Below are 68093 nucleotides of genomic sequence, written 5' to 3'. Positions count from 1 at the left end.
GATTGTACACTAGATCGTTTTATACATTTATATAATAGTGTGAAGTTTGCTGAATTATCTAAAATAATGGACATAATGATTACTGGTTATGGATCTCTTAATACAAATTCTAATTCTAATGAAGTGTGTTTTCAGTATGAATTCAAAAATTAATTTCTTTCAAACTAAACTTTTTTTGTAACATCTGTGTTCAAAAGCATCTGTTCAAAAAAAAATTCAATTACAACATATGTGTAGCAAAACGTAACAACTCATTGTCATTCATATACAAGTACAATTTGAAATCTTTAGTATAAATCACATGAGCAATATAGATACAAAAGAGGCGGCAGAGTTCCGAGTTCCTCTGTTGTAAAGGAAATTTCGCGTTGAGTTCTTGCACATTTTGATAGTACTTCATAAGTCTTACATAAATTGCTGTATAGTTTGTAACTGAAAGGCCCAATGGGTCGGCAAAGTACATGTTGTTGTCATGGTAGCACAGTAGAATCCAATGACTTCCAGGCATACTAGATTCAGATGCGTTCACAATTATGAAACAAATTGATTTTAAAATTGGAAATAAATCCGCTGCAAAAACTCCTCGAAACTTGAACTTGAGATGCGGACATTTAGTTATCATGGAAACAATTTCGTCACTATCCATTAGCAGGGTAGGTAATAAGAGTGCTTTTTGTCACCTTCCTATCCGATGTGACATAAAACGTTGAGCTTCTCTCTCCCAAAAACAAAATTTCAATATTGTCTGCCAGTGCTCTCGCAAAAGTTAATTCAACAGAAACTGAACCATTTGTAAGCTCGGGATGAATAAAATCATGCGATGCTTGTTTTGTAGACGTAAGATCAAATACCATCACAAAATGATTTTGATAATCAGACAAAGATACTCCGTGTCCACCTCTATCTAAAAAGTCCAGTGCTTCAAGTGTATTAAAGTAGAGTCGTTTTTCGAAATTTGTGGTTATTGGTGTTCCAACAATAGGTAATCCATTACGATAAATCACAATTTGCGAGAGACCGACTTTTTGATAGTGAAAAGGTGTAGTTCTATTTGATCCAAGGTAAGCCTGATTTGATGACATTGCAATCGCCATTCTTCTTACGGGTTCCTTTGAAAAAACATCTTCTTGCCTCCAGCTGTGAACACCCCGAGTAGCAAGAAACGATCGAGGTAAAACCTCGTTGTATCTATAAACTGCAGGTGTCTTAAGCAAGGTTTTTTCGATGGCAGACAGGACGTGATCTGCAATAGTCATTTTTCTGACATACAGGTTTGCTTCAATAATTTTTACTTTGTAATGTTTGTCAGCTTCAGAGATAACTGCAAAATCGTTTGACGACCGCCGAAAAGATATTCGAAGTGTGACTCCACTAAGAAGGTGTTTGTCACAAGTAAGAATATCACTAGCTGGTTTTCCTATAAAGTAATTTTCCAATGAGTCAGCAACCAGTGCTTTCCTTGCGGTAACGTCCTCCGCGCGATCATCTTGTCCGTCTATTTTTTGCGGTTCGTTTTCAAAGTAATAACCTTGACAAACCAGCCAAGTACCTTTAGCGGTTCTGCTAGAGGAAAATTCTGTTTCAATGAAAGCCTTATGAGCATAATTCCCGTTGGTGTTGGAAATTTTCACACCATTCGCTGAAACTGTACATTCTGAGAACAAAGAATGTAATGCGTTGTTACTTATTTGTCGCTGAAACTGTACATTCTGAGAACAAAGAATGTAATGCGTTGTTACTTAGAAAATAAGGAGCATCTGTCCCGGCAGCATCCGCTCCTGTACGTAAATCAACGTCATTATTCCGAGTTATTTTGCATTTCACTTCAAGCAAAATCTTTTGCAAATCAATAAAGTTGTTTCTGTCACCCAAAACCTCAAACTCCAGCATTGGTCCATCGGGAGAGTATGATGGTCCAATTTTCTGTGTAAAGGCGTTGTCAAAAGTTATCAGCAGTGGTTGCTTCTGAAACAAGTCTAAAGTTGTGTGAGTTGCTTCGGCAGGGAGCAGATTAGTAATCATTGTGAACTTTTGAAAAAAAAATTAGACCGACTCCTCTTCACAGGCTGTTTTTTTCGAATGATACGTTTGGTCCGTTCTGCGCTTTTCTGTTGATTCCCTAGTATTTTCCTTGATCCACCAATTTGTTTTTTTACTGTTTTTTTCAGAGTAGACTTTATTGCTTCCTTGGGTGTTTTCTTTTTTGAAACTATTTCAACAATTTCAGGCGCAGCTTGAGCAATCAGTTCCCGTCCAATTCTTTTTGTTTCTGGCCACAAAACTTTTCGAGTTATTGGTAGAGCTGCACGTCCAATTCCAGCAGCTAATGCAACAAAGCCACTTCCCCGTTGACGATAGTGTCCCGAAAAGTAAGGCGAAATCGACTGTTGCTGATAGTATGCTTCCATTTAGTCGAATTTTTTGAAACTCAGTGCTAAAATAACTTTACCTGTGCCAGTGAAAGGAACAAGTCTTCCTGTCTCTGTTCTCAATTGAACTCCAATCGACTGAAAATTTTTCGAGAGTAGTTTTTTGTATTCCAAATTACTTAAAACGATTCTGTGTGTTGGTTCAATTTCACAAGGGCTGCCGTTTTTTAAGCGTTGTTTTGAATCAATGACACGAATCAAAGGTGCTTTTGTGTCACCAACGTATTGATATTCTACAATATCAGTGTAAACAAAAATAAGTTGTTTTCCAGCCAAAAGATCAAACGGATAGTCACCCTTGTATGGTTCTAAATCTTCCTCAGTCATTGAAAGCATTTGAAATGAGTCTAGCGTTTTGTAGCAAATGTGGAAACCGGATCCATCTGGTATGCTCTCAAAACCTAGAATACTTGGTATTTCTTTATCTGGAAAAGTGATTCCCTCGTTTTTCCCAAAATAAAGTACTAAAATACCCGAGACTTTGTCAAATTGATAACTGAAATGGGGGAGTCCTGTCGATTCATTGATATTTTTCAAAAGATGTTCTATGTTTTCGTAGGATCCAATTCCAATCGAGAATAGTTCACCTGTGTAAGGTCTAGAAACTGCCCCGGTAGGAATACTGCTTTGATAATTTTTGTATCCACCAAACGAATAAGTTCTTAGAATATTGTTATTAATTTGATTGATTCGGGAAGGGAAAATAATTTCACTCAAGGCAACTCTCCAGTCACCTTCTAAGTTTATTTCTTCATTGAAAAAATAGCGAAAATTTGCCAGTGTGTTGTCAGGGAAAATGTTCATCGAAGCGGATGATACCAAGTGAACAGTGAATTCATTCATGTTTTGTAGTTTCGGCACTGTTGTCTAACACTCTTACCAGCTCCAACTCGTAAAATTTACCTGTTACAGGCTCTTGATTGGCATCAATTATATTGTATGTTGGGGGATTAACAGTTGGTATGTCATAAATTTCAAAAACCTCGTTTGTGAATGTTTTCTTATAACCTTTTCTGAAAGGGATATCTGCTTTTGATATACGTACAAAGTCCCCGATGTGAAACTTTGGCCATCGAATTAGTTTCTCTGATGCCTTTAAGGACAAGGAAACCAGGGAAGAAACGTGTTTTTTAGATACTTTGCCAGGAGCCAAACCTGTCGGTCTATTGGTTCTTGAGTTTATCGTTTTGATGACAAAGTTCTGAAGTTCGTTAATGTATGAATAAGTCCACTTATCTTCCAAATACTTGTATATCAAATTTTACAAAGAGCGAATATTTCTTTCTGCGAAAACCGACTTTTTTTCGCTGAATGTTTTGTAAATTTGGATCTGCTTTTTTTCACAGAGGGTTTTGAAGGAACCTTTAAACTCTGATCCAGCATCAACCCAAACTTTTTGCGGCTGTTTATTTTGAATCATTCGCTTGAAGCCTTCCGCAGTTACTGTCGCATATTTTGATCTGAGGGGTTCGACTCGAAGATATCGTGAGAGGCAATCGACTGCAACCAAAAGATATTTAACATCTTGATTGTATGGGGCTAATTTATCAACATGAGCTAAGTCGAGCGACCAAATTATTTAGGAAGTCTAGGAAATGTTTTTCTGAATTTTTTGTGTTTGGTATAGGAATTTTTACCCTCCAGAAATTTTATCACTTTTCTTGGTTTAAGATTAGTTGCTTTTTGCAAATTTCTTACGCTGCAATATGCCGCAGAACCACTGGTGTATTTCGCCTCGAGATGCTTACGCTCACTCTGAGAAAGAATCCCAACTCTTCTCTTCCTCGGACTCGCTATCTTCTTTAGTGGTATCAAATCCTTCGGTAAAGGTGTTGTCACTATCTTGTTCAAATTTTTCAGGGGTGCGCTTTTTATTTGTTCGGGCTTTTGATTTGGTTTTTGATTGTTTTTGAGGTGTGATTCTTTTTCTGGAGGGTTTTTCAATATTCTTCCTGATCGCAGCTTTGGCATTACTATTCATCACTAGGTTTTCATTCACACTGAGGATATCGAGCAGTTTAAAGTAATTGTCGTCGTCAAGTTTTTTATTCGGTTGCTGTAAATTGTAAAGTAAAATTGAAACCGATGAATTTGATGGTATTTTATCAATAACAATCCTTGTCAATTTTTCTATCATATCAAGAATTTTTTCAGCACGTGCATATTTTGTTGGTGGTAGTAAAGCAAGTTTTTTAAGAATTTCTTCTCTCGAAGTTGATTTTTGGTTTGCATCTTCTGTTTCATGATCTTCATTTTCTAATGTTTCATCTTTTGGATGTAATGATCGAAATCTGTTAAGAACTGACAGCTGAGCACTTTTGTCCTTTATGTTTGAATTGTTCAAAATTGCTGAAGGATAAGAATTGCCTCCTATGTATTGAGTTTTGGGAATTAGTATAAATTCTACAGCACTCGTCATTTTTTTCGGTAACTCAAATGTATATAACAAAACTTTACAATGAACTTCAATAATTCAAAGCCAGTTTTTGTTAAAAAAAGTGTTCCTCTTTTTTCAACTGAAGTGTTCTTTTTTAGGATTAATTTGCAAACGTTCTCATTTTTTTCGATGTTTTTAATCTTTACATCTACATTTCCTTTCACCACATTATAGAGACATTCGCATAAAACCATGAAAACATCGTCTTTGGCACCGCGAAGATATTTTTGTAGCTCTGGTGCCGACAATGGTACCATTTCCTTCAGCGTAGAGAATTTTTTCCCTTTCATTTGCTATTTCGGTAACTTCTGCTTTGTCTGTCGGAATATAAAACACCGTTGGTCCTGGCTCAGTGATATTTGAACAATATCTCAAGCAGTCTGATGTTTTTGGGCTCAGATCAATAAGCAAATGGCCATAAATTTCGTTAACAGCTAAACAATAACAATGTCTTAAAAAACGAACAAGATTGAGTTGTTTTCCTAAATAATCAACTTGCTGAACATCACGAGGGGATTTAAATAAAATGATGTGAGTTTTGTTCAAATCAATAGTTCTGGACCATCTACTTTGTTGGTAAAGATTATGTTTAATGTAAATAACATGTATGTTTCTGTGGCGTCCTGCAGTAGCAAGCTTAACGAACTCTTTGACATTAAAAATTTCCTCACATGAATCGTCAAAAAGTAACAAACAATCTTCAATATTTTGTGTGAATTTCAAATCCACAAATTTTTTTAAATTTACTCCTAACTTTTGCTCAAACGTCACGTAAATTGGTTGCATTTCTCTATACAGCAGTATAACATTGTCAAATTTGGGAAAGAATGTTTTTCCTTGAAGCATTTTAAATTCCAAGTCTGTTTTACCACAACCCGAAGGTCCAACTACTGCCATGAAAATTCTATCCTCTGTTGGAATTATTTTGTTCATAATCTTGGGTTAGGTAGGATATAGCCAACTAAACTTGATAAAATTGAAATCCAAACTGATGTTTCCTCACATGTGGGTTTTAGGACAGTTAGTTTAATTATACACAACGTTATCAAAATGAGAATTACAAACATCAGAACAAAAAACACAACCTCTGATCGTGGTAGGGTAATTTCGTTACAAAATTTCCATGATGATTCGTTACTGCTTTCTTTTTCTAAATCGGAGAGTTTGTCAATCTGATCAACCTTAAACTCGTCCATTATAAAATAAAATGAAAAAAAAATTAATTTCTTGTTGCACACAAAACAAACATTGATGAAACCAAACAATAAAATTGCTTTTCTATTTATAAATTTTTTTTCATTATAAATTATCCGTTCATTAAGTCTAACATCGATTTATTTCATTTGTTGACGATTCTTTAGAGTTTCCGTTCTCGTGCAAGTTTTCCAGATTCAATTGTTGTTTTTTCCACCTAATGTATGGTTCTAAGTAAAAAATTAGGTGTGCGAAGGAAAGAATTTCGTCCTCAGTCAAGCTTATGTCAATTTTGCTGAGTAGGCACTGGCTGCCTGACGTGATCGTTTCATTTTTCTTTATCGACACGTTGAGTGATCCCGTTGTTGTTATCCAAGCACAGATCGTTGAATTCTGAGACAACGGTGCCTCCAGCTTGGTCAACACCTCTTTCATTTGTTAACCAATTAAAGTAAAAAACTGATTTCTCTCGAGCACAATGATTTCCCAAACACTCTCCGTTCTGCCGGACAAAATGATTCGGACACTTCGTTTTGTTCCTTATATTTGAAATTTTTGGACAACCGAGATCATTCAGGTCTATAACTGGTCTTTCCAAGAGTTCAGATAACAGCTTGCTTTTCTCTGATCCTTTAGAATAAAATCTTGCTTTGAATGTTTTTCAATATTCTTCCTGATCGCAGCTTTGACATTACTATTCATCACTAGGTTTTCAATCACACTGAGGATATCGAGAAGTTTAAAGTAATTGTCGTCGTCAAAATTTTTATTCGGTTGCTGTAAATTGTAAAGTAAAATTGAAACCGATAAATTTGATGGTATTTTATCAATGCGTACTTTTTCCTTATCATCAATAACAATCCTTGTCGATTTTTCTATCATATCAAGAATTTTTTCAGCACGTGCATATTTTGTTGGTGGTAGCAAAGCAAGTTTTTTAAGAATTTCTTCTCTCGAAGTTGATTTTTGGTTTGCATCTTCTGTTTCATGATCTTCATTTTCTAATGTTTCATCTTTTGGATGTAATGATCGAAATCTGTTAAGAACTGACAGCTGAGCACTTTTGTCCTTTATGTTTGAATTGTTCAAAATTGCTGAAGGATAAGAATTGCCTCCTATGTATTGAGTTTTGGGAATTAGTATAAATTCTACAGCACTCGTCATTTTTTTCGGTAACTCAAATGTATATAACAAAACTTCACAATGAGCTTCAATAATTCAAAGCCAGTTTTTGTTAAAAAAAGTGTTCCTCTTTTTTCAACTGAAGTGTTCTTTTTTAGGATTAATTTGCAAACGTTCTCATTTTTTTCGATGTTTCTAATCTTTACATCTACATTTCCTTTCACCACATTATAGAGACATTCGCATAAAACCATGAAAACATCGTCTTTGGCACCGCGAAGATATTTTTGTAGCTCTGGTGCCGACAATGGTACCATTTCCTTCAGCGTAGAGTTTTTTCCCTTTCATTTGCTATTTCGGTAACTTCTGCTTTGTCTGTCGGAATATAAAACACCGTTGGTCCAGGCTCAGTGATATTTGAACAATATCTCAAGCAGTCTGATGTTTTTGGGCTCAGATCAATAAGCAAATGGCCATAAATTTCGTTAACAGCTAAACAATAACAATGTCTTAAAAAACGAACAAGATTGAGTTGTTTTCCTAAATAATCAACTTGCTGAACATCACGAGGGGATTTAAATAAAATGATGTGAGTTTTGTTCAAATCAATAGTTCTGGACCATCTACTTTGTTGGTAAAGATTATGTTTAATGTAAATAACATGTATGTTTCTGTGGCGTCCTACGAATTTCCTCACATGAATCGTCAAAAATTAACAAACAATCTTCAATATTTTGTGTGAATTTCAAATCCACAAATTTTTTAAAATTTACTCCTAACTTTTGCTCAAATGTCACGTAAATTGGTTGCATTTCTCTATACAGCAGTATAACCTTGTCAAATTTGGGAAAGAATGTTTTTCCTTGAAGCATTTTAAATACCAAGTCTGTTTTACCACAACCCGAAGGTCCAACTACTGCCATGAAAATTCTATCCTCTGTTGGAATTATTTTGTTCATAATCTTGGGTTAGGCAGGATATAGCCAACTAAACTTGATAAAATTGAAATCCAAACTGATGTTTCGTCACATGTGGGTTTTAGGACAGTTAGTTTAATTATACACAACGTTATCAAAATGAGAATTACAAACATCAGAACAAAAAATACAACCTCTGATCGTGGTAGGGTAATTTCGTTACAAAATTTCCATGATGATTTGTTACTGCTTTCTTTTTCTAAATCGGAGAGTTTGTCAATCTGATCAACCTTAAACTTGTCCATTATAAAATAAAATGAAAAAAAAATTAATTTCTTGTTGCACACAAAACAAACATTGATGAAACCAAACAATAAAATTGCTTTTCTAATTATAAATTTTTTTTCATTATAAATTATCCATTCATTAAGTCTAACATCGATTTATTTCATTTGTTGACGATTCTTTAGAGTTTCCGTTCTCGTGCAAGTTTTTCAGATTCAATTGTTGTTTTTTCCACCTAATGTATGGTTCTAAGTAAAAAATTAGGTGTGTGAAGGAGCGAATTTCGTCCTCAGTCAAGCTTATGTCAATTTTGCTGAGTAGGCACTGGCTGCCTGACGTGATCGTTTCATTTTTCTTTATCGACACGTTGAGTGATCCCGTTGTTGTTATCCAAGCACAGATCGTTGAATTCTGAGACAACGGTGCCTCCAGCTTGGTCAACACCTCTTTCATTTGTTAACCAATTAAAGTAAAAAACTGATTTCTCTCGAGCACAATGATTTCCCAAACACTCTCCGTTCTGCCGGACAAAATGATTCGGACACTTTGTTTTGTTCCTTATATTTGAAATTTTTGGACAACCGAGATCATTCAGGTCTATAACTGGCCTTTCCAAGAGTTCAGATAACAGCTTGCTTTTCTCTGATCCTTTAGAATAAAATCTTGCTTTGGGGTTTCTCAAACAGATGCTTTGACAAATTTGTGTAATATAAATGTAAGGGTACGTTCCATTGTTCCAATCAATGCCATGAAGATTCCTGGTCAACCATGTAAAAGCTCGTTTTTCTTCAATAGACAAATATTCAAATGTTCTTGGTAGTTTAAACAAAACACAGTCGTTGTATTCTTCTGAACACACGCCAAGTTCTTTAATGAAAAATGGATTCTTTCTATAATGAAATCCTTCTAGGTCGAGCACAACTGAGTTTTCCGTTAGCATTGTGGTGACTGAAATAAACGCCACCTTATAAGTTTTATATATAAGCAGAATAAAATTCCAGTGACATGCCCACTGAAGCAACTGTTTATCTTACAGGGAAGCATATATGAATAACCGGGACCTAACTCGTAAAATTCGTAAGTGAAACCTGCAGCATCATGCAGAATAGCATGCAAACGGAGCACTTTAAAGCGCTTAAGGTACTTGTCCCATGACGAGTTATCAATTCCTATGAGTCCTCCATATGGCCTCAGTTTTAACGCAATTTCGTAATAAAAGTTATTTAAACCACTGAAGTACTCACAGGCTGCAACAAAGTAGATTAGCCTAACAGATTTATCCGGAAATTTGTTTTTTATTTCTGTATAGATTTCCTGAATTCGAATTATGTCACTAGAACCTAAAACAGGTTTTTCCAAGTGCATTTGAAATTTTTAGTTGACCACCTCACCAGTCAAAGTATTTCTACAGAATGAAAATCGCTTCAATAAAAATAATTTTAAGATATAGTCATTCAAGAAGTGATTGGCTTACTAGAAGAAAAAAATTCTAAATTTCAAACAGAAAAATTTAGTTTTGTGTGACGTAATCTGCCATTTTGACCTATCAAACGGTAAAAATTTCAATTAAAAGAGACCATTTTTATCAATTTTTAGAGGTGGTCAAATTTCGGTTTTCCCCTACCAAGACAAATTCTGTGGACTATGGCATGCTCAAACTTTTTTCGCCTATGGGAGATTGCTATATGGTCTGAAAAAGGACTTTCCTTACCAATGTGGTCTCAGCGCGAACTTTCCTTACCAAAATCCTATACTACTCACAAACACTCAAAATGCTACTAATTTTTGTAATTTTTGTTCAAGTTTTCTGAAAATTTTTGTCATTTTTTGAGTTTTTCCAGCTTCAGGGGCCAAATAATCTCTTTTAAGGTTCGATAATAGGGCACTGACTAGTTTTTAGTAACAACGGATTGGTTTTAAGCATTTTAATGTCTCAAATTTAAGCACACTTTTGATAAAAATTTTCAATTTTTTTCAAGGTTTTCTAAAGTTTTTGTCAGTTTTTCGTATTTGTCCAATCTCAAGTAACAAAAAACCTATTCCACGGTCTGATGAAAGTTACTGGTTGTTAGTTTCAATTGATTTGTTTTCAACAATTTGACCTTTCGAATGTTAGAAATTTCTTGATAAAATTTGCCATTTTTTTAAGGTTTTTCCAAAACATTTGTCTTTTAGTCAGTTTTTTTCACCTCAGTAGCCAGCTAACCTCATCCGAGGTTTGATAGTATGTTATTAAAGAGTTGCTAGGGGGCAAGTGAATGGTTTTCTACATTTTATTTGAAAGAATTTCTATTTTTTAAATTTGAAATTTTTTCTAAAAATTTTTGCCTATCAGTCTTTGAGACCATGAATTTTTGAAGGCTTGGAATTGGGTTACGGGATGGTGTCTAATAGCCTCTAGATACACAGAAACGATTCTGAAGATTTAATATCACGATTTTCCGTAACTTTTCATTAAAATTTGCAATTGATTTCTTTTTTTTGAATTTTTCGGTCATTTCCGAGTTAATCGATCTTCAAGGGCCAATGAATTTCTTTCAGTTATTGCAGATATAATACTGGACCGATTTCAGAAACAAAAATTGGTTTTCAACAAATTTTTGAAATAGGTATAATTAAAGAGATCAAATTTTGCCTTAGGAGTAAAAGCTTCTAGAGTTTTAGCAATGAGTATATTTTTGTTCAGTTTTTTTTATTGTTTTAATTTCTCAGTTTTTTGGAGATGAATTTTTTTTCTGTTTTCGCTGGCATTGTTCACGTGATCTTCCGGTCAGATAGAGTACTTCTAAGTTTTTTATTCAATTCTTTGAATTGTATTTCAGGACTTGTCCTGCTATGTTTTTTTCGTTCACAATTCTTCAAAGCATGAATTTTTATCTTCAGCAGTTTCGTTGAATCTCGTACTTAGAGATTATTAAGGCCTAAAACTCTAAAGGAGGTGCTCAGCCACTTAAAAGCTTTATAGAGTTACCTGTTTATCCAGTTTCTGCGGAAGGAAAGTGAAAAGATTTAGATGGAAAATTGGTTAGGCAAATAGCCCACAGGATTAAAAAAATTGCTTCGTACTAAAAAGTAAGGTCAATATATAATATAATTTTTAATTATTATTAATTCTTACAAGCTCAGCCCCAATCGATTGACTATAATCGTTTTCTAGGAACCCATTTAACATTGTTAGCACCTAAATTGTGTATGTTTCATTTATCGCACCTAATTTGTGTCTGTTTCATTTGTGTCTGTTTTATCGCTTGAGAAAAAAAATACAAACATATTTAAAATTTTTCAGATTTTGGCTGCGAAATGACGAATTAAATTAGCAAAAAAAAACATCAAACCAATCAAAACACCAACAGTTTTAAGGAGATATAGCATAGTCAAATGATTAAAGGAAATGACTAATGCGTAAATCTCGTAATTTCATAACTTTTTTCTTAAATTTGTCTACAAGTCGTTGTTCATTTTGGTGAAAATATGTTGTTTTTTTCCATAAAAAAAACTCAGAGCACGACTGATGAAGAAAACTTTCTCCTCATCAGAAAGGTTTACTGATAATGCACTGAATTAGTACAAATTGTTCATCCACCTCCGTATTGATAAATACGATAAAAGGAAACAACAAGAAAATTTTTCAAAAGCGCAAATAAATGGGCAACATATTAAAAAAAAACATAATTCTACAGCTCAACCGAAGCAGCATGAAAAATAAAGCAATGAATTTTTGCATCAAATCATCCTTTTTTGAAGACTTTTTCTGATTAACAAGAATATCTGATTTGCAAATAATTCAAAAATATTTTAAACATTTTCGCAGCTGATGATAAATTACAACTACTGGCATTGTTGATCTGAAGTAAAACTTTAAAGTTTCTAAGACCTTATCAAACTACATGTGGCTATTTTGCAACCATTGATTTTCTGATGTAAACGCAAAAAATTTGCAAATATGTCGGGTATCTTTGTTTTTGTTGCACAGAAAATGTTACAGCGTCTATAAATTAACAGAAAAACTAGAATCCTGATATTTGTCATTTCATTTGCCCTAAGTTTTTTTGTAGCAAGACTGTCAAGAAGAAATACGAAAGTAAAAATTTTCAACGGCCAGCAAACATTAATACTGGATTCATCCACCAATAGTTATTTTTATTGTGGATTGTTTTAAAACTGCCTGCACTGTATTCAAAACCCTCCCCTACGAAACACCACAACTGTGCATCCATGCACAACTGAGAAAGCTCTTCGCCATGGCCCTCAGTTAATTATCAGATAAATTGATGGTTTTTTGGTTTATAAAAATATTCAAGGAAAGTGGGGGCCATAAAATTCGAACTAAACTTTCCCTTGCATTGTGGGTATTCCAGTGCAGTGTTTTTTATATAGAAAAATTACCAGTATTTTTATGTTTGATTTTTCACTTTTATTAAACTTTTAAATCAACTCTTGGCTTTTAAATTTTACCTCATTATTTACTGTTAGAGAAGATCAAATCTCTGTACTGGAGAGTCATTTATTAACAACACAAATGTTCAACGAAATACGATCGATAATTAATGTAAGAAAAATGCTTCTCGTTTATGTTTCTATGTTCACCCAGTTTTCCGAGGGGACAACATATAGGAAAAGATCAGTTTAGCATGAAAAAAAGCAGAAAAAAAGCAGAAAAAAATCAGTTTAGCAAAAAAAATCCACCAATAGTTATTTTTATTGTGCATTGTTTTAAAGCCGCCTGCACTGTATTCAAAACCCTCCCCTACGAAACACCACAACTGTGCATCCATGCACAACTGAGAAAGCTCTTCGCCATGGCCCTCAGTTAATTATCAGATAAAATGATGGTTTTTTGGTTTATAAAAATATTCAAGGAAAGTGGGGGCCATAAAATTCGAACTAAACTTTCCCTTGCATTGAGGGTATTCCAGTGCAGTGTTTTTTATATAGAAAAATTACCAGTATTTTTATGTTTGATTTTTCACTTTTATTAAACTTTTAAATCAACTCTTGGCTTTTAAATTTTACCTCATTATTTACTGTTAGAGAAGATCAAATCTCTGTACTGGAGAGTCATTTATTAACAACACAAATGTTCAACGAAATACGATCGATAATTAATGTAAGAAAAATGCTTCTCGTTTATGTTTCTATGTTCACCCAGTTTTCCGAGGGAACAACATATAGGAAAAGATCAGTTTAGCATGAAAAAAAGCAGAAAAAAAGCAGAAAAAAATCAGTTTAGCAAAAAAAGTCCACCAATAGTTATTTTTATTGTGCATTGTTTTAAAGCCGCCTGCACTGTATTCAAAACCCTCCCCTACGAAACACCACAACTGTGCATCCATGCACAACTGAGAAAGCTCTTCGCCATGGCCCTCAGTTAATTATCAGATAAAATGATGGTTTTTTGGTTTATAAAAATATTCAAGGAAAGTGGGGGCCATAAAATTCGAACTAAACTTTCCCTTGCATTGAGGGTATTCCAGTGCAGTGTTTTTTATATAGAAAAATTACCAGTATTTTTATGTTTGATTTTTCACTTTTATTAAACTTTTAAATCAACTCTTGGCTTTTAAATTTTACCTCATTATTTACTGTTAGAGAAGATCAAATCTCTGTACTGGAGAGTCATTTATTAACAACACAAATGTTCAACGAAATACGATCGATAATTAATGTAAGAAAAATCCTTCTCGTTTATGTTTCTATGTTCACCCAGTTTTCCGAGGGGACAACATATAGGAAAAGATCAGTTTAGCATGAAAAAAAGCAGAAAAAAAGCAGAAAAAAATCAGTTTAGCAAAAAAAGTCCACCAATAGTTATTTTTATTGTGCATTGTTTTAAAACCGCCTGCACTGTATTCAAAACCCTCCCCTACGAAACACCACAACTGTGCATCCATGCACAACTGAGAAAGCTCTTCGCCATGGCCCTCAGTTAATTATCAGATAAAATGATGGTTTTTTGGTTTATAAAAATATTCAAGGAAAGTGGGGGCCATAAAATTCGAACTAAACTTTCCCTTGCATTGTGGGTATTCCAGTGCAGTGTTTTTTATATAGAAAAATTACCAGTATTTTTATGTTTGATTTTTCACTTTTATTAAACTTTTAAATCAACTCTTGGCTTTTAAATTTTACCTCATTATTTACTGTTAGAGAAGATCAAATCTCTGTACTGGAGAGTCATTTATTAACAACACAAATGTTCAACGAAATACGATCGATAATTAATGTAAGAAAAATGCTTCTCGTTTATGTTTCTATGTTCACCCAGTTTTCCGAGGGGACAATATATAGGAAAAGATCAGTTTAGCATGAAAAAAGCAGAAAAAAAGCAGAAAAAAATCAGTTTAGCAAAAAAAATCCACCAATAGTTATTTTTATTGTGGATTGTTTTAAAACTGCCTGCACTGTATTCAAAACCCTCCCCTACGAAACACCACAACTGTTCATCCATGCACAACTGAGAAAGCTCTTCGCCATGGCCCTCAGTTAATTATCAGATAAAATGATGGTTTTTTGGTTTATAAAAATATTCAAGGAAAGTGGGGGCCATAAAATTCGAACTAAACTTTCCCTTGCATTGAGGGTATTCCAGTGCAGTGTTTTTTACATAGAAAAATTACCAGTATTTTTATGTTTGATTTTTCACTTTTATTAAACTTTTAAATCAACTCTTGGCTTTTAAATTTTACCTCATTATTTACTGTTAGAGAAGATCAAATCTCTGTACTGGAGAGTCATTTATTAACAACACAAATGTTCAACGAAATACGATCGATAATTAATGTAAGAAAAATGCTTCTCGTTTATGTTTCTATGTTCACCCAGTTTTCCGAGGGGACAACATATAGGAAAAGATCAGTTTAGCATGAAAAAAAGCAGAATGCGCATTTTTCAATAATCTCTGATGAAAAAAGTTAAATGAAATTTTTCGGCCTTCCAAGCAAAACAGTTCTTAATATATGGTTTTTTTAAAAAAGCATTAATAGTAGAAAAATGTTTTGTGTTCGGGTTTTCAGTTTTGGAATTTTTTAACCCTGCAAAGTAGCCGTTTCCTGATCTTGAAAGATTGAAAAAACGCAATTTTTTAATGAACACTATTTGTTTTAACAAAATTTTTTTGACACCTTGAATATAGATAGCAAAAATGGTTCAAAAGTCAAAAGTGCTTCCAAAGAGTTCCATCGCGAAAGCAAAAGGGGTTCATTGTCTGCAAAAGTAACACTTGTGGAAAAATGGGGATCTATTCGTGTCCTAGAAATCAACTACGACCTAACCTCCACAGTAATGTTTTTCGTGCTGGACTGAGAGGGCAATTAAATTATGTGGGTTTAACTATAAGCACTAATTGGATGGGGTTTGTAGATCTTGAATGCTATATTCTTTTCGTAATCAAAAACTGTAATTGATTTTGCGAGCATAATGTTTTGAATGAACTTTTGCAATGTGTGTTTCAAAATTGTTACGTGGCTATGTTAAAGCCACTTCGAAACTCCCCGGGTCGAGCTTTCACCGCTAAAAATCGCTAAAAGATGTAAGATTTGCGGTGAATTTGAATAAAAGTGTAAGATTTGCGTTCAATGCGATGAATGAGGTGAAAAAAAAATTTAAGCGGTGAAAAATTGTTTTTCAGCGCTTAAGCGGTGAAAGAAAATTTTTCCCCGCTACAAGCAGGATCCGGTGAAAAAAAATTTTTCACCGCTACCAGCAGAATGCGGTGAAAAAAAAATTTTTCACCGCGAAAATCGCAAATCTTACAAATATTCACCGCGCTAATTTCAACGCTTATCTTATATTCACAGGAAATATCATTGGAGTAAGTGACAGATGGCGCAGTGGATTACGAAGTTGTTGACACGCATGAGGTAGAGGTTAGAAACCTTCTACGACAGTGTCTTTTTTGCAAGAATTCCGGTGAATGCGGTGAAAAAAAATTTTTCACCGCAAAATTCAACGCAATTCTTATTAAAATTCACCGCTTTCAGCGCATTCAACGCTAAAAGTTGCGGGCGCTTTGCGGTGAAAAAAGTTTTTTTTCACCGCTATTCACCGCTAATCTTACATTATTTTTTGACAAAACCTCGACCCGCGTCTGGCAAAAAGCTCCAACCGCTTCGCCGATCTTGATTAAGGCCAGACTTTCTCCGCAGTGACTTCATCAGAGGCACATAACCTATACTTAACTTCTGCTTGTCAACATGGTTAGATACGGCCCCTTTTGTTTTCTATTGGAGAGTGAACAACACTTTTAATTTTTTGAACTACAATTTCAATTTTTTTTTGTTTACTTCTTAAATGATGGTTTTCTCAGCCTAGTTGATAATCGGATCACAAATTTTACTCAAGTGATTTATACTTACGTTCTCTTGCTGTTTAAAGTGTTAAAACTGCCAGAGTTGTGAACGCAGCTGTAGTTGACTAGGTTAATTAACAGCTAGGAACAAATATAAACTGTGATTTTTACTTACATTTAAGTGCATATTTGTATGATATCGGATCGCTCGATTGTTGCCAAGTAGACAGTAATGAATCAACGATTTGATGAAGTTGGAACTAGGTGAAAGTCATTAATTATGACGAAGAGGTATACAACTGATTGTACTTTTGCAGTTGTTCAAGTTGAAAAAACGCTTAAAAATTTTTTAACTGGCCAGTGTTTGTTTGAGAATTCTCTTTATTAAAAATATTTTTCAATTTTTTTCCCTAAACGGTTAATTGAAACATAGCTCGTCCTAGTAATAAAATCCTGCCAATTCGGTTGATAAGAACCAGAAATTGCAAACAAGAGCTGCAGAAAACTGTCAATGCGCAGGGTTTTTTCTTTTTCATTTTGAAAAAAAAGTAAATAATATAACATTTATTTGAAATGAGACGGAAACTGCAAAAACTTTGAACTGTTTGAATCATTAAGTACAAGGGCTTGTTGCTTTTTGTTTAACTTGAATTGAATTTCACTTTGACCTTGTTCGCAAGAAAGGTTATTAATTAATTCAAGCCATTCAGCAAACAATTATCTTCGACACAAATACTTGTTGGACAAATACTTTAGTAAATTTCGCCTTAATAAATAATGAATCTCTGTATCATTACTTTAGTAGTTATAACTTGCGCCTCTTATGTTTTGACTATTCCTTTTGCTGCCAATAATCGAAAAAAGTTTGGACAAATTCTGAAAGCTAGCATTATAAACGGTGTAGATAGTCCCAAACGTGAATTTTTTGCCAAAATTAGATTTTCGGATGGTTTTTGTGGTGCCGCTGTTATTAACGCATTATTTGCTGTAACTGCTGCTCACTGTATCTACAATCAAGAAGGTACGTCAGCTATTGTTATTATATATCCTGGGTTAAGGTTTTATCGAAAAAATAATTTAAGAATTGCGGTGAACAGCGGTGAAAAATTTTTTTTTCATCGCAAAGCATCCGCATGTTTAGCGACGAATTCGGTCAAAGCGTGAACTTTTGTAAGATTAGCGCTTTTTAGCGATGTTTTTTTTGCAAGATTTGCGGTTTTAGCGGTGAAATTTTTATTTTCACCGCTATCACAGGAATTCCTGCAAAAAAGAAACTCCCGTACACGAGTTCCAACATCTCATATCGACAACTTCTTATTCCACAGCGTTTTCTGTCACTTACTTCTATAAAATTTCCGGTGAATTTAAATAAGCGTAAATTCAGTAAGCGTTATGGAAAGCAAATGTTTTGAATTTTTGTAAGATTTGCGGTTTTTAGCTGTTACTTAATTTTTTTTTACGTGGTTTGTGAATTTTAGCGTCGATTTTTTTCACCGCTCTCAACACATTCACCGCTATCCATACATCATTTTTGCATTATCTTTTTGGTCAGATATTTGAGATTTCAGAGATAAAGATGTGTATGATTTGAAATCCTTAGCGGTGAAATATTTTTTTCCACCGCGTTCAACGCATTGACAACTATTTCTTTTTTGCACCTTTTTCTGCCGTGAAAATATTCGGAAAATTTAATGGCGATTTTTGTAAGTTTTGCCATGCTTAGCGGTGAATTCTTTTTCACCGTTAAAAATTGCAATTCTTACATCTTTTCACCGTTTTCATTGCAAATCTTGCATTTTAAAGCAATTTTCAGCGTTGACAACTCGACCCGTGACTGTACTATCTCGGGTCAAGGAATTTTCCTTTTTTATGTGATAGATGCACCGGAAAATGCTGAATTTTCCCAAACAAATTCAGCTCAAGGACCTTCCAAACTTCATTCGCAGGTTTCTCCAAAATTTATTTAAAATGCAATGTATTAATTTTTTTTCTATGGATATATCTTACAAAAATTAACCACCCAATAAGCTGAACTTCAAACATTTTTACTGCAATATCTAAACACCTGTCAACACATCAAAAATATAGTTATGCTCACATTTTGGAAGTGTCGAAATTATGGACGAAATCTGGTGAAAATAAAGATTTTTTAAAACTTTACAAACAAAATTGTGTTATTTGGTTCTAAGGTGCTGATTTCTTTAATTTTGTAAATTAAATGGTGGTTTCACTGAAAAGGGCATGTGTTTCCTACTACGTAATCTCACAAAGGCGTTTCCGACTGCTGAAAAACAAAATAACTTTTGCCTAACTTTTGCTTAACTATATAACTGAACAACTTTTGCCATATTTCGCTCGTAAATTCCAAACAAGCAACAAAAATTGTTAAAAAAACTGACTATGAGATGAAATGACTTTAAATGCGCCGAAGTTACGTTATAAATTGTGAAAAGCAATTTTTTGTGTTCAGTTTAATCTTTTTACCATCTTGAGGAACAAATCGGATAAAACATCGATCGAACTCTCTTTGAGTGCACAACAGAAAACTTTCTATTTTGTCAGGCCAGAAATTTAGGGCCTGTATCATTGAAAAGGACCTGAAAGTCGGGACAATGATTGCAGTTTCTTATCTATGAAAAGAACATGGTTCGAATGCCCGCTTTTTCTCTTGTAAGTTTTTGTTATTCCTTGAAAAAAAATCTCGTTTTTTTTTCTTTTCGGGCGAAAATATCTGGCATGCCTTAATAAAAAGTTATGCCAAAGTCTAATCTGAATGAGTTCATTGGCTTTCTGGCTCCTTTGGAAGACAAAGTAGTTACACTTTTAGCTAACAGAAGTTAGTAAAAACAAAATTGGGCGTACAAAAGTCTTATTTTTAACCATTTCTTCGGGTTTATTGGTTTTCGAAATTGTTATTTTACGTCAGACCCTATTTGTGCTCTCTTTATTGCTATTTAACTAAATATGCTATTAAATTGCGGTGTATCTGATAAACTCAAACTTTCATGAGAGCAATCTTTCGATAGAACCAGGTAAGAACGTGACTGTTGATGAACAAGGTGAAGTCGCAATTCACGGTCATTCATGGGCCAATCAAAAACGATTACGCAAAGCTGGAAAAAAATTATCTGATTTTTGTTCAATTCAATTTTTGTACAATTTTTGTGAATATAGCCAAAGGTTCAACATCATGTTTATCTATATAATTGAAATAACTTGATAACTTTTGTATCATTTTTGAAAAATATAAGGATAATTATTGTTTCTTGATATTAGTTTACTTTCGTCTCAGTGCCTCTTGGGCTGACCAACCAGAGTGTTTCAGTACTAATGAGTGATAGAGAGCGAAGATCTCGACCTGGGGGGATGGGGGGTGGTCCTGTCCTTTATATTTGTAATTGTATTGCAGATGACAGGTCTAAAAATGCATTATGTTTCACGAAAAACAGCTTCTGGTTTTTTTTCAGCATGGCAACTAACTTTGGAGGTCGGAGATTTTACACAACCCCAGAGAATGAGCTACTACTACAAAATAGACGTAACTTTCATTGCACCAATGTGAGTTATTTTGTACCTAACCCCCTCCCCCCCCCCCCCAAAAAAAAAAATCACCAGCTTAGTGGACATAATTTTAAAGCCACCCTGGCACACGATGCTATTTTTACATAGTAACTTGCTATAAAACAACTCATAGTTTGCAACTAGGTGCACAAAAAACACCGGGTGGGGGAGCAGAATTGATGCAAGTTTTCACACAAAAAATAGATTATCCATATTTTAAATTTTGCCTGAATTTTTTACCAGTGTTTTCGGTAGAGTGTGATTAATTGATATAGGTTCTCACTATACATAAAACGTTCCAATATAACAAAAATCGGAAAAGTGGCTTTTATTTCTGAGTTATGTATGCAAGTAATAATATCTGAGCAAAATATTCGCATTTCTGCTCATTAAGTCTAACAACAACATTTTGTTTCTAGGAGATAGAAACAGTCTATTTGTCGAATATCTAATCGCACTTGAGTCGCACATCTGAACCATTGTATGTGATGAATAATTGATGTTTTTTATTCGCATTTTTCCGCATTATGATTATTTTGATCTCATAGATTTCAACCATGCTAATTTTTTCCTGCAGAGTCTAAGCATTTACTGATGCGCGAAAGTTAAGTCTGAACAGCATAACTTTATACGACTGTTGTTTATAGCAGGTAATTACATACGATCTTTTTACTTGAGATATCATGTAGGAAATTACGACGGAGCCCATATAGCTTAGTGGTAACGACTACGCAAATTAACACGACAAGAACTCACGCGGCAGTTCTATAAACACCCACGTTGAAAAACGTAAAAGAATTTTTACTGTTAGTAATCATATTAAGTAAGATATGATTTTAAAAAATCAGAGCAATCATACTGCGACCATAAATATTTTTTGTAAACAAAGAAGGAAATTGTAAAAAAAAAAATAAGCACCATCAAGAAAACACTCAAAACATTTTTTTAGGGCTTAAATATCAAAAAAGATGTTTCCATTTCTTATTATTCATGTATAAAAAGTTAACCTACGCAAGTTTCGTTATAGAATCCATATCATAGATATCCAAATCAGAAACACTCTTGTGTCAAAAAAGTGAATAGATTTTGAATAATATTAAATTAGAAAAACTCATTTTTGTTCTACATGAGTTTAATCCCACGCACATAATTGTGTCTGTATTCTTTTTCTCTTACTTTATGCGAAACATAGTTTCGTACCGGTGTCTTCCAATTGCCAAAAACTAAAGTTGAAGAGAAATTTGCTCACTGTATATCACAACATAGCAACGGTCGGTTAGTCTTGTCCACGAGGAAGATTGCCTTTTGGGAGTTCGGGTTCCACTTTTAATTCATTGTAAGCATCAACTAAAAAATAATAATATTAAATAGCAAAAAATGGCTCAACGAATCTTACCAACCACAGAATGATCATATGTGGTTCTTACTGATTGCTACCAAGATATTCGCTTGTCTTATATGGAACTATACACGTTCTTTTTATAATTGCCAAGAATGTTGATCCCAGGAATGTCTCGAGACTGATTCAGAGCTGAATTGTTCTACCACCTCGTGCAAAAGCTAAAGCCCATCCTTACGATATCTAAAGCGTAGACCTTTTTATCAATAAAATTTTTTTTGCGAGATGATCAGTCTTTTTATGCAATACCACAAGAGGCAAATAAGAAGGTTGCTCGTATGTGATATGGAAGGAAAATAAGGGCCAAATTGGGATTGAGCAATGGAAAGAGAATTAAAATCCATTTTGGTAAGTAGAAGATTTTATCAATAACAGTGACAATAGGTAGATAGAAACGAGTTGTAAATAACTGCCCCAGTCGAGACCAGATGGTTATCTTGCAAGATTCTGCCAGAACCTTGCAAAAACTGCCTATCTTGCAAAATCTGGAAGAAACATTTTTATCTTGCAAGATCTAGCAGAAAAATGGTTATAATGCAAGATTCTTGCAAGATAACCATTCGATTTCTACTCGGGTGTATTTTTTGGCCAGGTTTGAACAGTTTGAGAGCCCTGTGAACGACCTGGCGCTTGTGAAAACAGTTCGTGAAATTCACAACGCAACCTGGATATCCATACCCCCCTGCATGTACCCAATAGAGGACGAAGCCATGGCAGACACTGCCATCAGTACTTGTGGAATGGGCTCTACTAGTACAAAGAGTGATGACGTCACTTTTTCCCCAGTTTTGCAAGTTTGTTGGCTGCGGATTTTTGATCTTTTCATGAGTTTATTATGTTCCCCTTCAAACAAATCTCTTCATTCCCCAAGCCCTAATCACAATTTATGTGTTATATAGCACGTTACAACGTGAAGAAATGACATGAGCATCTGTGGGGCGTAAAAATTGTATGCCCACTAAGCTGGGGGGGGGGGGGGGGGGGCTTTTTCCTTTAGAGTAGATGTTTCCTTAGAGGTTTCCTTTATTGAGCCCACAGTATAAGATTCACCTTTACCCCACCTCAGAATACCTATAAAAACAATAATTTAGAAGTACAAAACGGTCAGAGAAAAACAGTAGTCGTAAATCATTTTCTGCAGAAATACCGTTTCAGAACAGTGAATTCTGTTTAATTTAAACTAGGGCAGGGCAAAGTTAGGTTTTCTAGCAAATAATTACCCACCTCAAGTGTGGGGTTGAGAACATGTATACCGCAGAAAGAATGGAAAGGGCAAAATAAAAGGACGCATTTTCCCCTTAGGGCGCATTTTTCATATGTTTTTAACCAAATTTTGAATTCTTTAAATAACTTTTTTATTTTTAGTATTTTTATAGTATTTTTAGTATTTTTTTTTATTTTTTTATTTTTTAGGAAATGGTATTTTATCAGACACTTTTGGAAGCCGTTAGCCCATTGAACCCAGTATACTGTAGAGAAGACCAGATATGCACGATACCCGCTATCGAGGGGGGCAATATTTGTTTTATGGATGACGGGAGCCCTCTCTACATATTGCAGTGTGGTACCATGGAACCCCTATGTCTGTACGGAGTCGCAAGTACCTATCGCAGCTACTTCAAAAGCAATCGAGACAATTATTGTAACGGGGGCAGTTATTTTGCTAGTGTTGTTTATTTTGATGAATGGATAAATGAAATTGTAACATGGTATATGTGAAACATAATTTATGCCTTTAAATTAAATAAAAAAAATTGAAGTTAAGTACTGTTACATTCAGATTTCGGAGTAAACATCACATGCTGAGCTCCCATACCCAAAGTCGGTATGTCCAGATCAAAATGAACGCACAAGGGGCGTCGTGCAAACAAAATTACACGGTCTGGAAAGAACAACGAACACACAAAAGTCTGGACATTGGTATCTTTGAACGCACGATTGTCAGGACGCACACAATTTTGAAAGCAAGATAATCTGATCAAGAACGCTTGAATACTCTTCGTGTGCTCATACTATTGTTCGTTAAATATGATCATAACTTCTTGCGCTGAAAACTGCTAGTTCCGGATTTTCGTGCGTTCACGAGACGAAACAGAATAATTTGTGCGGGCATGAAGTAAGCGCTGGAAGTTTATTAACTCACTTCGAAACAGTTTTAATGTAGAAGCAAGTATTGGAACCCTAAAGAATGCACTAGGAGACCTAGTTACGGAACCTAAAAAGATAGTGAACCTTCTAAACTACCGGTTTACAACACTATGAGACTATAAAGGGGAATCAAATGAGTTGTACTATGCTAACATAGCATCAGAAAACCACTCAATTTTCAATTTTCGCTTTGTGACTCAAAGAGAGGTTCGGGACACAATTCTCAAATTAAGCGTTAACAAACCCCTAGGAGCCACAAAAATACCAATTTGGGCAATAAAAGATGGTATGAACGCAATACTCCCGCACCTAACTTTTGCAATTAACTCCAGTGTAAGCGAAAACACGTTTCCTTCGACACTTAAAACTGCCCATGTGATACCAGATTTTAAAAAAGATGACCCTGAAGATCCTGCTAACGATAGACCCATTTCCTTGACACCATGTCTCTCGAAAGTTATTGAACGACTCTTGGCTGATCAGATTAATGAATATCTTTTTGAGTACAAAATCCTAACTAATAAACAATTTGGATTTCGTGCAGGATACTCAATCACCGATGCCTTACTATATACCAGCGAGATCATTAGAACGAAGCTAGATGAAAATATCCCAACAGCTGCTGCGTTCCTAGACCTCTCTAAGGCATTCGATTCATTGTCACACGAAATTTTGTACATGAAACTGAGATCAATAGGTTTCAACGAAAGTGCAGTGGCGCTGCTGGCTTCGTTTTTAACAAACCGCTCTCAGCGAGTTAAACTAAACGAGGTTTTTTCAGATGAGTATAAAACAACTCAAGGGGTCCTCAAGGCACTGTCCTAGGTTCGCTTCTCTTTATAATCTACGTTAATGATATGTGTATAGCTGTTTCGGATAACTGTAATCTTATACAATACGCTGATGACACAACATTGTTATGCTTCAAGCAAACTACTGAGATGAGTATAAGAGAGCTGGAAACAAATTTTCATTCAATCATTCAATACTTCCGTGCAAACAAACTGATGATCAATATTTCAAAAACTCAGTTTAGCATTTTTTGCAAACCCCGTGCCTCAGACTCTATAAAAGACCATGAACTCAATATCGAAGGGAAATCATTGAAGCAATCAAAAATTGTCAAATTCCTTGGCTTATTGCTCGACAGGCATTTAAGTTTTGATGAACAAATCAACAAAATGCTTAAATCTATGGCAGCGGGGATTCAAGCTATCAAAAGTTTACAAGGTGCACTGCCAGAACCAACTCTCATTGCTCTCCTGAAAAGTCTTGTATTGAGCCATATACATTATCCATGTCTCATACTGAATGGTATCACAAAAGAAAACCTGCTAAAACTAGACAAACAGATAAATTGGGGGTGTCGTGTGGCCGTTAGGAACAAAGAGAGGTCACTTCGTAGGGTGAAACAATTTTATTCAATCCCCATTGCCCAGCAAATAATATCATACCGGTCCATTAGCTATGCAGCACAACTTGTTACAAACAGCACGAAAGCGTTTAGAACGCTCCAGTTCCCAAATTTCTCATATAATACAAATAGCAGAACAAAACTGTGGCTTCTTCCAACAAAAGCAAAAAGCCTGTACCTCTCCAAATCATACCTTTTTAGCACTATTAGCCGTATTAACACTCTAAGACCAACAGTAGAGTTTGATAAAATGTTAAAGCGCTCTCACCAAACACGGAAAAAAATTAAACAAGCCATCCTCGCTGTCGACTTGGGCATTACATAAAAAGTACAATTATTACAACCCCCACGTGAATATTAGGAAGGATGAGAACAAAAATTGTGAATCTAAATATCTTCATAACCGACTCTAAACATTCTCTCTTTCCCATTTCTCACTTCATTTATTAATAAACACTGTGTATTCTAGATAACAGTTAATATAGTAACTGACAGACGACGGAATACAATAAAGTGTTTTTCTTCTTCTTCTTCTTCAAGATCCATTGACGATCAAGACTAGAGTGTTTCACAATTCCACAATTATTGTCCTTCTGGAACGCGAGGAACATGATTTTTTGAATGCCATAGGTAACATCTTTTTGTTGCCGGTTCAATATTAGTGGTTTCAAGCCCACCGATAAATGATTATGTGAGCCTTCATAACGCTATGAATAGTTTTTCTAACTCATTCAAAATGTTTGAATATGGAACAAAAACAATTCGTAAAAAAATGAGAAAGCTCGTTGATTCACGTTTGCGTATGACTCCACACTTAAAACTTAATTGTTTACCCATGGAGAAGGAGAAAAAACTTTCAATTATTCACATCGTGAACCAAAAAAATTGTGCTTGAGTGAAAACATTTGTTTTAAACGCAGACTTTTAAATCAATTTACTAATCTGTCATTATTTAGCTTACAAAACATAATAAACAACAGGATCTAACGACAACAACAGACTTCAACATTGAAAAATACTCTAGGTTATTTTGAAAAAAAAAACGAAATAATCGCACAACAAAATTGACATCAGGCAAAACTTGATACTTACTGATTACATTGTACTTCACTGGAGAAGATAAGGAACATTTCAAGAAAACGTTAGGCACAAAGCGGGCAAAGAAAGTAAAAAAGGCCAAGTCCACAAACGTTAAAAACTTTTAAAAACAATCAATTTCAAAGCCATTGGTTATCAAATGAAATTGCTGCATTAGCTCAGATACACTTACAAAGGATTAAAAAGAGACTTGTCATTCCCTTATAATGTAGTCAGAGGGCATTTAATTTTAAGCCTGTGAAAAAGCAGTAGACATTTGATTTATTGGGTGACAGGAAATATGAGTCTGATAGAAAAAATTAAAAAATTAGGTTGGGCTGGTTGCTTAAATATCTGGTAAGATCTCATATAAAAGACTAAGAATTGAGTTTCTAGGTATTCAATTCAAAAAATTTAGTCAATATTTTATCAGGCAATACTCACCAGTTGGTTGAGCATTCTTCTGCTCTAATTGTGAAGTTTGAGATAGTTTGTTGAGAATCACTCAACAAGAATTTTAAAAAAGTTTTTCACTAACTTCATATAAATTATCATATAACTTGAAAATAGTTGCAATTTAAAAAACATGGCCTAAACAGATTGTTTCAATTTTATGCGATTAGTTGTCTGTTCAATTTTGCTTAGCCGCTGGCGAACGAAGTGTCTGATTTCAACTATGATTGAAGAAACTCGAGGACCTTCAAAAAAATCGATAAAATCAATTGAGGTTGTATTTGAAAGAATTTACCAGTTGTTGCTGAAACATTTTAATCATTGCTTCCCAAAAACTGAATCATCAATACAAAACAAGTTACAGAAAAACAATTATCAGAAGATGTTTCTGTCACGATTTTTCAAAATTTTGAAATTAGCGATCGTTTTATCAATTTTATAAAATATGTTCATTTTGAAGACAAGAGTATTTTGAAGTAATTATGAGAGCAATTGTTATCGCGTGGTTTTTTTGAGACCACAACCTATTTTGAACGAGCAATGTTTGATCTTGTTGACTCAATTTTTTGCATTATGATTCTTTCATTTGCATCAATTTGTAAGGCTTTTCAAACGAAAATATTGGAAATTATCTGCAGACTTAATCAAGTAAACTATTAACAACATATGAAAATCTATTCGCCAATTTTGAATCGTTAATCATCATTCTAAATTTACTAATTGTGTGCATATTACCATATATTCTAAACTAATATTTTTTGCGCTGAAACATGATAATGATGATAATGAGTTGTCATGAGGTCGTTTGATGTTTTAAATACCAAATATGGTTTGTACAAAAACTGATAACGATAGGCCAACACGGAAACAACTCTATTACGTTTAAGTCATTACATACATGCAACATCCAACAAACACTAGATGGTGATTACCTATGAACATGGAGACAATCGATCGTCAATTTTAGTCTATATAATCTCAAAGGTTTTTTTGTCATGGATTGAAACAAAAAAAAGCAATTAAATACATTTTAGGCGGAGGAGTTAGGAAATAATTGAAAGTGATTAAAAACTGCGCGCATATATAGTTCTTGGAACTTTATTGAGCCGATTTGCAGTCCAAAATTTTTGAACTCAACATTGCTAAAACAATTTTCATTAGCTTCGGGATAGGTTTCGCAAAAAGTATAACTTTCTTCATTTGGATTTCAAAAGATGACTCTGCGAATACGTTTTGTTATCCAGCTGTCAGATTCTCTTGGGTTTTGTCATCAAACATATGAAGCTCTATCAACCTATTCAAAATGAGACTACGAAAAGTCATTTTTTAAAAATTTTGCGGAATTTTTCTGAGTGATTTTTTTTATTCACTCTATTCACGAAATAAAATACTTTGTAGAAAATTAGAAGCAATGTTCAGAAAAAAAGTTGGTTCCATTTGAGCCAAAAAATTTACATTTTTGAACAAACTGATGTTCATTGTATTCAATGTTCGGAATAATGCCCATCACATCACAGAAAAGTTATTGCAATGTTTCCATCAATCGGTCTGCATAGATTTTTGTTTGATGGATGTCAGAAAAGGGAATACAATTTGATTGTATTTGGATACTGAAGGATAAAAACACCATTCTAAAATTTTCATATTTTCATATATGATTGACCTTATTAACAACAAACGTTTTTTTAACATTTTTTTTATTTGTATCGCATACTAAAACTGAACTTGTTCTTACTCTTTGAAAAAATTAGAATCTAATCATAAACCTTTTTTGTATGAAAAAGGTTTTTGTAAAACAAACTTGCTTTCTAGAAGATAGTCAACGATCAATCAGATTGACGTTGATCATATAGTGACGTCTTTTGCACGTATGATACAATTATGTGATCGGTGATGTACAAAATCTATTACCTCCATGTAATTCTTTTTTGAAATGAAGTCATCTTACTTAAAAACCCCTTTTCAAAAGATTTTAACACTTTCAGAAATTGGAATCAACTCAGCAGCTTATTGAGAAAACTCTCCGCCTGTTATATGACCTGATTGAATTGTGGTTTTTTGTAACAATTTTGCGCTTTTCTCACAAATAGTGCAAGCCCAGATCTTAAAATAAAAGTAACTCATTAAAAATAGTGGTACGCACCGGTGAGTTTAACATCATTCAAAATTTATATATGTTTTGAGTTTTTCTCAACAAACACATTTCAGTCTGTTAGGTGGATGTAGCTCCACAGAATTGGACCGGAAATAAAGCTAATGATGCAAATTGCGATAGAAGTACAGAGAAGAGAGGGGCTCCGTCGGATATCGAGGGTTTTATACAGGGTTTTGGTTGCAATCTCAACATACTGAATCAGCAAATGATCAAGCATTGAAGGGGGTAATATTTTTATGTTGCTTAGCATCAAAGATTGTGATATTTTACCAGTTTGTTTTTTGAGCACACAGATCTTGAAGACTACTAGAATCTAAACTTTGCGTGGAGTCTAAACATCTGTCCCAAAACATTTCTTAGAAAAGCTATAATGTGCTGAATTAATTGCTGAGATAACCAGAAGATCCCAGTGATCCAATTCTTCTCATAAGAATACCTTCTTTCAATCAGAAAATGTGCGGAGATTAGTTACAATTTTCATGCATCCTTTTAACTGAGATCAATTTTTAAAAAAAAATACGTCAAAAATAAAACAGTCGAATATATCATAAAAGGAATAGCAAAAGTTGTCTTTGTAAATTGAACATTTGCAGCTGACTTGCTGCAATAAAAACAACACAACAATTGAAATCGTGAATATTGCAAACTGTGAAAGCTGTGAAATAGTTTAGATGTTTTCTAATTCAATTAAAATTATAATTTAAAGAAGTAAATTTTAAAATCTATCGATCCTTGGCGAGTAATTAAATTTTAGAAATTTCAGTGCCTATGACATTTGTTATTGTTTTTGTGAAACGATGACCACCCAAAAACAGGCTGAAATTAATCTATTCGAAGATTGAATGAAACTTGATGCAATGGAGATTTCCTAATTGAAAAGATACTTACAACTTTTTCAAAAAAATTATTCTAATGAAATTTAAATGATTAATAAATTATTCTTGATTACAGTTTTTGTAGATACAAGGAAGCATCCAAGAAAGCCTGGATTTTAATTCTCTGATATTAATCCTGATCTAATCAACTCAGAATATAGATTGCACAATTATTTGGGCTATCTAAGTATTAATGTTCTCTTAAATATTTCATGTATATTTACTTTTGCAGCAAAAATACAAATTTCTGAAATACCGATTCCAAATGTTTTACGAGAAATACAACAATTCTTTTCTTCTTTTCAGAAAACACATCTGCTATTTGCTCACCAGTCAGATGCTACACCATTTATCTTGAGTGTAGAAAATCTTAACCATTTGGAACATTAGCCCGGAATTGTTTTCCCATGGTATTAATAGCATTGATACCAAGAGACACACTGCAGTAATTCTGTAAGCAATTTAGCTTTTTTTCATTATAAATCGAACTCTGATGATAACCGAAAAGAAGTGCAACCTATGAGTTATTTGGTATACACGAATAATTCCAATTGCCCAGAGACCAGTTTCTGTCGAAAATAAGATACCTTTAAATTAAGTTAAACTAAATGACGGCCAAATTATGCAGCCAGATTATTCCAATTTTCAATTGTTGTCTATTAAACAAAATCAGGAGAGCAATTAATAATTTTGTTTTTTTTTCTCCACTTGGGGTTTCATACAACTATAAAACTTTCATAAAGCAGATTTTGTTCTTTTTGAGATTTGGGTCTCTGGTTCGAACAAATGATACAATTACTTTCTCCCGCGAAGTAAACTGTAGCGTCCACTGACAAGAATACACCCATTCCAGATATCACAACAAAGACTCAAAAATACTCTACCTTATCTCAAGCATCTTAATTAACATGGCACGCTATGAAGTCTATCGTTTCAATTTTGCTTGATTTATTAATTTTTTTTACTTAACTCTTTTCATCACTATATAGTTAAAAATGATAACAACTAACAAAGTGCAACAAGAACTTCTTTAGAATTCAACTAGAACTAGGGCATTATGTTGCATGCCAGATGAAGATTCGTGAACAAATGGTATCCTGCGAGACTGTCCCTTACCGAACAAATCAAACCCTTCCTGACAAAAAATGGCTTTTGATCGGACATTTATAACAAAATAATTGCACTTTGCGCACAAAAAAAGTGCTCGAACCAGAATCTGACCGAAAGAAAACGTGACTTCCCATCAGCCCAGTAGAAAATTTTCAACACAATTTTCATACCCAATAAAGTTTTCTAATAGTTGGCGCAAATCAAACTGTCTCTCAAAAAACTAAATTTTTATTACTTGAGCCCAGACGTGTAATTCATGATACGATTCAAAAATTAACAACAGGTTTGTTGTTTTCTGGTTTTTAGTTGAAAATGCAGCCCGTTTTAAACAACATACCTAGGCTTAACAGAAAGTTTTTGTTTTTCTGCGAATATCAAAGCAAAGTCTGATCAAATATTCACGCTCGCCAACAGTTTTATGATTATAAGACGTTCATGTTGATACTACCTCTGAGCATACTTATTCGATTGATACCACCTGTGCTCGGACTTTCAGTTTAATTGTGCTCTTGAAAACACAAGTAATAAGATTTTTAAACGAGTAAAATGGATTGTTTCTTCAAATTCTTTTGATGAATTCACCTTTACTGAGTTCTGACATAATTTCTTGAAATTTACAAGGAATGTTTTTGAATTTTGAAATCCAACATGGAGACCGCTTCTCATGTTCGTTCTGCTGGACTAATCTGCATTTGCAACCCATTAGACAAAAATTCGTGTCATTTGACTGAACGATGCCGAATATCTTTTACGTTTATGAAACGACAATACCGAATCTCTCTTACGTTTGAAAACAACAATACCGAATATTTCTCATGATAAACACCGAACGAAAACGATGATACCGACTACAAAATCGTAGAAACTTTCGTCGTTTTGTCTCGAAAAAAAAACGATGATAACAACGATTTCTCAACTAGGGATCAGAGATCTCTGAAGAAACTGTCCTCGGTCGATATGACTCTCATCAGACGTGTTTTAGACTACTGTCCAGGAAATTCTACACCGAAAGATTTTTCGAAATGGTGAGCGCTGGAAAGAGATTTCATTCTAGAGTGGGATATACATCAGCGGGGGGGGGGGGGGGAGTGAGGAGAGAATGGCGTAAATTATGCTGCGGGCTCCAAATACGTCCGCTTTATTCTTCTTGATTCACCCGCAGTGGAAACTTACATGCCTCAATGAGACCAAGAACGAAGTCATCTCAGTTTACTTTCTTGGGCACCGAGTTTAAAACGCAAAAAAAATTGTGGACCCTTTGTATGGAATCATCGAGGCTTTTATCAACCAGGCGCTTTCCAACAGGGTTAATCAGGGTTTACCTTATAGTACATTTCGTTTCTTAAAATTTTAGCAAATGTTTATAAGATTTTCTTTCGCTGAATTTCGTCTTAATTTTTTTGTTGTTCTGCCACAATTTCTCCGTTTCGGCTTCCTCGTTTAATACAACTTAAACAACCCGCATTCAACTACCCGAAACGTGTTCTTGTTTTGTTTATTTTGACATAAGAAAAGGTAAACAATTTTAACAGTGTTATACCCAACCGTTATTTGTCTTGATGTCCCAAATATTTATTAGATCTCAAAACAAAGTTTTCCTAGGCTTAGTTTGGGCACAAAAAGTCATGGCCTAAGCAATTGTTAGGCTTTGATAAGATTCTAGCATTCTAGTAAAGTAAACAATAAAACTCGCATTCTAGTATAGATATTTACTTTACACTTTTGATATTTATTCTCGTTAGCCAAGCAAATTCCTTATTGAAGTTGTTGCTATTTTGAATTCGATTATTTTGCGCAATAAAACGAGCACTTTCAGGCACTTAAACAGTGGGTTTTTTTAAGTTGACTGGAACGTTTTACTGTTGGGAGCGCCGTCCTGGTCGAGGTTTTCATAGGAAATGATTTTTATTGCAGAATTTTTTAGTGAAAAAATCGTCTCTCCGCGGAGGTTTCATATTAAAATATTACCGATGACAAGCCTTTTCCCGCCGCCCGGCTCGAGGTTTGGTAACAAAAAATAATGTAAGATTAACGGTGAATAGCGGTGAAAAAAAACACCGCAATGTGCCCGCATCTTTTAGCGTTGAATGCGCCGAAAGATGTTTCTAGCGGTGAATTTTTTTCATCGCATTCACCGGATTTCTTAAGAAAAAAAAAACTGCCGTACACGCATTCGAACCTCTCGCCTCCTACATGCCAACAACTTCTTATTCCACTGCGCCATCTGCGAATTAACTCAAGGCTATTTCTTGTCTATTTAAGATAATAGTTGAATTTAGCAGTAAATATTTGTAAAATTTTGCGATTCCAACAGAATGCGGTGAGAAAAATTTTCAGCGCTACCAGCAGAATGCGTTGAAAAAAATTTCAGAGCTTCCCACAAAATGCGGTGAACAAAATTTAAATCAACGCTGATCGTACGATGATTCACCGCATCAACATTTTTTTACATTATGACTGGCAGCATGTTCCGCATATATTATAGTATTATATCACTTTTAATATTACAAGAATGCTGGTTATTATTATACAATATGTTTTCGTTTGAGTCTCGAGTCCTTTATTACAGCGCCTAAAAAAATTCGATCTCAAACGTAAGAAAATCTGCAGCATGTTCGATTTTAGTTAGTCAAAAACGACAAAGGCACATGCCTTATTTTTTGTTGGCATCATTATTGTGATGATTAATTAAACGTAAGGAATTAACAATGTTTTTGGTTTTCAAACACACAAAATCATTTGAAACGGCCCAAAAACATATTACCTTCGCTATAGTAGGTAAATCTTTCACATACGACCATGTAAAATTTCCGTGTATGTTAACGAAGCCACGGAATTTTGCTCAAGGTTCAACAAATTAATTAGATTTTTAAAATTAAAAGCAAACAGAAAAATTATATTGATTCGAGTTCTTTTGTCATCTAAACTTAAATTTTCAATTAAGTTGCATTTTTTCTTGATTTTTCTTCAAAAATTACGTTTGATTTTCCTTTAAGGAGAATGGCATAATAAAATTCGACTACTATAAAAAATTTCTTAAATTTGAGGCTGAAAGCCGACCATTTCCTACTTTTCAAACTCAACAAATGGAACATTTCTTACTCCTAATATAGAGCATACCGAATCTTGCAAAAGTAAATATACCAATGAAACATGATGACAATTTTTTAGGTATAAAACGGAATATAACAATTAAATCCAGCATGTTGACGTTTTCTGACGTATTTGTTTGTCCCATCTTCAGGACTAATGATATAGGTTCAATTTTACTGGAATAAGTGAGCATTGCTTAAAATTAGGCAGTTAATAGAGGCTGGCTGTTGTTACTTGATGAAAAATGTGCTGTTCAAAGAAAATTTTCCAGTTCTCCGACCGTTTATTGCTCTTATTGCTTTTCAATCATAATTGTGTAGAAGTTTTGAAAGCATTTGAATATGTTGTAGTGAAAGGTGCGGCCATGATTGATAATACCCAGTAAATAAAGTTATATTTTTTTAAGCAATTTTATTGCCCATGTTTGTCCGCTCTTGGTTGTTTTTTTTTGGGAGATAACATTTTTGCGTTCATTTATTTAATGACTGTTTTCGGGCGTTTTGACATGTTTTGATTGTTATTGTTAGTGTACTGCAGTTTCTGACGGTTGTTTTTAATAAAACTTCCGTTTGTGTTCGTTTTTTTTTTTCATTATCTCAAGTACGTTCATTTTAGATTATTGAGTCAACTTTTTTCGTATATTTAACTCAGTTCTCTTAACTTTGAAAATTAAAATAATCATCTTCAAAATTTATTGGAATCATAGATTTTTAAATGCCTTAGCTTCAAAGCTGTTTCAATGAAATTCTTCTAAAGATTAGAAAATGACACCAAAAACTTTGCGAATTTTGTCCTCTTCTGCACTGTTTGCAAACAATCCCGTCTCTTCTAAATATCCCAGTCAAAACAGTCATTTTCTTGTGAATTGTGTTCCGAAAACGGTCTTAAAAAACGGCATTTCTCACGAAGTTGGCCAAAAGCATCATTTCATCGGTTTAAAAACGCACAATTAATGAAACAGTCTAGTCCTTATTAAGTATTTGATCCCGTGTTTAAGAAAAAGGTAACGGCTATTACTACTTGGTTTTGTTGTTTGTATTTGCTTTTTGAATGGTTGTTGTTTGTATAATTGCGGAGGTGATGATCTCTGAAAGCATCTAAATAAAAAATCGACTCTTTCTGAGCAGCATATAAAAACATCCACTACTTTTCTAGACTAGGCACATACTAACCATGAAATTTTCAAAAAGGAACCATTTCAATCGAACTTTTTATCCTGCAGGCTAGAGTACTCACCGAGTGACTTCAGGCATAGAGTTGGAAGCAGCCGTTCTTGGAAACAAATTTAAAAATTCATCTTTGTAAAAACGTTTTTATCAGCAGTAGGCAAACGATGTCTAATTTCAAGAAACATAAAATCAGTTAAAAGATCTTTCTCTACTTTTAGATAGCATTTATATTACAAGTTGGAAAAAAATTAACCACAACAGTAAGTACTCCATCTACCCCCTCCCTCCCAAACTAATGCCACTCCGTGATGGTAAATATTTTCTCATGAATTGCAGTTTTCTGTATAACTGCGTTGTTGACGATCTCTAAAGACTTCTCAATACCAATAAATCGAGTTTTTCTGAGCAGCAAACCAAAGCATCCACTTCTCTTACATTCTGTTAAAGACGAAACCGTTTTTCTCCCTTCGCTCCCTTCGTTTCTGACGTCCAACGTGGAGATTGCTTAAAAAGTATTATCCACACGCGTAAGTAGTATCCACATGGCATTTAATTACAATAAAAGAGAAGATACTTCCAAAAAATGTAATTATAGTTAAGTTTGGTGGTCGGGGCATTTCACAAGTTTTTAATCCTTGTACGATTTAATGCCTGAGGTTTACTAAAACATGTCATTATACTGATATTAATCTTTCGCATAATTTTGTTTGTAAAATGAGCATCCGCAAAAAGTATTTTGATGCGGAAAATAGATTACACTTCTCAACTTCGAGGATAAAACTGAAAACAACAGACTAAAATGTTCATTAAAGGCTTCGCATTTTTATCCTCTAAGATTGCAGGTAAGCTTCACGCGTACAATGTATTAAGAAAGCAGAAAGTGAAATGTGGTTAAAAAAGTGAGTAAATTACTCGCAATCCTGGTTGCACTGCTCGCGAGTAGTGGGCATTTGAGTTTGTGCCTTCGAAAAATAATTTTGTGCCACCCTCAAACAATCTTTATGAGGGCCTAAACAAAATTTTTATATTATCCATGCCGAGTTACTCTTCTTACAGTTGGAGAAACTATTTGGCAGGTTATCTTACAAGATGATCTTTTTGTTCTTATTGGTGATTTAGTTTCCCTTAACGACGAAGGACATACAACCAATTAAATTTCTAACAAAGGAACCATTTCAAGCAAAGATTTTGACTTTCAGTGATAGGCTACTCGCCGATTGATTTCGGATATAGAGTTTTAAGCAACCTTTTATGGTAATTTTTCATATAAAATCTTTTAACAGCAAAGAGCACCTAATGTCGAAATTCAAAAAACTTGAACTCAGCTATTGGAACTTTCTCTACTTCTAGATAGCATTGGAAATATCTTTTGCAAAAAACTAACCATAACAGTAGTTGCTCTTTCTACATCCTTCTCCAATGAACCACTTTGGTGACCCTTTAGTGGTTGCCAACGCACTCATCAACCAAATAAAGTGCCTGAAAAGTCAAAGCTCCATTAATAAGCAAAACTTGATAGTTTTTTCTTCATTCCTCCACATAGTTTTTCCTTCATTCCTCAATACTATTGTCAAAACGAAGAAGTCAATAGTCTAATTGAAGGAGTTGCACATAAGTTGTTTCTTAAATGGACTTAATACTTGACAGGGAATACTACGTCAACTACTTTTGCTGAGCTTCAAAAGTGGCTTGATGTCGAAGCCAGAGGTTCTAATAAAGAAGGCCATGAAGACAAAACCAGCAATTTCAATAATATCTTATAAACCAAATATCTGCTGTGGTGCCACAACAACCAGTTCAAGAGCAACTTAAACTAACACATTTGAAACGGTCTTAACGGAATGTTTTGAATCAAAAAAAAGTTTATTACAGCAGCTCGAATATAGTACAACAGTTTACAACAAGCATAACACATTTGTTCAAAGCCAAAATCTTTTATTAAGGCAGTCTGTCGCTTGAACCAAAAACTTTCTGTGAAGATCAGCAACAGCAAACTTGCTTTTGCTAGCATCAACGTCCAACAACAAACGAATCGCTCCGGAAAACAAAGTTTATTGTCGAAAACCAATAAAGATTCAAAAACGCAGAAAAGTAGCGAAGCAATTCAGAATAAGAAAAACATTACATTTTCACGATTTAATTCCACAATTTTTAACGAAAAAGAAACTAACGTACGAATAGAAGTTTGACACCCAGCAGGCCAAAAATCAAAAGGAACCAGCTAATCAGGCATCAGAGTAAGGGTTCAATCAATTACAATTTTTCTGAGTTTCCATTATCAAAGAAAAAAAGTCTAGGCACATATTTTTTCATTGAAACTGGCAGCCTGTTTAATTTTCTGTTGGACAATGTGTTGAAATATCTGGAACTGCATGCTAAAGTCAATTATCAACTTTTGTTCAATATCTAGCGTTGATAATGAAATGCCCCTGCCAAACATAAGACAACCATTAACAATCAGCTCAAACAGCCAAATTGCGGAGAAATTGCAAAGATCACGTGCTTACAGCACGAATACCTTTAACTTTAAGACAGCGTTGTTTCGCTTAAGGAGGTGTGCGCTGCATTCAATGAGATTCAACTTACACAAAATCCAGGCTGTGAAAAAGTTAAGCTCCTCGGTGTCAATTCGTTCCCATCAATGCATCTTACTGAAGTAGATCAAGGTACAAAAACCTTCCCCTGGAGTGAAAACAAAACAGCGATGGATATCTGCAGGAGAGTAAAATAATTCCAAAATATTTGGATATCGCGTTTGTGGGAGAAATCCAGAACAAACATAGGATAAATTGATAACAAAGATAAAGAGCGTAACAGTAAAGGAAACATTAAAGTCTCCGAATTTGAAAAAGTAGCCGGCCAACTTCTTGAGAGTTATCACCAACACGGACAAAAGACATGGAGGGGAAACTCTATGAAAAGTACCTAATGGTCAGAAAAATAAGTTTCATTCTGCACTCCACCAAATTAGGGGTTTAGAAAAACGACATAAGAAGGATCCAAAAATAATTGATATATTCCGGCACACTTTCGTCACAAATCTCAACAAAATCTCGCCAACCAGTGGAAATCATAAAATCTCCTAATGGAAAATTTTAGTAGATACCGCATCACGCTGTTGAAACCGTAACTAAACTGGACACATCTCGTCTTGTCGCTAAAAAAGCGTCAAACTTCAAACGTGTTAAACATTCTTTGTGGAATTTTGGTCAGATTTCATGAAAAACCATTCGTTGTCTCAAATGAATTTGATTGAAAGTTCATGGGAGTTGGTATACCGGAGGAAGATAAGTATACACTGCTTTCCATATGGACCATTGAAAATGACATGTGAAAGTTCCTATTCTTGAAGTTTATTTTTTTGCAACTTGCCATCCATCTTGGGCACTAATGGTCTTAATCAGGTGCGCCGAAGACAAGGTCGCAATAACAGCCAATTTTTACGGATTACTACACCCAGTCTCTCAACACTCGTGAGAACGCCAATGTAACGGTAATTGCAGTAGAGTTTTATCTGAAGACCGGCGAATTCCTTTCAAATTCCTTTTAAACCAGTAAGAGGCTGTTCCTGAAGAAGACCTCGACCAGCCCAAAAGTATCCAGAAGACCTCAACCAGCCCAAAAGTGACGAAATAGTCCTCGAAAAATGGAACGTTGAAAAAGATACTTTTACATAAATTCTCTCAGGAAATTCACTAAATAGTCTACTTTTTTACTGAATGGAAATTTTTTGCCACCAGTTTTTGACCACTTGGTTTTCGCGGTCCACTAATAATGAAATTAACAGTTTTTCTATATCAACTTTGGAAGATAGTTATAAAATGGGATGAGCAGCTCGCAACTGGAGCTATTAGCTCTCACTCAATGTCTGAAAATGAAAACTCCAAGACATTTGACAACATGGAATCTACTGGAAAGAAAAGATGTTGCCTGTCTTTGTTGATGCTCCAAAAATTGAGAAGTTTGCCCTTGTCTACCTCAGAAGCTTGAACCAGACCAGAATAAAGTACAAACTTCGTGATTGGAAAATGCTTGGAATATGCAATTATTTCTGCAAACCGCATTGAAGAAATAAAAACATCAAGCAAACCTGTAAACTGGTATCATTTTGTAACTTACATGAGCTCAGCGGAGGAGTTTTTGTTTAGAAAAACAAACCAAATTGCAGTTTTAGCCGAAACCCTTTTATGTTAAAACATAAGCCTCAGAAACACTACGGCCTAAACTATTCTTCTCTAATGACGCCACCTGTTCACTTTGAATCTTTTCAGATCTCAATACAGACAGTTTTTTTGAGCTCCTGCTTTTTGGCCAGATTTAGCGAGGTAGATTTAGCGTAGGTTTTTTTGCAAAAATAAAAGAATTGAAATTATTGCAGTGTAAGAAAGAATTTCAAAACCTTATTCACCTTGCAATGGGAAAAACATCAGCCTATTGACCGCCCGGGCCGAGGTGTCAACGCTAAATAACTGCAAAAATTTGTAAGATTTGCGTTGAATGCGTTGAATTTATGTAAGATCTACGCTTCAGCGTAGATCTTACATAAATTCAACGCCAATCTTATATAAATTTGCGTTGAATTTTGGCGTAGATCTTACATATTTAGCGCTGAATTTTAGCGTAAATCTTACATATTTAGCGTTGAATTTAGCGTAGATCTTACATAAATTCAACGCCTTCAATGCCAATCTTACATAATTAGCGTTGAATTTTGGTGTAGGTCTTACATATTTAGCGTTGAAATTAGCGTAGATCTTACATAAATTCAACGCATTCAACGCCAATCTTACATATTTTGCGTTGAAATTTGGCGTAGATCTTACGTATTTAGCGTTGAATTTTAGCGTAGATCTTACATAATTAGCGTTGAATTTAGCGTAGATCTTACATAAGTTAAACGCATTCAACGCCCATCTTACCTATTTTGCGTTGAATTTTGGCGTAGATTTCACATTTTAGCGTTGAATTTTAGCGTCGATCTTACATATTTAGCGTTGAATATTAGCGTAGATCTTACATATTTTTGTGTTAAATTCAGCGTTGATCTTAAAAAAAATCAAAGCGTTCACTTGAACTATTAACCTCCAGCTGCGTATGGAACTCGACCTACTGACCTCCTGCTTGCTTGTTGCCTCTTCTACCATTGTGCCACAGTACATTGGTTTAAGAGCCGTAATCCTTATAAAGCGTAGATCTTACATATTTTGCGTTGAATTTGGCGTAGATCTTACATATTTTTTGTTGATTTTAGCGTAGATCTTACATATTTTGCGTTGAATGGCCAGGTTGTGAACTACCCTCGGCCAGGTTGTGAACCAGGGGCAAAAGACTTTCGGGAAACTTTTTGGACTTGTAAAAGCGCCGATGAAAAAATAATTAATTTTTTTTTGCAAAAGTCATCCAAAAAGTCACACTGGAATTTTTTGACTTCATATCACATCTTACTGCTCGTTAAAAAACTCCTCCTAAGACCATACTCTTATATTTTGTTTCAAGCAGATGACGCAATTTTGAGAAGGCGACCCGAGTTTACCAAACTTACGTACCATAAAAAGTACCAAATATGGGTCATCAAAAGGCTCTATGATCGTTGTAAGTTTAGTAAGCTTCCTTATAATCCACATCCCGGGCCGAGGATTTTGGCCAAAATTATGTAAGATCAACGGCAACTAGCGTTGACAAGTTGGAAAATTCACCTCCATTTCTTACATAAATTTGCGTTGAATGCGTTGAATTTTTGTCTTTAAATTCAACGCATTCAACGCAAAATTATGGAAGAAAATTGCGGTGAATTTTCCAACTTGTCAACGCTAGTTGCCGTTGATCTTACATAATTTTGGCCAAATTGCTCGGCCCGGGCGTTAAGATACGAGAGCGCTTCGCGTGGAAAAATAGCAGCGATTCCGAGTCGAAACTAGTGAAACCTCAACCAGTACAGTTATAAGTTATCCAGCATTATTTCGTGACTTCGAGTTTTATCTAATCTTTATTAAACAGCAGCCTTTATTCGAGCACTCTTCCAAACTTGAATGGAAAAAATATTCCAATCAATTTTTGTTACATTTATATTCAATTTCAAACAATGCAATCAGATAATATTTAACAATTGGCCATATACGGCTTTCATCAGTCTACTAGATTCGTTATCTAATTTTAGATACAAAAATACGAAAATTAATTACAGCGAGTTTATCGAAGCCAACGCGAATGTATCTGATAGTAATCACAGTCTTGGCCTTTTTATCGTCGCATTTTAATGCCCTCATTTTTGATGAAAATTTGTCTTCTTCGAAAAATTATGGTGGAAAAACGCGCCAGTTGATTATCAACGGTTTTGATAGTCCGAAACGGAGTTTTTACGCTCAGCTCGTTTTTGAAAACGGGTTCTGTGCTGCCACGATTCTCAACTCGCGCTTTGTGATTACGGCAGCACATTGTGTGTTTCAGGCAGAACGTGAGTTTTTGACAACACTGAGCTCTATGTGTCATGTTTTGAGCCCTAATTACCCCAGTTAACACCCCCCCCCCCCACCCCGGAAACAGAAATCTTTAAAAACGCTTTTGTTTTCGCGTGAGCTAGCCTAACTATTTTGCGCAGGATTTTGAGAATACTTTAAGGGTACTTAAACACCTTGGTTCAAGATTAAAAAATCCGTATGTAGAGAGAAATGATTGAAACAGATAGTTGTGGGGGGGGGGGGGGGGTGGTTACGCCGCTGATGTTAGGGACGAGGGCGCAGTCATGGATTCATTCAATGCGGTCATTTCAAATCAAATTTGAGTCTCTCCGTTTCGTTCATGTTTCCAGATTTTCCAAATCATTCAATTTTGGGATCTGTTCTGTACCCCCAGGCGCACGTGCTATTTTCTTACATAGTGACGTGCTATATAACAACATATAATTTGTAACGTGGGGGGCGTAAAACACACTGGGGGTTAACACACTGTTAGGTCTCGGAATTAGCATCAAAACATCCAGTTAACTTTATAACCAAACATCCCTTCCTCCCCTTCACCTTTTTCCCACCCGTTAAGTTCAACAGGGTAAATTTCACCCTCTTGTACTTAACGGGTGGGGAAAAAGGTGAAGGGGAGGAGGGGATGTTTGGTTATAAAGTTAACTGGATGTTTTGATGTTAAGTCCGAGACCTCGGAAAGAATGGTGCTAGTGGTTGCAAGCCAGAAAAATTTAGAACGCCAGACAAAATAAACAAGAAGCGTCAAGATATCTCTATTTATTACTTTTGAACTCACGGTACCTACCTAGGCAAGTAGACATTCTTTACGATATTCAAAAATCAGTTCTAATAGACAATACCAATTATTTTTTTTTTCGAAAAATCAAGAATAACAATGACAAACAAACAAAAATTCGAATAGTTGGTGTCATAAGAAGACAAAATCCGTCTTTAGTTAAATGTTTGCAGCGATCATCTATTTTTTTGAGCTCCTAAGAAAAAAAAACAAAAAAAAATTATCCAAGCTGATTTTTTCACTAATTTTAAGTTAACGCTGATTGGTCAAACATAAAAACAAAAATGTGTTCTTATATTCTAACCTGCAAACCTGCAGATAGATTTCAAGTGACATCTTCATCTGAACAGCATAAAGAAACTGATGAGTTTATTTATCATTTTAAATATGTTTAAAAGAACCATAAAATCAAGAATAAAGATTGAACAGGATTTCATCTCCACTAAGAAAACTCAATTTAAATGAGAGAACGAACAAGCTCATTAGTGGCAAAAACAATAGCAGAAAATGGAATAAGATTATAACGAAAAAAAAATTCATCAAAATTGGTTTTTAATGATATTTCGTTGCTTGTTTACTTAACATATACTTTTGAATATCTTCGAAAAATTGTTTTGAAATTGGCTTGTAACGGTTGGGTTTTAATTCGTTGATGATAGTAAAATTATTTGCCAAGAAACCGTTAAACTGCAATAAGGAAAAAAAGGAAAGAGGACATATTTACCAATCGAAAAATTTGTTTACTTTCTGATACAGAAAGCTACAGATTTAGCCAGAAAAACTTTTTAAATATCAAAATTTGTTTATAGATTAATATAAATATTTACTGATTTGGACTAAGCGCCACAGGAAAAAAAATAAGTCAAGCGTTTTGAAAAAACGAATAACAGTTTCAAACATTCAAAGCTCTAATTAAAACTTTTTTATAGAAATTTTGTCTCCGTTATCAGAGAATGCAGCAACTTATGACTTAGACGATCGAAGCCGTCATCAACTACATCTGAAAAATACCAAAAAAAATTAAAAAATATAGTCAATTGTTGATATTTTTTTAAAAATGCATTATCGACAGTATTGCAATTTACCGTCGGTTCAGTGCTGGTTATTGTTCACAGTAGCAAAACAATGCTGTAAGTCCATCAGAGTAACAGATTTTTTCTAAAACGTCTATTCTATATTGATCAGAGTAGTTCCTGCTGTGAAAACGGATATCAAATTGATCTGAATTTGACTGCAGACACACCACACAATTGCTGGTTGCTTCTGCTAATCAAAAAAGAGATTTTGAGATACGAGGAAAAGGAGGGAGATTAAAACAGTAGAAACGTGCCAATTTAAATTTACGACACTCGACGTACGTATCTATAAAAAATTAAATCTATATAGTCGAAGGAAGTCATAAGCAGATTATAAATTTTCGAGCAATTTTGATGTCCCAAAATTTGATATAAAGTTTAAACATTTTAGTGTGTTTTTACGCATCTTTTTTACAATGGCATCCAATAAATAAGTTTTGCTGAATGTAGCAAATAAACAGTACTTGAACTCTCGTACCTAACTCTCAGCCGAATTCAGTACTGAGCCAGAGTCTAATTCAGGTCACATTTTGCACTGAATTTGTCTGATTCAGAGCTAATTCAGCGATTCTTTCTGACTTATCTTCTGATTCAGAGGAATACAGAATATATTCTCTGAATTTTGCTCTGATTCAGAGAAATTCAGATATCAATTCACAGTTGGTTCTGAAATCTTTCTGTATCAGTAATAAAACTTAAATTTTCTCTGAAAATGTTCTGAATCAGTAATGATTATCAATGAACTGTGGGTACGGCTCATGAACACAACATTTGTTTGTTTATTTTGCTTTTATCAGGCGGATTCCATAATGGAATTATGAAGCTGCTAGATCTAAAAGATAACCTCCATCTGAATCAAATTTACTTGGAGTACGTAGAGCATCAGAAAAATATTTTTTGATATTGTAGTGGTCCCACAGTAGAATAAAATTATCTTAGTAAGGAAGAAGAATAAAATTTCCAAACGCATCGGAGATGAAATGTGTTCCTACATATGATAAAAAAATGATAATGACAACAGTGCACTGAACTGCTGACCTTTCCAATAGACATATTGCAACGTAAAACACATAAAATGAGGGTACAAATTCTAATCGCTGACAAAAAAATCTTTCTAAACACTTTGACCGCCCCAAAAAAATATATGTTGGGTTGCAATTCATGCTGGATTCGTTTCAGTTTCTATTGATTGAAGGCCATATTGATAATGAAGTCTTTTTATAAAAGTTTTCAACCGTTTATCGTTTTGAATGATATTCTTAAAAAGCATGAAACCAGTTCAATTATCAACCCCCATCTTTTTAATAGATTTGAGTCACACTTAAGAAAACTGTTTTTTGGCAGAAAATGGACAAAACTTTCAAATTGAGAACAGATGACTCATTACCTGATCAATGGAAAGTAGCGGCGAAAAAAATTAAGTTTGAGAAAATATGAATTGATAGTGTTAACCAGCTTCGATTTTTGCCTTTTAATGCAATAAAAACTGCTCGTAAAATTTTGACGAGATGAGGTCATGTTTCCAGATTTCTAGATATCTTCCAATGCTATCGATTTAAACTGAAACTTCTTGTGATATAATAGGAGAAAACAGTAAATTTTAATGCTTTCAATTTTTTTTTCAGATATTTTATATCAACCGTAATGGACAAGGATATTGACGTTACTGATAGAAAACCGTACAAGTTTGTTTTTTTTGCGTTTTTAAAGTATTCATCGATATGCATATATGTCCAGCACTTTGCTGGTGTGGTGGTCATGTTCTTAGTTTTGTTAGGGCGGTCAAAAATATCTAATTGCAGCGTAAATTTATATATGTTGAGCGTTAATTTGTTAGGTTCTCTTAAAAGTTTTGAAAAATGTGACAGAATTATCAAATTATCACAAAATTTAATGAACATCTTTTAAAAAAAATTCTTACATTTCTAACACTTCTTAAAAAGTTCTAAAAAAAACGTATTACAAAAACTTTTGCTGCGTTTTCTTCAACTACATTCTCTACCCCTATAAGTTTTCGTTTTTTTGTTGAGGCATATGTTTATTACTCTTTAATAGTAATGCATTTATACGTCTCCGATCTATAAATGATTCAAATTGAGGAATATTATGTTTCTGTTAATGAGGCCTTTAATTTTTATATTGAGTTTCAATGTTGTTTCAGCCTCCGACATGTACTTGAAAATTGGAGATTTCACTCAACCTACTCAAGCGGGCTACGGTGTTCGCGTCGAAGACTTCTTCATGCATCCGATGTATGTTTTATATCAACAACAATTTACTTCTTCGAAAATTTTCCCACTGAAAAGAAAGAACGGGAATTCAAAATTTTATGAACAAAGCAGTGGCTACTAATCCGCTTATTAAAAAGTATGGGCCGCTAAAAATCGCTAAAAGATCTAAGATTTGCGGCGAATTTGAGTAAAAAGTGTAAAAAATGAGCTCAATGCGATAAATGCGGTGAAAAAAAAATTTAAGCGCTGAATTTTTTTCACCGCATAAGCTGTGAAAGAAAATTTGTCACCGCTACCAACAAATATTGGTGAAAAAAACTTTTTAAGCGCTGCCAGCAGAATGCGATGAAAATAAAATTTTTCGCTGCTACCAGCAGGTTGCCGAGAAAAATGTTTTCACTGCTAAAATTGCAAATCTTAAAATTGTTCACCGCTAATTTCAACGCTTATCTAAAATTGACTTGAAATATGATTGAATTAAAAGACAGATGGCGCAGTGGAATGCGAAACTGTTACACAAGAGGTGGGAGGATAGAACTCGTCTACGGACGTTTCTGTTTTGTAAAAAATCCGGTGAATGCGTTGAAAAACAAAATTTCACCTCTAGAAACCGCAAATCCTAAAAAAGTTCACCGCTATCACCGAATTCAACGCTAAAAGTTGCGGGTGCTTTGCGGTGAAAAAAGTTTTTTCACTGCTATTCATCGCTAATCTTACATTATTTTTCGACCAAACTTCGACCCGGGAAAAACTGGAGATATCGAATTTTTGTAGGTTTTTTACGGTTTTAGTCACAACATAAGTCACAACATCCCAAAATTTTTTTCTTACGCTTTGGAAAGATGTTCCGGATACAGACTTCTAACTTTGCCTCCAATTTCATCCAATAATGCTGCTTTGTTTACTGGTCTGGGGCACCACACTTACGATCACTAATGATTGGAATATTGATAACAAGGAGGATAACTTGAGAGCAAAAACCCAAAACGATAGCAAATTCATGTTCCTAAGTTTGATATGTTCTAAAGTTATTTACTGAAAATTTACCCCAGCTATCATTTTGGCGTTATTTATACACATTGCTAATCAATATTTTTCATGAGAGAAAAACTGAACCCCCCCCCCCCCAAAAAAAAAGTACCAATTAATGTTATCAATTTATTTCCTTAGTTGTTCCCTTAAATGAGGTTAGAACCTTCAGACGAACTCAGACAAAATTTTTCTTCCAGTGCAATTCACACAACGTTATTTTTTCAACAAAAAGAGGAAAAATTGCGGAAAATATGTGAAAATTTTTTTGCGTCTATAGATCCCAGGAAATTAATGGATAATTTGAAATGAGAACCACCGCCTACGGCTAAAAGTCTCAATGAATAAATAAGGCTCTATGAAAATTCAACAAAATCGGTTCGCGAGCACAGTTAATTCTCAATCGATGTCTATAATGTCTATCTATTAGCGAGGAAACTAAAAAAGCGATTCAGTTACCATGGCAATTTTTTTGTATCGAAAGGAGGTTAAAACTTCGGAAAAAGTCTAACACTTCAAGAAGTCAAAATGATTTCTGTATTTTGAGTTACATTTTTGAAAAGTTGTCTTTTCATAATTGAAGGCAAAAAATATAGAATCTGAATATTTAGGGTGGAGGTTTTACCCTATTCACAATTCCACAATTGTTCCTAGAATCTATCTTATAGAAATCTACTGGACTGGATAGTAACTTCACAAAACCTACTACTCTTAACTAGACTGAAGGGTTATACCAGGCCCTTCGTTCAAGTCCTAAAGAAAGTATTTTCAGGCGCTATAGAACTGTAGTCAATTGCTAATAATAATGTTATTAAAATATGTTGGTAATGCCTTTCTATGTTATATGATATTTTAGCTTCTAAGAAATGCTTTACAAAACGAAATAAATTGGTGACTCTAAGATTGAGAATTATACCAGGTCCTCAATTCAGTTTCTAATTAATCGATCAACCAATATACTTAAAATAAATAGTATATGACGTGAAGAGCTCGTCGGTGTTCACTCCACAACCCAACCAGACGAGTATTAACCAACTTGATAGAACGTTAAGACATTGCCCATCAGGTACTTCAGGTTACTGCAGACCTTTTTAATTGTCTACTTGGTTCACCATTCCATACTACATGGGTTAACTTAACTTGCCAAGTCTTCTACGAGCAGGCAGGCCTACCCTCAGAGTGGCTTCACTATGCGGTCTCCTGGAAGGAGCTTGGCCGATTAATACTCTGAGAAATCAATCGTCTTGATGTTGTCCTGGACTCGGTGCTGCCCTCCAGTCCGTTAACCTAACTTAACCTAATTATTGATTGGTTGATCACTACTTTACTAGTCACCAAAATAATTTAAATCCAATAAATTGAAGCTAGATTGAGTATGATTTCAGATCCTTAGAGATGTATTGTGAAGTTACTAAAGTTGTACAAGTACGCTTTTGATTAACAGAAAACCGAAAGAAACGATTAAGTTTTACCCAGTCCTAATTATTACAAGACTATGGTTCCTTCAAAACAACTAGTTACAAATGCCTATGAGTGCCACGTATCAAAGTGTTTAACAAATATCTACTAGATACCAGTTTAAACTCTACTAATTTATATGAAAAGGTCCAAAAAGAGAAAGTAGTTGAAAATTTGCTAAGTTAAACTAACGAAAAGTATAATTACCAGGGTATACTAGTTTCAACAATTATTACAAGTTCAGTACCACGACAGAGATCTGTTAACTCACTCCGAAATTTCGATTATCACGACAATATAACTATTTGCAGACTGATTTTGGTTACAAAAATTGGCTAAAATTGAGCCGTATATATACTGCTAATCTATGTTTGGTTATGATAGTTTAGTCCTATTTTTACCAAATGTTCCGAATCTTTGTGAGAAAAATACCTTTTTGGGAAAAGTTTTCAGAAGGTCATTCATGACTTTCATAACTTAGGCCCCTAATTTGGGTTTCTAATCTAATATTACGTGGGTGAGAATTTTGGTGTTCAATCCATGATATAATCTTTATCAGAATCAATATTTATTATTTTCTTACGCTTCAGAAAGATGTTCCGGATACAGACTTCTAACTTTACCTCCAATTTCATCCAATAAGGCTGCTTTGTTTACGGATCTGGAGCACCACACTTACGATCACTAATGATTGGAATATCGATAACAGGGAGGATAACTTGAGAGCGAAAACCCAAAACGATAGCAAATTCATGTTCTGTTTGATAGGTTCTAAAGTTATTTACTGAAAATTTACCCCAGCTATCATTTTGCGTTATTTATACATTGCTAATCAATATTTTTCCAGAGAGAAAACCTGAACCCCCCCCCCAAAAAAAGTACCAGTCAATGTTATCAATTTATTTCCCTGGTTGTTCCCTCAAATGAGGTTAGAACCTTCAGACGAAGTCAGACAAAAATTTTCTTCCAGTGCAATTCACACAACGTTATTTTTTCAACAAAAAGAGGAAAAATTGCGGAAAATTTGTGAAAATTTTTTTGTGTCTATAGATCCCAGGAAATTAATGGATAAATTGAAATGAGAACCACCGCCTACGGCTAAAAGTCTCAATGAATAAATAAGGCTCTATGAAAATTCAACAAAATCGGTTCACGAGCACAGTTAATTCTCAATCGATGTCTATAATGTCTATCTATTAGCGAGGAAACTAAAAAAGCGATTCAGTTACCATGGCAATTTTTTGTATCGAAAGGAGGTTAAAACTTCGGAAAAAGCCTAACACTTCAAGAAGTCAAAATGATTTCTGTATTTTGAGTTACATTTTTCAAAAGTTGTCTTTTCATAATTGAAGGCAAAAAATATAGAATCTGAATATTTAGGGTGGAGGTTTTACCCTATTCACAATTCCACAATTGTTCCTAGAATCTATCTTATAGAAATCTACTGGACTGGATAGTAACTTCACAAAACCTACTACTCTTAACTAGACTGAATGGTTATACCAGGCCCTTCGTTCAAGTCCTAAAGAAAGAATTTTCAGGCGCTATAGAACTGTAGTCAATTGCTAATAATAATGTTATTAAAATATGTTGGTAATGCCTTTCTATGTTATATGATATTTTAGCTTCTAAGAAATGCTTTACAAAATGAAATAAATTGGTGACTCTAAGATTGAGAAATATACCAGGTCCTCAATTCAGTTTCTAATTAATCTATCAACCAATATATTTAAAATAAATAGTATATGACGTGAAGAGCTCGTCGGTGTTCACTCCACAACCCAACCAGACGAGTATTAACCAACTTGATAGAACGTTAAGACATTGCCCATCAGGTACTTCAGGTTACTGCAGACCTTTTTAATTGTCTACTTGGTTCACCATTCCATACAACATGGGTTAACTTAACTTGCCAAGTCTTCTACGAGCAGGCAGGCCTACCCTCAGAGTGGCTTCACTATGCGGTCTCCTGGAAGGAGCTTGGCCGATTAATACTCTGAGAAATCAATCGTCTTGATGTTGTCCTGGACTCGGTGCTGTCCTCCAGTCCGTTAACCTAACTTAACCTAATTATTGATTGGTTGATCACTGCTTTACTAGTCACCAAAATAAATTAAATCCAATAAATTGAAGCTAGATTGAGTATGATTTCAGATCCTTAGAGATGTATTGTGAAGTTACTAAAGTTGTACAAGTACGCTTTTGATTAACAGAAAACCGAAAGAAACGATTAAGTTTTACCCAGTGCTAATTATTACAAGACTATGGTTCCTTCAAAACAACTAGTTACAAATGCCTATGAGTGCCACGTATCAAAGTGTTTAACAAATATCTACTAGATACCAGTTTAAACTCTACTAATTTATATGAAAAGGTCCAAAAAGAGAAAGTAGTTGAAAATTTGCTAAGTTAAATTAACGAAAAGTATAATTACCAGGGTATACTAGTTTCAACAATTATTACAAGTTCAGTACCACGACAGAGATCTGTTAACTCACTCCGAAATTTCGATTATCACGACAATATAACTATTTTCAGACTGATTTTGGTTACAAAAATTGGCCAAAATTGAGCCGTATATATACTGCTAATCTATGTTTGGTTATGATAGTTTAGTCCTATTTTTACCAAATGTTCCGAATCTTTGTGAGAAAAATACCTTTTCGGGAAAAGTTTTCAGAAGGTCATTCATGACTTTGATAACTTAGGCCCCTAATTTGGGTTTCTAATCTAATATTACGTGGGTGAGAATTTTGGTGTTCAATCCATGATATAATCTTTATCAGAATCAATATTTACTTATTCAACCATTCTCATCAGTTTAAATTTCTTTACCATTATTATCTTTGTACAGTTTCAAATTTAGAATTCGCTTTTGTGTTGGGAATAATTCAAGGTCAGTATTAATTTGGTTCTTTTCCGAAAAAAGCTTAAGTTTAACTTTCCATTCCTACATCCCACCCATCTGGACTAAACTATTCTCCTGAATAGTACAATAAAGTGAAATTAGAGTATAAGTATATAAAAGCACCATCACCATATTTTGGTACGACAGTCTTTTTTCTTTTAATCAGCGCTTGTCTCCTCATTTCGCATTCTCTCAACTAAGTTTAGTCTCTCCTCAAACTGCATGTCAGTTCCGATATCTCGTTGATCATCGTTGGGCAAATTATGAATATGTTTCGTAGTGTTCTTGGACTGTTAACAGCCAGAAGGACAAAAGCAAGACACCATAAAGAGAAACCAAGCAGACCAGCCAGCTCTTTAAATGTATGCAGTGTTGACCCATGGCCAAAGGATTTGAAGTTCTTTTCGTCAGAAAGTTGTTGATGGATTTTGTCTACCATCTCACTGACTAATTCAGGCGTGACATCAAGCGTAGGGACATCCTTGAGTGCCGATCTGATCCTATGCAAGATCAAGTTCCGACTCTCTTCTGTAGGAGTGACCGCTGGAATGCTCGGGATGTCGAAAGCGGTATCCAGTAGTTCGGGAGTTGTGATTGCTGTTATTAGTCCACTGTGTTGAAGACAAAATGCTGGATCGGGCAACATGACCAGTCCTTTCTGCGGGTGAACCAGTTTTCCATTGCAGGGGGGATGCACTAGGCAACTTTTACAGGCTGGTACACGGTTTGAAAACTTTCTGCACCCACTGTACGTTATGTTATAAAGAAATTGTTGATTGTCTGCCGCGTTGAGGAGGTACATAGAGTTCCCAAGGTAGATTGCTGTCGGTAAAATTGGCAATTCGGTTACTTCTCGTGTGCAAGTCTTCAAAGCAGCCACCTCGTGATTGTATAGGAGTGAAGTCAAGCAGAGTTGATCTTGCGCGCTCACTAACGCTACTGGCTTAGTGCAAAGTCTAAGCAATTGTGTCCCCCAACAAGACAGATATTCCTCACTCTTCATTTCGGCATAGCTTTCTTCTCGCCTTGATACGATCAAATAGTTCCTTTCTAATTTTAGAGTTGCGGCCGTTGTTGTGTTCTTGATTGGTTGCGGCAGAGGGATTGCTTTGTAGGCATCGTGGATTGGTTCACCACTGTACACTGGCACCTCCATTGTGATTAACCGTCCGTGTGGATTGGAAAAAACATTTCTCACTAAGGGCAGGCTGTAAAGTAAACTTGAGTGGTCGTATGGGATTGAACACTTTTTGTCTCCCAGCTTCAGAGTTGTAATTATTTTCCGTAAATCCTCGTAGGGTACTAGTGCGGTTGGCAGTGTTCCTTTGGATACCACTCCAATGCTTGTAACAAACATGTTTCTCTGCTCCGTCAAATATAGTGTTTGTACTTGCAACTCACTGTGCATAGCATTGAGAGTCCACGATACGTTGTTAATTGCACTTTGGGCGCGAAAGGCATACATAAAAACGTCAGACCTTCGATGATCACAGGCTTGGGCTTGTTGTATTTCTTCCATTGCTTTTTGAAGCATCTCCAGGTTTGTTTGCAGAATCTCAAAGTTATCCTTTGAATAGTTTAGCACTTTTCGTGTGCCTTCATGAAGCTTCAAACTACTGCTGGCCATGACCTGAATAGATTCTTTTTCTTCGTTGTGCAGGTGAACCATTCTTGATTCCAAATAGTGCAACCGTCCTTCCAGTTGTTCCATCTTTCGCTTGGAGCTTTCACACAGACCAAAAATTGAGAATAGCCTGCAGCCTGCTTTTTCCAGTAAGGGTTCCAAAGTTATCACCGTCGCAGCTCCCATTGCAAACAGCAGTGGTGATCGTCTCTGTCGCTGAAGAGTGATAGTCTGGTTTACAAACGATGCTACTTCTTTGACAAGCTTTGTCCTTTCTTTCTCTGCTCTTTTGTATTCTGTCTGAATAGATGAGATTATTCCGTCAAAGTGGTGCTGTAATAGTGCGCTTATTTCTGGGTTGTTGCAAAACTGGGAGCTCTTCCATGTTTTCTGTTCCAATTGCTGAAGTTTTGAAGAGAATTTATAAATTGGTCGGAGATCCACGTTTAACAGCTTTGGAAGAGGGACTGCGATATCCACAGTCAGATATGAGTCAGCCAATGAAACTGGAGTTTGAGGTTGGAAGAGAACATGCGCAGTAGTTCGTGCACTCTCCGCTGTTTGCTGTCGTACCGCAAGTATTAATATAAATATCACAAAGTTGTACATCTAAACACTACTATGGTTAATTACTGCGCTAAACCTAGATGGCATTTTTTCTGTATTAGAAAGAGTGCTACATTCTACAAAAATTCCCCCAAATTCCCTGAAATGTATTCGAGCTAATTAGTTCTTTTCATGATACCGGTGTTACAGTAACTTGCAAGATAGTTTTTTAGAGAAACTTAATCAATATTATACTCAATGCTATATTGAGAAACTTAATCAAGTTTCTTTTTTTTTAAAAGACATATATATATATATATATATATATATATATATATATATATATATTTAAATATATATTTTTTTTTATTCGTCGTCGATTCCGAACCGTTTTGGGTATTTCACTGCGCGTCTTTCTCGGGTTTTAGCGATGGAGTTTACTGTTTCGTCAGTTTTGGTTCCCAAAAGTTCTGCAAATGTTTTTGGTTTGCACATTTCCCTTTTGGCGCTTGCAGGTGTTGACTGTATTTCACTGAGGTCCCTCAAGACATTTTTTGGCTTGTGTGGTCGTTGGGGCAGTGGTGTAGAGTCAATCTCTTTGGCTGGGGTTACAAGAGGAGTCTGGTTCTCTTGGGTTGTTGCTTGTTCCGGAGTGTTCGGTTCTGCTCCTATGTTAGTCTTAGTGGGCCTTTTAGTTGAATATTCTCGCTCTGCAAAGAGATCGTAGAAAAAATCTTCATCTTCGTCCATCCATTTGAAGGGACTCTCTTGTTTGGGTCGTTTTGATATAACTTCTGGAGTGAAAGTTTGATTGTTTACTTCAATGGGAACTTCCTGGTCATTTGTATTCTGGCGGCTGGGCCATTTCTCCTGATGTGATGATCTCGTTTCCATTCTGGGTAATTCGTCTTCCTCCTTCACAGGCTTCAATCGATTGTAGTGGACTATCTGCCATTTCTTTGCATTCGCATCCTTTGAAATTTTGTAATTGACCTCTGACGTCTTCTCAATGATGTTGTACGGTCCGTCCCATGGAAGGAAGAATTTTTTTGATTTCGCTTTGTGGGATGCGAAAAGCCAGATTCTCTCTCCCGGCTTCAATTCCTCTCCAAAAACGTTTTTCTGATACATATCTTTCTGTCTTTCTTGCTTGTAACCAAGTGTCTCTCTAGCATTCATATGTGCTTCTCTGAATTGCTCGTTGAGCCATCTTGCGAATTCGTATTTGGCAATTTCGTGACCAGGTGCTTTCGGGAGTAGCAGGTCAATCGGGTATTTGCATTCTTGTCCAAACACAAGGGAGAATGGAGTCTGTCCTGTTGTTTTCGGTACGGTCGTATTATAGACGAAGTTGAGATAGGGAATCATTTGATCCCAGCTACTTGGATTGTTTGCGCAATGTTTGGAAATAACATGCGCAACAACTCTGTTGTGACGTTCTACCATACCATTTCCCTGCGGGTGATATGGAGATGTTCTTGTCTTCTCTATTCCAAAAATTTTGCACACTTCTAGTAGCAGTTCGTTGCAGAAGTTTGATCCTTGGTCGGTGTGTAGGCAATCAGGTGCTCCAAATGTCAAAACCCATTTCTCCACAATTGCTCTAGCAACATCTTCGGCCGTAGTTCTTTCTAAGGGAACGCAAACCACGTATTTTGTGAAATAGTCCGTCAATACGAGTATGTATTTTGCACCGCTTGTCTTCGCTCGGGTAACAGGACCTAGGATATCTGCTGCCACTTTGCTGAAAAGGATCCCAACGTTGATGGTCTGGAGAGGGGCTATTCTTTTCTTTCCAGCGGTACTTCGTGCTTGACACAGGGTGCAGTTCTCGCATTTTCGTTCAATGTCTTTTCTCATATTGGGCCACCAAAACCTCTGTCTTGCCCTGTCCAAGGTTTTTTGAAAAGCAAAATGGCCTCCACTGAGTTTTGAATCGTGAAGTTGTTCCAAAACTGTCTCTCTGAGTCCCTGCGGTACTACAAGTTGTTTTTGTGTTATATTGCTTCCTTCTACATGCCACTACCTGTACAGCACGCCATCAGTCAGTTCCATCTGGTCCCAAAGGCCCCAGATCGCTACTGCATCTTCACCTTGTGCTATTGCGTTTGCCTTCTTGATTTTTAAGTCTCTCAGTGGATTTTGGTCTGGATGTTTCTCAGCGTTTGCCCATTGCAAGATAAGACGTAAGCAGGGATCGTTTCTTTGAGCCAGTCTAATTGAATTTACGTCTTCTTGAAATTTGATACTCATTGGTTCGTTCGTGTCCTCTGCTGTAACTAAGTTAATTCTTCCCAGGGCGTCTTCCAAAGAATTAGCTGATGGGCAACTTCCAAACATATCCAGTCTCTCAGCTTCAGTTAGCTCAGGTGTGATGCTGCACTGTCTTGACAGTCCATCTGCATTCCCGTGCTTGTCTCCTGGTCTATGTACTACTTGAAAATCAAACTCTTGCAGTCTTTGTAGCATCCTGAATATCATCCAGTCATTGTTTTGTCTAAATAACCACTGTAGCGATGCATGATCTGTTCTGAGCACAAATTGAGTTCCCCAAATGTAAGGCTTGAACCATTTCATCGCCTGAATGACTGCTAATGCTCCTCTTTTTGTTGTTGAGTAACGACATTCTGCTGGGGTCAAAACTCTGCTTGCGAAAGCCACTGGGTATTCTACTCCATCGACAATATTCGAGAGTACTGCCCCAAGACTGTTGACACTTGCATTCGTGTCCACAATAAAAGGAGAGTTGTAGTCCGGATGCTTGAGTACTGAGCTATCAATCAAAGCCGCTTTCAGTTTTTTGAATGCATTATGGCATTCAGGGTTCCAAGTGAAACGGCTGTTCCTTTTTGTTATCTGGTGAAGAGGTTTCGCTATCCCAGCGAAGTCTTTGATGAACCGTCTGTAGTAACTGCAAAATCCAATAAAAGACCTCACTTCGGTAACGTTTTCTGGTCGTTTCCAGTCCCGTACTGCAACGAGTTTGTTTTCATCTGGTGCAATTCCCTCTGGGCTCAGTTTGTATCCCAGATAGGTTACGGATTCTTGAAAGAGGCGGCATTTCTTGGGTTTGAGTTTAAGTTTGGCCTGGCGAAGAGCGTGAAAAACGAGGCGCATGTGTTTTTCGTGTTCCTCCACATTCCTACTAAACACCAGAACGTCGTCCAAGAAGATGCGGACGAACGAGAAGAGATATTCATTGAAGATGCTTGTCATAAGTCGCTGGAAGGTTCCCGGTGCATTGCAAAGTCCAAATGGAAGTCTGAGGTACTCATAGTGTCCACCATCGGGAGTGACGAACGCAGTTTTTGGTATAGCACTCTCAGCTAATGGGACCTGCAATATCCAGAGGCTAGGCCGAGGCTTGAGAAAATCGTTGCTCCGTGAAGATGATCCAGTATCTGGTCAATTCGCGGAAGGGGAAAAGCGTCTTTCTTTGTTACTTCGTTTAGTCGTCGGAAGTCTGTGCACATTCGATTGCTCCCATCCTTTTTGGTAACGAGAACGATTGGTGCACTGTACGGGCTGTTTGATGGTCGGATAATGTTTCGTGCCAACATGTCCTCAATCTCCTTCTTAACCACAGTGATCTTTCCAGGTGCAAGTCTATGGGGTGCAAGCTTGATGGGCAGCGTATCACCTGTGTCAATTTCATGCTGAACCAAGTGTGTCTGTCCAAGTTCGTTGTCGTTCATTGCAAACACATCTCTGAACTCTCGTAGCAGTGTTCTTCTGTCGTCAGTTTGTTGGTTCCTGTCTGGAATTGCTAAAGAACAAATCTGTTCCAACTCTTCATCGCATGATAGGGTTAGGTTTGTTTCTGCAGTTGCCCTGTGCTGTGTTTCTTCCGTTGTTCCAATTTGATCAAGACCAGATTCTGCTTCCGTCTCACAAAGATGTACGTGCCTGGGGACTTCAGGTTTATAGGCAAATTGCAAATTTACCACATTGCTTTCCTTCTCCATCATGAGCTGCTTAGAATGGAAGTCGATTGATACTTTATTCTCCTCCATCACCTGGGTTCCAAGTATCAAACGCACGTCTGTGTTTGGGGTCACCAGGAGATCGGCTTTCACTTTAACCCCGGTGTCGAACGTTATTTCGCCAGTAAAAACGCCAAGTATTTCGAAAGGATCATTGGTGGCCGAAAGAACTTGTTCTCGGAAAGGTCTTAGTTTGGAACGCTGTTCGTACTGTGAGTAAGTTTTTTCTGATAGAATGTTCACATTGCTCCCAGTATCCACTAACGATTTGTGTTTATGTCCGTCAAGATCAACCATCACGTAGACTGTAGGTCCAAAGACTGCTTCGGCTTGAACTTTGTTGATATTGCTCACTTGTTCTGGGTTCGCTCTCTGTAAAATGCTTTTTACGATTGGTTGTCTATCGGTGTCCAAGTTTGCGGGTAAACCAGGTTGTATTGTTCCTTTCTGTGGGCACTGATTGGACAAGTGCCCAAACTCGCGGCAATTATAGCACTGCATCGCAGACGTTCTGGATCGAAAGCCTTCCGGTCTTCCCGGACTTCTACTCTGAAATCTGGGTTGACTTGATTCGGATAGATATCTTGTTTGGGTCTCAAGAAACTTCTCCATGATCTGTGTATGTCGCTCTTGCTGCTCTAGCATCTTATTGAAGCTTCTGGTCTGAAACTCGATCATTTGATTGAAACCCGATGACAGACTGGTGTTGAGTGCTCTAAAGTCAGCTGCTACTGACTCATCATGATCCTGTTCACCCTTTGTCCATCTCACATGCCCGTTTCTTCGTCTTCGCAGTCGACTGGATTCCGCTTTACTGATGGCGTCTAGCGCAATGGCCCGTTGTGTAGCTGCATTGAAGCTTCCCGGTTCTTCCTTCAGGAGTGTGTATCTGATTTCGCTGTCCAACAGTCCATCCACAAAGGCATCTTTGTTAGCTTCCTGTCGTCCCGCAACATCAAGATGAGCATTGGCTGCCTCTCCTAACTTACGAACTCGCCTTGAGAACTCTTGGATTGACTCTGATTCCAATTGTTGAAGATTTTTGAATTCGGTGCGTGCACTCCTTGCGTTGGGAAAGTCGCCGATTCTGTTGTTAAGAGCGTTCAGAACTCTCGCTATGGTCAGGGCTGGTTGTCCTTGCACTTGTTGAAAGTAATGATTGGGGAGATTGTAATACTCATCTAACGCATAACTGTTCAAACACGTGGGCAGGACCTCGCGTTGTCTCTGGTCATCCCAATTATTGGCGTTTGACATAGATTCGAAGTGTCGAACCCATCTTTCGAACTCTCGAAATCGCGGCTGGGGTATCGGAGGGGTGTGAGAAGGGGTGGTGCTACGACTATTTGCTGCTGATTATTTGCCTGGTTCTGTTGTTGCTGTTGCTGGTTGTTTGGTGCGTTGTTCATTTTTGGTAATTGAAGTAATTTTCGATGCAAAACCAAATGACACAAAAAAAATATAAATGAGTTTTACCTTTGGAACGTATTCCAAAGATCTAATTCATCGGTTCCCTCAAATTTCAATTCTGAGTTTTTTTTGTAAAATGCAAAACCGCCTTCTAATCAGAAGAATCCCTCTGTGGTCGCCAATATAGAATCTGAATATTTAGGGTGGAGGTTTTACCCTATTCACAATTCCACAATTGTTCCTAGAATCTATCTTAGAGAAAACTACTGGAGTGGATAGTAACTTCACAAAACCTACTACTCTTAACTAGACTGCAGGGTTATACCAGGCCCTCCGTTCAAGTCCTAAAGAAAGTATTTTCAGGCGCTATATAACTGTAGTCAATTGCTAATAATAATGTTATTAAAATATGTTGGTAATGCCTTTCTATGTTATATGATATTTTAGCTTCTAAGAAATGCTTTACAAAATGAAATAAATTGGTGACTCTAAGATTGAGAATTATACCAGGTCCTCAATTCAGTTTCTAATTAATCGATCAACCAATATACTTAAAATAAATAGTAGATGACGTGAAGAGCTCGTCGGTGTTCACTCCACAACCCAACCAGACGAGCATTAACCAACTTGATAGAACGTTAAGACATTGCCCATCAGGTGCTTCAGGTTACTGCAGACCTTTTTAATTGTCTACTTGGTTCACCATTCCATACTACATGGGTTAACTTAACTTGCCAAGTCTTCTACGAGCAGGCAGGCCTACCCTCAGAGTGGCTTCACTATGCGGTCTCCTGGAAGGAGCTTGGCCGATTAATACTCTGAGAAATCAATCGTCTTGACGTTGTCCTGGACTCGGTGCTGTCCTCCAGTCCGTTAACCTAACTTAACCTAATTATTGATTGGTTGATCACTACTTTACTAGTCACCAAACTAATTTAAATCCAATAAATTGAAGCTAGAATGAGTATGATTTCAGATCCTTAGAGATGTATTGTGAAGTTACTAAAGTTGTACAAGTACGCTTTTGATTAACAGAAAACCGAAAGAAACGATTAAGTTTTACCCAGTCCTAATAATTACAAGACTATGGTTCCTTCAAAACAACTAGTTACAAATGCCTATGAGTGCCACGTATCAAAGAGTTTAACAAATATCTACTAGATACCAGTTTAAACTCTACTAATTTATGAGAAAAGGTCCAAAAAGAGAAAGTAGTTGAAAATTTGCTAAGTTAAATTAACGAAAAGTATAATTACCAGGGTATACTAGTTTCAACAATTATTACAAGTTCAGTACCACGACAGAGATCTGTTAACTCACTCCGAAATTTCGATTATCACGACAATATAACTATTTTCAGACTGATTTTGGTTACAAAAATTGGCTAAAATTGAGCCGTATATATACTGCTAATCTATGTTTGGTTATGATAGTTTAGTCCTATTTTTACCAAATGTTCCGAATCTTTGTGAGAAAAATACCTTTTTGGGAAAAGTTTTCAGAAGGTCATTCATGACTTTGATAACTTAGGCCCCTAATTTGGGTTTCTAATCTAATATTACGTGGGTGAGAATTTTGGTGTTCAATCCATGATATAATCTTTATCAGAATCAATATTTACTTATTCAACCATTCTCATCAGTTTAAATTTCTTTACCATTATTATCTTTGTACAGTTTCAAATTTAGAATTCGCTTTTGTGTTGGGAATAATTCAAGGTCAGTATTAATTTGGTTCTTTTCCGAAAAAAGCTTAAGTTCAACTTTCCATTCCTACAAAAAACGAATTCGAATGCGGAGCGAGCAGAATTAAACGTGGCGATCTACTTTAGAAAACAATTAAGGAATAACGTCTTCCATCTGGAAGAAATTTCATGTTTTTGTTAGATCAGCAGTTTCCTGTTACAAAAAGTTTCCTTTTAACAAATATTTCATCAATTTTGTAACTATAGGTTTGGGTTTCGCCAGAATGACAATCCAATGTTAGATTTGGTTCTGGTCAAAACGAAGACGCCAATACAAGATGCACACCTCCGGGCTATACCCATTTGTGAAATGTTCATATCTCCGGACTTGATGCCTCACAAAACGTTGGGAACTTGTGGCCTCGGTTCCACATCGACCAGAGAAGACCAGCTGGACTTCCCAGTTAAGCTCAAGGTGAGTGTTCGTAAAGAATGAACAAACATGAAATATGAATTATCTCCCCGGACTGAACTGCAAGTCGAGATCTATACTGTGCACGTCTAAAAAATAGTCTGCAAGTCTGGCAAGCAGTCTTTGGCAAGACTTGGATTACACTTACAAGTTGATTCCCAAGCCAAAACCAACTTTTCAAAAAATTACTTTTTGGTCACTTTCCCGCGGTGAAAGGGTGGAAAAAAGCTCACCTGTTTGAAAATGTTTACCGCCTGTCAGTCCGTTTCCTGTATAATTTCGATGCATCTCAGCCGAAACCAGGGAAAACGGAAACGTTAAAAATGAAAAAAAAAAACTGGTTAAAGCCACTTTCTTACGTTGGTTTTTTGCTTTTTTTTGTTTCAACCTCTATGTCGCAGAAGATGAACCGTTTTTCAGGAAATGTTCTTCACTCAAACTGTCTACGAAGGCGTTGCCAACTTCAGACCAATTGAATGCATGCCGGGTGAAATCTGCACAATTCCAGCGATCGATGGTGGGAATATCTGCTTCATGGATGACGGAAGTCCACTTTACAAGCTGATCTGTGGCACTATGGAACCGGAATGTCTTTATGGGGTGGCAAGTTACTACAAGAGCTACAACAGAAGTAGCCAGGATAACTTTTGCAATGGTGGAAGTTATTTCTCAAACACTGTTTACTTTTCAGAATGGATTCATAATGTTTTGGCCAGAGAGTCTTAGAAGGTTTTCTGGAAAGCCAAGTGACATTGTCGTTTTGAAATTAATATTTTCATCACATGTTAAACTAGAGTCATTATCAACTTCGTTTGTCGTTAAACTTGAGTTGATCAGTGCCAGATTGATACCAAGAAGGAGATGCGGAGGGGGGGGGGGGGGGGTTGGAGGTTGGGGTGGGGAGAGTTTGACGCGTGTCCAAAACTGTAAATGTTTGAGAATATGAGCCAAACTCAGATGACAGAACCAAAACCTCGTCATAGACTAGTATTTCTTACTTGGTTTTTATTCAGCATATCGACCTTTTATTGAGCCTTCAATTTTTTTCCAAAGAGCATGAGGTCTATTATAGGTAGCGCAAAGTTAAATAAGATCCAATAATCATGAACAGCAAGGCAGGGGACGAGCCGGTTCTAATTCTTAACTGGCTCTGAGTAGGGAAAACAGACTAATATTAGCTGATTTTACATGCACCAGTACCAATAAAAAAAACTTGGTTTATTATCAATGGAGTCAATGTCTGATCAAAAGCAATAAAAAGACCAGTTAAAATTCTTTGTTTATTATTTTGATTTAATTTCAATTTTAAACCAGACAATTTTGCAGAATCTTGAAAACTGCGACAAGGGAAATGTTCATTGGAAGATGGAATCACTTGTGAATCAAATAACAAACCTGTGAGATTCTACAAATTTAATGATTTACTTGTGGGAACCTACAGGTTGAAATGTTAACAACGTGTAAGAATTTTTGAAGAACTTTCTATCAACCCTTGACCTGAATAATGAAACAGTTAGCTGCATTGAAGTCTTTAGTAACGTTCAATAATTCTACTCAAAGTTGAGAATTTTGAAGTTTTGATTACTAGAATGTATGAACAAATTTTTAAACTCTGTCTTTTTATCATTTTTAGCAGCCTTTCGCTGTGAAATACTGGCGATGACGATGCTTTCTTGTTGTTTAAGTTATATCGCTTTTCTCTTTCTGTTTTCCAGATTTTATCAATCAATAAATCTTCAACTCATTGTCTTCAGCATTTTTGTAGCGTTTAGACAACGGAGCTGTTTCATGTTATCAAAATGCGAAGCTTGCCTGTGACTTTATTTATCCTCTTTGAATCTATTCGGTTTTGGTCCCCCGTTCGTTATGCAAACACCAAACTGAGAACTGGCACCATTAAATAATAAAATCATTTTGAAAGAAAACGGCAAGTACGTCGGGATGCAAAAATTATGCCCCAATCGGCGATGGATATTAGTACATTTTTATTAGTGCGTTCTTTAAAGCATGACTCATTATGACAACTTAGCCCCAGATTGCGATAAATATCACATTACGTGTCTCAACTTAGCTAACTCATTCAAATTAGTTCGGTTTGGCTCGTGTTTTACCGCTTTCAACTCCCAATATTTCTATTTATGCCAAAAGTTTTAAAAATTTTAGATTACAAGGCGTTAGAGAGGGTTTCTCTGGGCCTTCTTGACTTGCATGCCTCATTGGGGTTGCAGAATCAGTAATGCAGTTCTTACCATGTTGCGCATGTTTTCTATTTGTTGCCGACTTTTGCCGACCGTGAATCGAAAATTGCAATAAAGTCTTATTCCCGAGTTCAATACCACAAAAGATTTTCAGTTTTTTAACGATTTTCAGTTTTTGTAGCGAAACTACGATCTGAAACAAATTCGAACAATGTAGGTTAAATACGATTCATATTAAACGTTACAAGATCATACTAAGAAGTCTTGAATGGAACCATTTAGAATCCTGGCGTCTTTTTGTAGTTAAATAGAAAGAGTCAATGGTTTCCGATGGAGGCATAAATTAATATATTTAATTCATTAAGTTAATAACCAGTGGCTTTTACTTTAAATTTTTTTCAAAAACGCAAAAGTGTTTTCAATTTTTGAATTTTTGTTCTTTTCTCTGTCGACTTGTTACTGTTGCTTGGTTTTTTCGGTACCCTCGTTCTCTTGATCGGCTAGTTGCGAAAATTTGATTAATTTCATGTATAGTGTATCTCATGCCCATTTTGACGAGCTTGATTATTCTCCGTATATCCAAGAAAAATCTGTACATGATTCTTTGCAGTTATACAAAGGACTCTTTAAATCTTTCTCATCAACTATACACTGACTTTTGTGCTTCTTAGTTTCCATTAAGAAGTTATATATGGTTCATGATTTCCACTTAGTTACCATCAACATACCAAATCTGGTTCTCATTAATAAAGCAAGCAATGATTATGTATGTACGTTTCCTACTAATCGTTGAGGGATCTTATTTCGCAATTTTGCATGACACATATAATTTTTTATTAATGGATCATGGAAACCATAAAAGTATCATAAATGGTTCTACTCAGACACAGAACATGTAGTTCTTTCTAAGCATATAAAGATCATATACGATTCTTACTAATCACTGCAAGATCATCATGCTGCGAAAATTTCAATGGAGACGTATAGGTTCATATAGGATTCATTTAGAATCATATAGGTTTTTAATGGATTCAAAATACTTTATCTGGATCTAAGTATTAAAAATATACAATGATTATGTATGATTCCTGCTAATTATTTCGGGACCTTATTTCGAATTTACGCAAGTCAAATATGATTTTTTTTTAATGGATCATGAAAACCATAGAAATATCATAATTGGTTCTTTCTAACCATACAAAGAAAACATATGAATCTTTCTAAGCATATAGAGATCTTATACGATTCCTGCTAATCATTGTAAGATCATACTACAATTTTTTTTTTCGGAACCTTAGAGTTCCATTGTATGAGTACCAGGAAGGGTCATACCAGGTCATCTGGAAGAGTTTTGCGTCAGAAACTCAGATCCGAAAACATTAATGAGGTAATAAATGAGGCAAATTTCGGATCTTATATGAAAAATCTTCACCATTGACCCGGAAATTTGATTAATTCCATGTAAAATTTGTCTCATGAACATTTTTACGAGCTTGAATATTCACCGTATACCAATGCAAGAGCAGTATATGATTCTTTGCAGTTATACAAAGAACTTTTTGTACTTTTTTCATCCACCATACAATGACATTTTGTGGTTCTTAGTTTCCATTAAGAAATCATATATAGTTCTTGGTTTCCACATAGTAACCATTAAAATACCATTTCTGCTTCTCATTATCAATATTATAAAATGATTATGTATGATCCATTACTAATCATTGCGGGACCTTATTTGGAAATTTTGCATGTCATTTATGCTTTTTATTTTTGGATCATAGAATTCAGAGAAACATAATATATGGTTCTTACTAATCATTATAAGAAATTATACGAATCTCATTAAGCATATAAAGATCGCAAACGATTCTCAGTAGTCTTTGCAAAATCAAACTACGAATTTTTCATGGAATCATGTAGGTTCGTTGTATGAGTACTAAGAAGATTCGGATCTATTCTGTTTCGCCCCCCCCCCCCCCCCCAGTGTTTTTATGACCCCCAGTTACAAATTATATGATGTTATATAGCACGTTACTATGTAAGAAAATATCACGTGCGCCTGGGGGTCATAAAAAATGTGCTCACCAAGCTAGGGGGGAGACAGAAAAGATCCGAAGGTTCATACCCAGTCGTCTGAAAGAGCTTCAAAAGAATCAGCTCCAAAAACAATTTATGAAGTCGATAATTGTGGCCAATTTCTCAGATTGTTAAAAACCTTCACCCCTGAACTGGAAACTTGAACATTTAAAACTCACGTTTACGAATTCTGACATTGAGAGATAGTAAATTTGATCAAACAAGTACTCTCCGATTTTCATTATACCAAATATAATTCGTCCTTGGAATTGGTAATAGCAGAATACTAAATATCAATAGCGCTTTATATTTATATCCCTACAATCATTTCTTAAACAACAACTTGTAAACAAACCCTCAGAACCACCAACAATGCTATTATTTCGAACCTTTTTCTTTTTGGCTTTGGTAGTTCGAATCGCACAAAATATGCAATATGATTCAACCCTAAGAAAAATTCCAGCTAAATGCACAAACAACAAATGGATTCAATTAATCGTTAAAGGAGTTAGCAGCCCCCTGCGACATTTTTACGCAAAGTTAAAACTTAAGGAAGGATTTTGTGGAGCTGCAATTATCAGCCAACGCTTCGCAGTTACAGCAGCACACTGTGTCTTTCAAGCTCGCAGTAAGTCATGTTCATTTTTTTCAAAAAATACACCGATTCCATACTGTAAATTTTGCTGGCTAATTTTACCGGATTTCAGCACTGTTTTCTGCAACATTGGTTTATCAAAATGTCAGTTAGAAAAAATAAGAAAAACCTACTTGTATAATAATGGTACGAAATTCATCCGTATGAATAATTGAGTATTCCGAACAAAAATGTGTGGGATGGAACATAATTAGCCTCTTTTTCATATTTTGGTTAATCAGAGAGTTTGATTTTCGGATTGAGCTTCCTTAATCATTAAAAATAATTAGAAATCAATTTGTTAAATTCATACTGTAGCACCAAAACATTTGCTGAGCTTTAAATTGAAACACGACTTAATTCAAGTAAAAATTGTTATTATTTCAGTCTTTCGTCATATTCTTGTCGATATTCTGAGTTACTTGTCGTCATATTCACAAACGAGAGTAAGAGAGTTTTAGAACAACAACTAGGACACAAACTTGTATTCTTTTGCTTCTAAGTTCAATATAGGAAGTTTCCAATTTTAATTTACGGGAAAAAATATCTGGAGCTCTAGACGAACAATTTGAAAATTGTTGAAATCTGGGACTCAAAAACACTTTAAAAGGAATAGATTTAACGTTTTAGAATATTGACCATTTCACCAGAAATTTGTCTCAAAATATCTTCAAATTTCTTCAAAAGTTTCTGTTTTTAAATATCGAGACAAAATCGAAATTCGGAATAGATTTGTGAACGTCGAAATTTCTATCTGTTTTCAGGATGACAACCAATCAATTTTTGACATATTCAACGTTTCAAATTATCCAATTGCACTTTTGAAAATTTTAGGAATCGCTAACTTTTTACGGATAATATAACAAGGATTGATAAAGACATTAATTATTAGGAACGAAATTTTGGACATTTTCCTCTTCAAACGTAATAAAAAAGCACTGTGAAAATTAAGATAAGAACGCATTGAACAGATCTAACGATTCAATAAGCGAGTTTTGTTGCCTTTTGCAATACGAGAACACGCAGACTAATGTGAAATCGTTCTAAAGAATGTTCATAAATATAAAATACACGTTAACGAAGCAGTGGGTGAAAAGTGCCCTGTGCGTCAAAACTAAGGTAAAATAATAATCCAGGGTAAAATCAATCTAAATCAAAACCATTAAATCTAAACCAAGACAATGGAGTAGGTAAAAACCGCAGTTGTGACTTGGTTTTCCCATTCACAACAAAGATATAGTTAGAGATATAATCAGAAATTAGAGATAAAACGTAGGTTATCAGTAAAATAAAACTTGAAATTTTAAATTTGGGTAAATATATGGGGAAAATGCCCATTTTTGATGATGGTCCGAGAGCTCGAGATTCTGGAGAATGAGCAATTTGACAAAAGCCTAAACATGCGCACAGAGCCATTTTTACCTACTACTATAATAACTCTCTCTCCCAAAATTTGCAGGTTCTCTAGAAACTATTTTTCAATATTTTCCAAATTAAGGTTTTCCAAAACCCTTTATAGCAACTTGCGCACCAATTGATTATCTATTATGGACGTAGATGGCCTTAGTTTTGGAGTTTTATTCAAATATTTCTGGTGTTTGTGTCCACTGCTTTCCTTTTTTGCCATTTATAGAGAAATGCAGATTCTTGTTAGAAGCAATCATCATGGAAAAAAATTGTAGAGAAGACCATTTTGAAACGGCATTTCTCTTTTGTAGGCAAAAATGTTAGTGTTAACAGCATAATTTTTTTGGTAAGTAGTTATTATTTAAGCAAAATGTGAAAACAGTTTCGGCTTCTTAAATCAAACTGAAAGCGCTTACGGGATACTGTGTTGTTTTTTGTTTTCGCAGTTTCGAAGTTGTTCTAATTTCCTACACTTATTGTTCTAAGAGCTTCGAAAAACTTCGAATAATCTGATTGCAACTCACCAAGAGCTTTTGGTTAGTAATTGTATCCTCGGGTTAAGTTTCTTTTGCGAAAAGCCCGGAAGAATCAGAAAATTGAAACATTGGAAAAGAAATGTTTCAGACCTGAATGCCAGGATCCTTGAAAGTCAGTCGTTAACCTGCAAAAATCTCTAGAATTACATCTTATTACTTCGTATATTTGACGTCTAATTCATCTGAGCTTACAAGTGGGGTTGTTAACATGCAAGATTCTGAAAACTTCTGTTGGAAAGAGTTGTAATATTCGGCATGTCGTTGTAAGTTTTTGTCAGAAAATTTTTCCGCCTTCAAACTTAGGTAATAGTTTGAATTCGGTTCAATGGTGCGTTAATTTGTCAGGTAAAACGCTTTTGTTAACCAGTATCCAAACAGAATGGTGGTTCTCGCTTGGTCTGTTAACTTATTCTTGGTTAAGAAATTCTCTACACTCCGAACC

The 68093-nt window shown here is 35.4% G+C and overlaps 3 protein-coding genes across 9 annotated transcripts in view; all 3 read left to right on the top strand.

The window, feature by feature from the left end:
- Nucleotides 1-17484: 17484 nt before the first annotated feature.
- On the top strand, nucleotides 17485-23350 carry LOC142348085 (uncharacterized). The gene is made up of 4 exons (XM_075399249.1): nucleotides 17485-17692; nucleotides 20139-20229; nucleotides 22224-22425; nucleotides 23045-23350. Exons 2-4 carry the CDS (start codon nucleotides 20186-20188, stop codon nucleotides 23348-23350), a joined length of 552 nt encoding a protein of 183 aa, XP_075255364.1. The 5' UTR covers nucleotides 17485-17692; nucleotides 20139-20185.
- Nucleotides 23351-32479: 9129 nt separating this feature from the next.
- On the top strand, nucleotides 32480-61638 carry LOC142348739 (chymotrypsin-2-like). Of its 7 annotated transcripts, none has more exons than XM_075400219.1 (5): nucleotides 32480-32690; nucleotides 41079-41579; nucleotides 45617-45707; nucleotides 60596-60803; nucleotides 61221-61638. In XM_075400219.1, the coding sequence occupies exons 2-5, from the start codon at nucleotides 41333-41335 to the stop codon at nucleotides 61524-61526; spliced, it is 852 nt and encodes a 283-aa protein (XP_075256334.1). In that variant the 5' UTR covers nucleotides 32480-32690; nucleotides 41079-41332; the 3' UTR covers nucleotides 61527-61638. The 7 variants fall into 7 exon arrangements, with proteins under 7 accessions (XP_075256334.1, XP_075256332.1, XP_075256333.1 ...); XM_075400217.1 differs by having other exon boundaries at nucleotides 32480-32724; nucleotides 41071-41579; XM_075400218.1 differs by having other exon boundaries at nucleotides 32480-32724; nucleotides 41064-41579.
- Nucleotides 61639-65461: 3823 nt separating this feature from the next.
- Nucleotides 65462-68093, top strand: part of LOC142348738 (testisin-like) — an 11162-nt gene continuing 8530 nt past the window's right edge. The window contains exon 1 of the mRNA XM_075400211.1: nucleotides 65462-65702. Coding sequence (XP_075256326.1) covers nucleotides 65504-65702 — 199 coding nt within the window. The 5' untranslated portion in view covers nucleotides 65462-65503. The remainder of the gene's footprint in view (nucleotides 65703-68093) is intronic.

This window comes from Convolutriloba macropyga, chromosome 10 (genome assembly GCF_964194025.1).
Source record: "Convolutriloba macropyga chromosome 10, txConMacr16.3, whole genome shotgun sequence".
Lineage (NCBI taxonomy): Eukaryota > Metazoa > Xenacoelomorpha > Acoela > Convolutidae > Convolutriloba > Convolutriloba macropyga.
The sequence above is the reverse complement of the archived record's forward strand: the minus strand, read 5'-3'. Positions and strand labels throughout refer to the sequence as shown.

Coding starts and splice junctions, on each gene's coding strand:
- LOC142348739 (XM_075400219.1), top strand. CDS start 41,333: ATGTATCTGATAGTAATCACAGTCTTGGCCTTTTTATCGTCGCATTTT. Junction 41,580..45,616: donor TTGTGTGTTTCAGGCAGAAC/GTGAGTTTTTGA, acceptor ATGTTGTTTCAG/CCTCCGACATGTACTTGAAA. Junction 60,804..61,220: donor ACTTCCCAGTTAAGCTCAAG/GTGAGTGTTCGT, acceptor ACCGTTTTTCAG/GAAATGTTCTTCACTCAAAC.
- LOC142348085 (XM_075399249.1), top strand. CDS start 20,186: ATGAGCTACTACTACAAAATAGACGTAACTTTCATTGCACCAAT. Junction 20,230..22,223: donor GTAACTTTCATTGCACCAAT/GTGAGTTATTTT, acceptor TTTTTTGGCCAG/GTTTGAACAGTTTGAGAGCC. Junction 22,426..23,044: donor CTTTTTCCCCAGTTTTGCAA/GTTTGTTGGCTG, acceptor TTTATTTTTTAG/GAAATGGTATTTTATCAGAC.